General features: G+C 41.2%; 4 protein-coding genes across 6 annotated transcripts in view; all 4 read left to right on the top strand.

Moving 5' to 3' along the window:
- zfp64 (zinc finger protein 64 homolog (mouse)) overlaps positions 1–635 on the top strand; it is a 3,736-nt gene extending 3,101 nt beyond the window's left edge. For all 3 annotated transcript variants that reach the window (XM_071525567.1, XM_071525566.1, XM_071525568.1), the window contains exon 6: positions 1–635. This exon is cut by the window's left edge and continues 1,490 nt beyond it. The gene's annotated coding sequence lies outside the window, so the exon portion shown is untranslated.
- Positions 636–25,935: 25,300 nt separating this feature from the next.
- sall4 (spalt-like transcription factor 4) lies at positions 25,936–32,029 on the top strand. The gene is given in 5 exon segments (XM_071525563.1): positions 25,936–25,994; positions 25,996–26,102; positions 28,559–31,024; positions 31,105–31,409; positions 31,595–32,029. Coding segments are annotated over 5 exon segments (3,372 nt in total).
- Positions 32,030–34,725: 2,696 nt separating this feature from the next.
- LOC139649208 (probable phospholipid-transporting ATPase IIA) lies at positions 34,726–63,200 on the top strand. Its single transcript, XM_071525547.1, has 28 exons — positions 34,726–34,843; positions 36,842–36,986; positions 38,818–38,931; positions 39,201–39,309; positions 40,593–40,651; positions 41,668–41,719; positions 42,784–42,878; positions 43,968–44,048; positions 44,208–44,283; positions 44,865–44,941; positions 45,164–45,324; positions 45,477–45,619; positions 46,602–46,714; positions 47,426–47,635; positions 50,206–50,367; positions 50,976–51,068; positions 51,266–51,349; positions 52,421–52,591; positions 53,434–53,532; positions 54,603–54,692; positions 54,962–55,106; positions 55,708–55,772; positions 56,394–56,549; positions 57,950–58,014; positions 58,267–58,375; positions 58,518–58,575; positions 59,789–59,992; positions 61,270–63,200. Exons 1-28 carry the CDS (start codon positions 34,776–34,778, stop codon positions 61,404–61,406), a joined length of 3,141 nt encoding a protein of 1,046 aa, XP_071381648.1. The 5' UTR covers positions 34,726–34,775; the 3' UTR covers positions 61,407–63,200.
- Positions 63,201–70,999: 7,799 nt separating this feature from the next.
- The window catches only part of nfatc2a (nuclear factor of activated T cells 2a), a 19,194-nt gene continuing 18,104 nt past the window's right edge, over positions 71,000–72,089 (top strand). Inside the window, exons 1-2 of the mRNA XM_071525539.1 lie at positions 71,000–71,273; positions 71,813–72,089. The exon at positions 71,813–72,089 is cut by the window's right edge and continues 657 nt beyond it. Of these exons, the coding sequence (XP_071381640.1) occupies positions 71,141–71,273; positions 71,813–72,089 (410 nt within the window). The 5' untranslated portion in view covers positions 71,000–71,140. The remainder of the gene's footprint in view (positions 71,274–71,812) is intronic.

Here is a 72,089-nt window from a genome sequence, read left to right as displayed (position 1 = left end):
CTGCGGGCTGTGGCTCTTAGCTATATACAATATATAGCTGCATCATAAGCTATTTCTTTGCCAGTCAGAACTCTTCGGCCTAAACATCATGTCTGTGCAGGCCATTAACAGGTGTAACACAGCTTTTTCATCAACAGCAGAAGTGAATACATTCTTGCCATGACTTTGGAGACATAATTGTTTTAGATTTCAGATTTTAGAATAAGGAATTGTCATAGCTCAGTAGTCCAATCCAGCATATTACTATCATTATCATTTTTCACACTGAGGAACTTTGAAAGTCACATAAACATGAAGGTCAGTCATGACACTGACCATTTTTGACAATGATTCATACATATCTGCACTCTATTTTCAAGTGTCATTTTTGAGGCATCAAAATTAAGATAGGATTTATTTTCAGCCAACATCTTGAAGTGTAAATGAATGAATAAAGTCTGAAACAATTGGGCAATACTTTAAAAAAATTGGGCAATACTTTTAAATAAATTCCTGGTTTCTTATCCAATGTGAGTCATGAATTCTCAGATTTGTCCACAGGGTGGCAGTAGAGTAGTAAGGGGCAGTAGGGTTTACTTTGTGTAACTGGGCAGTATTTTATCCTCAGTTATTAATACTACATGTATGTTGATTATTTTCCCACTGTAATTAGTCCTGATATTAGTCCTCATTCTGAATCTAGGAAATAGACGTCATTTGTTGAAAACATTTGCCTACATATCAAGGTCTTTGGGTTTTAAAAGCCTAGTTTGTCCCCCAATAGATTTTCCAATAAAGTGCCTGTTTAGCTTGTTGCTATCTATTATTCTGGCCATTTTTACACTCAGACTTCAGCTCTTAGTATTTGCAAGAAAGTGAAGGCTGTACCTGAATAGGGGTCTCCTAGGAACAGTTGACCATTGATTTTTTTTTTCCTTCAGCACTAATAGCTCTTGTGCCTCAGACCCCTGCCTTTTCTGGCTCAGCATGACCACAAAATAAAATGAAATTGTCTTGATAAATGACTCTCTGCCAGCAGTGAAGTTCAGCTATGAGTGATAGTTTGGTTTGTGTTTGGAAAGGGGAAATTATCTTCTGCTGGAAAAGTTGACAAGTTAGTCACAATAAATATCTAGAGAATATAAAGTTCCAATCCCTCTTGCAGTCAAATGCATTTAAAATGTCTGGTCTATTCAGTTTGATAACTAATCTATCACTCAATTTTTTTTAATCAAGAGTCCCCATTGTACTGTTATATCCCTTAATTGCCTGTGAGTGTCAGTAAATATCCATTTTAATCATTCTCTCCACACCAAACCCTTGATCACTTTTATAAATGAAGAATTGCTCCTACTTACCACTAGCAATTTAGTATTAAATCTCAAATCCAGGATAACTTTGAGCATATCAGAAACAGTCTTGAAGTAGTGGTTGGACTTTCTGATGAAAAATGAAAAATCAACCTTTCAGATCATTACTGTAACTCAAAATACAGATCCTTTTTGATCTAATGTTCACAATCAATAAGCAAACTAATCATTTGCAACTTCAAAACAGACTATATTTAAAACTGTTCAGCTGTGTCCTGTTTTCAGTGAATCAATTTCAGAGTGAAAAATGTCATCATTTTATAGATAACACTTTACTCTGATTCTGGATTGGGCCTTTAAACTGGTATTGATGTATTTGATGTTATTGATGTAAATTATCAACTTGCATTGTCAGCAACTGTACTCGGACCACATTATGATATAATCACACTAACTATCAGAGGTGCCAGTGATGACGTTTTGGACATTGTGTGCGTGATTTCAGTGCCAAAGTCTGTCGCCTGATCGTTGGGTGTAATTACGAAACCTTGCTAAAATTCCATTACGTATTAAGATGAGCATTATGTGGGAAAAGCAATAAATGCTCTCTGGTGCATCTCTTTGATCTATTATCTCACAGACTTCCAGGCCCTAATCCCAAGCACCCTTGAGGAGGAGGGCCCATACTGCCCCCCCCCCACCCCCCACCCCCCATTCTGCATGTGCATCATGTGGTTAAGTGCTTTCTCTATGGGCTACAACAAATAAAGTGCTCCCTCTTAGAGCTTTGCTTGGAGGGAGAGTTTGAACTGCTAGATATTGAAAAGCTCCAATCATGCAATGCTTATTATGCTCATTTAATTTGGGTTTGTTTGATGGGTTTTGAGTGAAATAATGAATGAAGTGGTGGGCTAAGTTAACACCGTGCCCAGTCATAAATACATGCGTGCTAGTTGGTTTTCCATAAAAATCTATCATGTTCCATCATGAAATCCTAAAGTTGTGCTTTGGATAACAGTGCTGTGGTCTGAGGGCTTTGCCAGAAAGGTAGCAGGAACTTTAAATGGACCTCTTGATACTGTATGGCACTTCTCAGTTCCTTCCTTCCTGTGTTTGAGATGTCAGCCTTTGAATGGGGTCATAAATGTCTCCCCAAAAAGCAATTTCCACTCACAGCTGCTTAAAGAAATCGTAAGTTGTGATGCATTCCTTCTGGACATAAACAGATCCAGAGAGGACCAGGTGACAGAGGGACAACCACCAGAATTGGACTACACATGGACATTAGCAAAAGAGGGCAGGTACTTTTAATAGTGTGAAAATGTCAAAGGGCTGTAAAATAAAATTTAATGAATATAGTATTACGGTTAATTTCTCTCGTCAGTGATGGTTATAAATCGTTCAGACAGTCATTGATTTCAATGCCAAACTCTCTTTTTTTGCCTACTACAATCTGTCACATTGTCCCTTGGTTTGTGCAGGATTAACAATACATTTTTGACCTTTGGTTTGTTTGCACACAATTTGCTATCCCATCAGTAGATGGCATTGAATGCCGTAATGAAATTAACTGGTTGGTCCAGTATTGATATGGATTTGTTTTCCAATGCAGGCATCTTTTCACTCTGACACTATTGACATTTTAAGTGAGTTTTGATTTTTTAGGACACTGGAGGCTTTTATCTTGGTCTCCATTCAATTCTTTTTGTCTATGTGATAGAAATACAGAAGAATATTTGATTAGCCTTTTACAGCCAAGTGACTGAAAGACACCTTAATTTGCTTTTCTGAATGCACTGTGATTATTTGCTAAGACATTATTAGGCTATTACAATGTCTAACAGTGGAATCAATAGCATTACCTAATTTAAAACTTCATGTCAAATTCTGGTTTGTAATATTATTTCACTCTAACGACTTATGTTAGTATGTTTTCATATTGCATTTGCACTCTTCTCTTGAATGAAATCAGGCAGAATTTCAAATCTATACATTACATTCATCTATACATTATACACATTACTTACACATTGCTAATCAATCAAGTTTTTCACACCAACTGTTCTGACCTGAAAGTATTGTCACCTACTTTGTGATATTCATTTGACATTTGAGTGTTTAGGGTGTTGTTTTTGTCTTTTTGTCTATCTTGGGTTGTCAGGAAGCATTACCCTGACAGGCTCCTTTGTTGTTGTTTCTTTAAGATTGAAAGCAGCAGTTTAAAACCAGTCCTCAGGGGGCAGAAAAATAAGTATAATTTTGAGCCAATAGGCATGGCCAGGGCGAGCTGGCCAAAGCCCATAAAAGTCCTTTAATGGACAAAGGAATGCTACAGTATCTCCTGCTTTCAAACACAGAAGCAATGCCATTTATAACAATGTCCTTTATAATGATGTGGGTTTCATTTAGAAATGACTGACTGAATGTGATCTTGTGAATGCAAATAACCAGCTATCAGCTTTTGTGATTCAGTAACAAAGACATTTAGCCATTGTTTTATTGTCCTGTTTCTGTGCCACTAACCCTAAACAAATGAATGTTTGCATGTTTTTGACCGTGCACATGGTGCCATGTATTGAAGGGGGAACAATCACTCAATTGTTTTCTTTTATTCCATTTTTTATGAGATATAAGTTGAGTTTGGAACACTGGCCAAGTGTTAGTCTTGTCAGTTCCATGCTCAAGCTCCACAGAGATACAGGTTGTTTTTTTATGCTCGGTTTTGTGACAACCTCTGATCATTCTCACATGTCAGCATGTTGCTTTGTGTTTTCTCTGTCCGCATTCTCATAGTTTGCAGGGACAGGACAGTCAGTTTTGTGTGGTTCAACATTTGTTTTCATTGCCAGCCTGTGATTTACAAAGAGTGATTAGTTTGCCCTCATGCATTCAATATTTTCAGTTGCACTCATGAAGAATTGGAATAGGAAGGCTGATAATAACAATGCAGATAAATGTTGGTGTTCTATAGGATTGTACTGACCAGTTGCATTTGGGATAAAGGTATACCAGTAGTTTGTTTCATTTTAGTAGCATTCAAAAGTTTCACTATTAGTAAAGAAGTGTAAGCGCCTGATTAGTTTCACAATTTAAAAAATTCCATTTTTATGTAATAGTTTTGAGATATGTCTGTCAGTAGCCAATGTATTAAGATATTACCACAATTAAATCTATTGCATAACCAAACAAACCTATTTACAATTTTAGAAATTCCACTGGTTTCAACAGATGGCTATGAGCAAGCAAAATATTTTCTTTGTTCACACATGCCTTATCCTAAGAAAACAAACACGATGGAAATCTGATCTTTACACATGCAAGCCATTGTTGTGTGTGTGTGTGTGTGTGTGTGTGTGTGTGTGTGTGTGTGTGTGTGTGTGTGTGTGTGTGTGTGTGTGTGTGTGTGTGTGTGTGTGTGTGTGTGTGTGTGTGTGTGTGTGTGTGTGTGTGTGTGTGTGTGTGTGTGTGTGTGTGTGTGTGTGTGTGTGTGTGTGTGTGTGTGTGCACTCACATGCATGGGTGTGTGCTTAAGTCTATGTTTACCTTGCCTTCTCTCAATGCACTTAATGCACACTCATACTGCTACTGCCAAATACATTCTTATGCAACCTGGAAGAAAAATCCAGGGAGGATTTGAGGCTATTAGAAAAGCAGTGTGAGCAATGTCTTTTTGAATTAACATTGGAATTCAAAATAATAACACTGCATCCATGTTTTTTATTGTGTTATTGTGTTATTCTGAGCACCTTAGTAGTTTTAGAGAAGGTTTAGAGAAACACTTTTGTTCCACCTGCTGACATGGATATCGATGGGCCCTTTTTGATCCCTTTTCATCACTTTGTTTCTACTGAATCTCAATTCACAGAGGGACAGTGAGTTGAAAAGATCTTTTTCTCACAGAAATGGTCCAGAATTTTGTTTTAGCTTCATAGCAGCAGCGTTTTTGGTTCCTCAGCATGGCCTGCAGTACTTTCAGTGTCTCTCTTCTCCTTGTGTTTTCCCTCCCTGCCCTCCATCACGGGTGATGAGTCAGTTCACAGAGGGACTCTCCCATAGGCAGACCCAGAAAATGTTCCTGTTTTCATTTTGATATGACATTGTGTTCCTCTGGAATAGAGAGGCAGAGAGAGGGGGTGGAGATGGGGGCAGAGGGAAGATAAGATTATGGTTGTGCTTTTTTCTTTTAAGTATAATTATTACCATAACAAAATTGTATCATCCTAAAAGTGGTCATTACTCTTTTTTTTAAGCAATGTCATTACCATAACAAAAATGGATCATCCCAGCGCTGGCCATTCCTGTTTAGAATTCCTTAAATCAGGTTCTCTTTTTGCCGCCGTAATGTCCACCCAACCCCATGATTTAAGTCATAGCCTGTCCATATTTGCTGTTTGTTTGACCCCATAAGGCCACGAACCCTGGCTGATCCTTCATCTGAGGACAAAGCTTATGTTTGCAGTGACATCATAAATGCCTGCGCAGAGAAAACAATGGCTGATGAATTCAGTGGGAGTCGGGGCACAGTGGACAGCGGGACACAGAGACGTGGCCCGAAACGTCCAGTGTCATGGAAAGTTTCGGACAAGAACCCACGCCTTGACCAAACACGCACAGAGAGCTCCCAAAATGAAGGGATCGAATTGCTGTGGCTGTTGTAGGGACAGTGGCAGGGAGGGACTGACCACTCTGAAAGCTAGTTATATTATACTGACTATACCCGTTCACTGAGATGCAAGGCTGGGATGGTCAGGTTATATCACTAAGTGTTTATATGAAGCTTAGTGAGACAGTCAGAGAAAGGGGGTCTGCTCCTTGGGGAAGAAAGACACTTTGTTTTTATAGGCTGCCTGGAATGTGTTGAGGACTGTGGACATCTGCTATGTGATTCCACCCCCAGCTATGAATCTGCTGGTGGTCTGATTATGTTTCATACTGGTACCGACACCTGTAAATTCAGAGCGTGTCGATAATTGGTCTGCAAATGTTGCATAATGAAGGGATGGTGGTTTCTAATTATACTGCTCATATTTAAAAGTCTACATTTTGTTTTGTAACGATGATTGAAAGAAAGAAGCAGTATAAGTATATGCATGTTTTTCTATGCAAGAAGCTTAAATTGCATTGCATAGAGCTTAGAGCTATATGAATGTATGTGTGACTCTGCAAACTTTGGGGTCTAGCTCTCCTGGAGCTTATTGGTGTGAAAATTCCTCAGAGTCATTCTCAGGTCATTACAGATGCATCCCACCCATGCACTCATACTGGCTCATGGATTACCATTTTCTTTGTTAGGCTAATAACATAATTGTGCCTTTTTAAAATCCAGTAGGGGGTATATGTATGTATGAATGTACAATCACTTAGGAATGAGATGTTTTTTTTGTATGGAAATGTAATGGTTAGTATTCATTGTGGATACTTCTTGTTTTTTTGGATTAACTGTAAACATGCAAAAGTCTTTAAAACACTTAAAAAATCCTGTTGGATGTTTTTTTTTTTTTTTTTTTGTAAGAAGAATTATGAAAAAACGTATCATCTCAAAGAACTCTCCCCTAATATTGGGGTTGACTCTCAACACACTGCTTCAGGGTGTTTCCTGTTAGCACAACTTCATGTCCAGATAATTAATTAGTTTATGAAGGACGCACCATTTCTCAAAAGCTGTGAGTGATAAAGATCCCCCTCGACAGATATCATCTATTAAATAGGCCAGGCCAGCGTAACCTAACACCTATTTGGGAATGCACTCAATCATGCCTATTGTTTCTGGTCACATACAGTTCCTCTCTGTTAGATAAGTATGGCCTGGCCACAGAGATAACAACAATGCCTTAAAAGCATGGATGAGATGTCCAGTGTCAACACCTCGGTTTGCAGGGTTCCCACCCAGATTAATGTGCTGGCTCAACTTAGTGGCAGGCACAGCGGTCAACTAAGTGGAAGAAATTGAATGTTACTTGCTTATATTTACATAATAAAACTGTATGTGGACATAAGCCTATTTTTTAGGACAGAAAGTCACGTTTCTACTTCATATTGTCTCATTACACTTGGACATCTCCAACAGTCCAGACATTATTTCCAATATCAATTTATCCCTGGCTAATATTCAGACTATTAGTCAGGGTGTAATGAGGGGAGGCAGCACTATGGGGTGAGTCAAGCAGCAATTTGATGGGGGGCAGCTTCTGAATGGGCAGCATAAATATTATGGCATGGAGGATGTGAGTCAGGACACAGGGAACCCAGTTCATTGGTCCATTACTTGAGTTGCAAGGAAAGAGAGGAAGTTGGTAGGAAGATTTGTCACCAGCAGATCTCTCTCTTTTGGGAAGGGGTGGTCTCTGTACCACTCAGGAATGTGAAAAAAAGACCTGGGTGTTAGGAGTGTTTTTTTGGGGTTTTTTTCATGGATAACACCAGTTGATCATCAGATTCTGTGAAGTGTTACAGCTCAACATGACTGATTGAATGGTGTCAAAGCAAATATTTACATTTGATTTAATATTGTGGATTTAGATTAAGTTTCCAAGGTTGTTTAATGCTTCAGTAGTTTACTATTTAAAACCATCACATATCATCATACCTGAAAATACCTGTTGTTCCAGACATAAATTACGCAACATCTAATCCCAGTAATCTCAGAACAGCATACCATAAACTGGCTCTGACACAATTCTCTTTATTGTATCAAGGCCTCTTCTCTTCATGACTATCATGCTAACATGCTCTAGCTAGGTCAAAAGGCTACATTTCACCAGTTCCAGTGTTTTAACTACATCTACATTCCTGCTAAAAGCGCATTTGAGGCAGTTGTCCTGCTCATACTCATCAGCGGCGGTGAGAGGCTGATATATCCATCTGCGCCTATGAAGGGGCGCTAATCCTCGACAACTGTGCCCCTCTGGCACCATATCCGTTGCACTGCTGGTTGCGTGATACAATGGGCTCCCCTCCTTTGTCCTTGAAATTGTTTTAATTAGCCCCTCAGCGGGGGTGGGGTTGCAAACATAAGACTGACTCAACAGGATTGTCAAAATCACAGGAGCATGATACTACAGGCTTGGAGGTGGTTGACACGTGTTTCAAACAGAGGATGGTCTGTAATTCATAAAATACATCACAGTAAAATAGATCTATAATAAATGCAGCCTTTTAAATCATATTGAATGAATGGGACCAACTTTGGACCTCTAGATAAACACCTCTACTGGACATTTTCTGAAGGCTTTAAAATTGAATCTACAAAGCGTTCTATCTATAGTGTTCAGCACAGTGAGAGCAGAACATCATAAGAAAAGAATTATCCTGAACTTCATGTTTTGATTAGCTTGGTAGAGGATATGAATATTTGGTATAGAAGCTGGTTTCTCGTTCCAGCAGTAATGCTTTTTGGTGGAATTGAACCCTCTGCCAGCAAGGAATGTAAGTGGGCAATAGTAAATATTTCATCAGTGACATACCTGCCATGAAACACATAACTAGACAATGAGTCCAAAAAAAGTCATCTGTCACTTGCAGCCCTGATTGCAAACCTTTGAAACCTGTTATACTTGCTGGCCCTTTCTTTGTCACTAAACAAATGCAATGTCACATTTCTTTGCACTGCATTTTTAGCTCAACTTAAAATCCCATGGGCAAAGCCAGAGCTTGACCATGTGAAAAACTGCATTGAGAGCACTGAGTTGAGTGCGTGTGTATACGACTGGAGGACAAGAGGTGACAAGAAGCCAAGTCGTTACGTGATCCAAGAGGATCATGTGACCACTAAAATGCCACCATAATCCAATATCCATGTCTGTTTTGTGGGTCTCTCTCTAAACTCCATTCAGGGAATCTCTGTGGAATGCCACCCAAATCCGAGGTTCCTCCAGATCTGATGGGGCTTTGACACCAGTTCTTGATAAGGGGAAACAACAAGCTAGGACATTGTTTGCCAAATAGCCAAATAGTAACTCACTATGGATACACCATGGAGGAAAAAAAAACTTAGTTTGGCCTATTATGTAGATGCCCCCACCCCCTTCCAAATTCAGCTCTCCCAAGTCAAATACACCCATCCCCCTCGTGCTCCCTCCTCTCCCTGCCCCATGGGAGGAGGGGTGGTGGAGAGAGATCCCAAACCATCTGAATCCCTTTTAACTAAGTGGCCAGAGAGGAGTAAGGGCAATTATTCCACCATGATGCATTCCTTTTCAAAAGAGGATACCACCACTGTGCAACACTTGGAATGCAAGCTGTGTTATGGGCATTCAAGGCATGTCACATCCTCATACTGCTCACAAAAAAACTAGAGATGTGCATCAAAACACCAAAACAGGTGCTCACAGTGGCATGATATATGTCAGCACTGTGCGCACAGTGGGAAACAAAATATGAGGATATGGGAAAGTACTTGCTTGTAAATGATACAAAAGATAATTTACACATACACTAGAGGCTCATTTGTCTGAAACCCATGAGGATGCAAGTTGTTCAGTAGAATGAAATGTTCTGAATACTGAAATTCCAGATCAAAATGTATTCAAAATCTGAAAAATAAAAAAACATGCACAGACATTCCAAAATCATCTATAAAGTCAAATTTATATATTCTTTATTCTTATATATTCATTTTGCATTTGCATTGCAAAAAATTAACAAGGGAATACCACAGTCATATAGCCTATATTTCTAATATATTTTCACAATTTATACAATATATATTCAGAAGTGGTAGGTCTGGGCAAACAAGGTGCTGAATGTTTGTCATAAGAGACACATTTGACTATTTTACACAAATAGCTGACCACAAGCTGCATTACTCTTCCGCCAAACCAAATGTGTGCTCCCATGTCAGGATGTTCCTTGATGTTTTAGTGATTTGCCTATTTGTCATTTATGTTGTTATTCAGTTTCCTGGCACTATAAACACAGGCTCAATGATGAAAAATACAGCTGTAGGACGTTTGAATAGAGAGGCCTACAATTAACAAAGATTAATAACGGTGTGCTGTGATGAAGCCCCTCCTCATACCGGCGCCCTCAGGCAAAGTTCTGTGAGAAAAAAAAGTGTTTGTTTGTTTTCGCCCTTCATAGTCATGCTGATTATAAGAAACCGGAGATGTCGCATTCTTCTCTGCATGGAATTTCAGGGCTTTTTTTTCCATCACCTTTCATCATTAATTCATTGAAAACAGAGAAAAAGAAGGCACGTGTAGGATTTGACAAGAATAATATGTTTCAATGAAATAAATCAATATTCTTCTGATCTTCTGTCTGATATCATAACCGTCTTTGATTATTTAACATATGTCATTCTCACCCAGCATCATTTCCTAATAGAGGCGTATGGGGAGGATATAATATCCTCCAGCACACTTTAGTATGACAAAAGATGTGTGACTTTATTGCTGTGTGGCCTCACTTTTTCATACCCCACCTGTAGCTTGTGCAGTATTGATTGCTTCTAGAGAGCCTTACAAGGTCCACTTCTTCAGTGGTGTTTAATGAAGCTCATCGTCCTCTACCAATTCTCTCACCGTTTCCTCTGAAACTGGACACTTGTGCCCATGTATCATCCAGCGGCACCTCTCTTAGGAAGCGACTGGAGCATGGAGCGCGAGCTTTAACACTTCTTTTAAGAGTAAGACAATAAGCGCAAGACAAATTTCCAACTGAGCAGCTGTGTGGTGGAAAACACTTGCCTTTGTCCGATCCTTCCCACAGTGTTATAGGGGCTGTCATACGCCAAGCATTTGTTTGACTGTTTTAGATGGGTTTTTGAAAGCATGTGGGGTGGAACCAAACACATTCTTATGTGTGTGAAAGTCAATAGAACAGAACGGACAGGGTATAAAGATAAATGTTGCTTTACTGTGCTCCAATTTTCCCTCCTCATCTCTGTAATATTACTATTGACTCTATCCAAAATCTTCAGCTTCTATCTAAGCATGTTTTGCCAGATGACTCCAGGTTTTACTGCTGTTTTCTTGTTTCATCACCAGTGTTACATGGCTTCAACTCAAATCATTAAGTTATCAATTGTAATTCAATTAAAGTGTGACAAACATCTGAACTATTCAAGCATAAACAGCTTTTTGATCACAGATCGATGGAGCATTCAGAATGTGGACCCATTCACCATTTCAATAGGAGAGACGTTTGAAATGTGTGGGTTTACACAAATGTACATGTGTGTGTGTTTCATAACAGATTTCACCATGTCTGTATTGTGTTAGGAAGCAGATTCCACACACTGACACAGGGAGCAGCCAGCTAAATGTGTCTGTGTGATAAGTCCGCCCCAAGCCTTTCATCCCCTGGACATTTGGACAGAGACACAGACAGGTCAGGGTTAATGACAGGCTGTCAATGCACCTTTAATGTACTATGTGTTGATTAAAGGCCATTTACTTGTCCCCATATGGATAATGGTTTTGCATAGTAAAGCAAAAAGAAATATCAAAAGCTATACATTAAAGGAATGCAATAAGTGAACAGCCAAGACAACAAGGCAAAACTGCAAGAAAGATGTATGTAGGTTTGATAGTATGATTGAAATCCACTATAGTAAGTACATATACCATATCTGTGCCACCTACTGTTCTACATTACTCTGCCAAATCACACAATCCACTAACATTTCCTTCAGAGATGGCCGACTGTAATGGAATACTTGTTAAAAAGAGAAGAATGTGCTTTAATTTGTCAAGGGGATCTGAGCTGACAACTTTAGTAAAGTCCACTATAACAACCTTCCAGGGCCCCTGACCTAGGGAGGGAGTGACCCCTGACCTTATTTGGGCCTCTTTTATGAGGACTTTTTTCGGCTCCGGCCAGATGGCTAAACTATCAAAGGGTTTTTTATGAGAAAAATCTGCAGGCAAGAGTGGAGTAGTATATTTATCTCATTGTGTGGAGGACGAAGCCTCTGTAACTTCCGACTCGGTGAGGAGAGAAGGAATTGGAAACATAGATGGGTGTGTGTGTGTGTGTGTGTGTGTGTGTGTGTGTCCACGTGCTCACCACTACCAAACATAAAAAGTAGACATTTATCAATCTCTCTTTCATAAACAGTGATAATTTCATCCGAACTTTCAGGCATGAAAGGTGTTTTATTAAACATATTGATCTCTACTTTCCATCTTTCAGTCTCTCCTTATCTTAAACACAACCATAGTTTACAGTACAATATAATTGGAAGATATTTTTGCACAATATTTTAGATTAGTCGGCTCTCTTGAAAGAGAAATTTTAGATTGTGTCCCCATTATCAGCAGCTCGCTATTGACTCTCTGTCTTTCATTCCCAGCTAACACTAACAGCATCAGCAAACAAGCAAAAGATATTGATTTTTGTTGCAACTCAAAAACAGCTCCCTGTCGATAGTTGCAATCTGAAGATGGAATGAAATGAGCGACTTTTACAGTCTATTGTTGAATAAGGCCGTTCCCCTTCTGTCCCCCCAACAAGCGCTGCCACTTTTATGGGTGGCGTAAAAATCAGTTTATGAAAAGGTTTTATAAATGCCACCCTGAAACTGATGTGACAGTTGCCTGAGATCGCAAATGAGCGCAAATCAGTGGAATTTGTGTGTTTGGGGAAGGGAAGAGTTGTGTGTCCCACGGTCACTATAACTCGCTCTGCTCACATCACTCATGTGGCGTCTTTATGAGCGATGGGCTGTTTTGTTGGATTAGGTTTCTGGGGAAGCATTCATTCCAGGCCCGGTCTATAAGCACAGCAATACGCCAATAGGTGAAAGATCCCAGGAAATGTTATCTTAAGTGTGACGGCTTGGGTGTATGATCGAAGCGTAATATGCATATCCAGTGTATGTTTATGTGTGTGTATATGCATGGATCTGACTTTGAGAGCTAACTTTGAGCTAATGACAACAAACCCACTCTATCAGTGAAGTCACGCTGGTGAACGCCCCACTCAGCAGGAAGTACACACACGCATCGACACACAGCTGCTGTAAGCATTAAACGTTTGCTGTTCTCCTCGGCTGGTCCCTCTGAGCCCACTCATCATCTCTCTTTCGACTTCTGTATGAACACGAACAAGATAATTTCCAGACATTTCTTCCGTATGAGTGAAAGGGGATATACAGGGTTTCCAAACTTCTTCTAGCACCAGATTCATCATGTGCATGCGTGCAAAAGATTCAGAGTGGACAGATGCTTAAAGAATCTTTTCCCTTTTTTTTTTACTTTCAATACCAAAATGGTATTTGATGAGAAAAATGGTTTTCCAAATTCACTTCAATACAAAATGTATTGTTTTTTTTAAAATTCGTAATCATTCCACAGTGACTCTCTGATAATAATAATTTTAAAAAAAACCCACACAGATCAAGCAATTCATGAAGTTTTGTGGCTGTTCAAGTTGCATGTAGCTTGTTTTCTCCACCCATCATAACTGGGTAACCTAAGCTGTCCCCGGCCTAGTTGTTTTAATGTGGCCATTCCTTCTCTTGATTGCACTCAGAGGTCGAGCGAGATCTGAAGTCACTGGAAGCAGTTAAAATAATAGGAGCTGACCATGTGTTTGAGGTTATAAGAAGGGGAGGGATGGCCCCCTTTGCACAGACCCAAAACAGCCGCTATGGGAACTGCTGCAGTTTGCTTCTACATTATATGAATCTGGAGAATATATGAAGAAAAACATCAATTATGAGGACTGGCATCTGTTATAACAGGCAGTGTAGATCTCAAAACTGAGGGTGGCATGACTGGGTTTTTTTTTGGTTTTTTTTACTGTATTCTACCCATTGGCATTGATTGTCACAATCAGGTGACAAATATTACATTTGCGTTCATGGATTTTGAGTTGACGTGTACAGGGGTGCTCACCAAACATGCATTATCAAGCTGTGTGTGTGTTTGCATGTGTGTGTGCATGGACGTATGTGCAAGGCTATTATAGTTAATTGATACTTAAACTAATAAAAAACTGGATCATGGCTGGAAAAATGCATAAAAAACTGAAATTAAAGTGAAGTTACAGCCTCTTAACACTCCAATATTACAATCTCTGCCAGCTATACTTGCAATGAAATTGATTAATAATCAGCATGGAATACTTACAGCACCTTAATGAGAGTAGTGTGAGTAATCCTCTGGAAATGAATCTATCAAGACATTAAAATATACAATGTCCTTTAAAGGAAAATAAAATTAAAACACTACCACTGAAGAAAGAGAACTTAAAGAATAAGGCTGGTGTTTTTTAATGCATTGCTTACCGTCAACAAATCCTATGAAAATAACAAAATCAGCAATGATTTTGTTTTGCCAACAAGTCTCGTCCATGTAGCCGGTGCCCAATGAAGCCATGTCCCAGCAGCCATAGAACTCCATTGTATTAAAAAAATTATCAAAAACACGTCACAGAGCCATGCTGCTGCTCTGGGCAGCATGTTTCATCATCACGATGCACCGGGCCGGCTGAGTTTTTCCTCAAACAACTTAATAAGCCGGCTGTAAACACGTTTGCAATCTCAGGAAAATAGTTCCGTAGCTCCGAAAATAGTCCCTGGCATAATGAAGAATTTGTTACCATTTGAATTTGATTTGATAATAACTACAATAGCTTGACATTTCGTGGTAACAGTTAGCGATATTTTAAATTGAAACTATGTCTTTGTGAGCTGTATTTCAAGGTTTTTAGCTTACAATTGGAGCCAATGACTTCCGGGTTGACGGCTAAAAACGGTATGTGGGAAGTCAGAAAGTAACGGGAGTAGAGCAAACGCATTGTTGATTTTGTTATTTTCATAGGATTTGTTGACGGTAAATTGGAAAAATGAACTAAAATAAGAAGATCCAGAAATCAAATCTAAACTAAAACTGATATTAAGACGGAAACTTTAAAAAAATGAAAACTTATGTTATCTACTGATTACCAGTTTGTTATGCATGTTGGAGTTCATCTATGTGCTGAAGTCAGTGCAGCCTTCCTGTTTACCTTCTCCTGTGGGGCTACCCCTGAGGCTCAGCACATGTACACACACATACACACACGCCTGCTTTCGAAAATACTCTCTCACACACACACACACACACACACACACACACACACACACACACACACACACACACACACACTCTAGATAGTTGTCTCCACCCATTTTCATTCACAAAGAGAAGCATGGCCAGGGAGGCGGAGCTAATGCTGACCCAAATTTGTATGTGTCACTGAAAGAGCACACCAGGCTCTGTGCTGCAGTGAAAGTCACTTGTCAGTCCAAATGATGCTGTTAGTGTGCAAAATCACTAAAGATCCGCTGTGTTTGAACATTACAGGATCTTTTGCCCCATGGCCATGCAAAACATTTCATCCCCTTTGATATTTGTAAACTGCAGTCTTTGATTTATGTATCTTCCCAATGAACGAGAATCAGAAATATGAGGGGAATCCTTCACCTAGGGAATTTTTTTTTCTTCACCCACTGTTGAATCTGCTGAAGTTTGGGACACAAAGGCCCCTCGGCGCAGGCCAGCCCACCCTGCAGATGGCTGGAGGATCAGAGGCTGTCAGCACGCTTAAACGAGCCAAGAGTCGGGGCTTCGGCCCTGCGGGGGAGGACAGCGCATGAATGGGGTGTTTCCACCAGCCTCTATAGCCCCCCACTGGGCATTTGTAAAATGATTTGTGGCAAATTTGTTTAATCAATATGGATGCGGGGGTTTGGATACCTCCTGTGCACTGTTTTCTTTCTTTCTTTCTGACTCTCTTTCTTGTCTGTATGTGCATCAGCGGTCACTACGTATTAGCCGAGCTCAGAGCTCACTCACTGGTTTGTGTGTGTGTGTGTGTGTGTCAGAGTATGTGTCAGAGTGTGTGTGTGTGTGTCAGAGTACAAGAGGATGTATACCTGGGAGGGAAGAAGTTATCGATCAGGAGAGGACTTGCCTAACAAGCAGTGGGATTCAAACAAGTAACACAAGTTTGACACACTTGATAAAAAAATGGGTGGAGCAAAACCTTCCCTGGATTCAGTTCCCCCTTTTTAGTGGAAACTTATAAAAATGACCAAAATAACAATTGTTCATAACTGTGTTTCCAAGTTATTATTAACGCCTTTTGGGATTTTTATTGATCTGGCGTTGTTTGTGGTGTGAAGTGAAGGGAAATATACTGTAAAAGCCATTAGCGTGTCATGTCTTATGTGTGAATGCATTCGGCACACTGCCTTTCACAAGAAGCTTAAATCCTCCGTCTGTCATGTAGGAAAGCAACAGCAGGTGGTTCCAGTCCAGTTCTGCTGCTGACCGACACCGTGGCTGCTGTCCATGAGGAAGCAAAGGACAAAAGGCACCTATAGGTTTTTCTCCTTTTTTCTCCTCTCTCTCTCTCTCTCTCTCTCTCTGTGTTTATCTCTTGATCTCTCACTTTTTGTCCAGCTGTAGAGAAAGAGAAGAGAAACCTGTAAAGTAAAGTTGTTGTGTTCTTCACTTCCCTCGACACTGATTTAATTATTGTAGGGATTTTTACATAGAAAATCAAAAAAATCAGCACTTAGCCAACATGACAATCGGGTTGTGTTGCGAACTAAAAAAAACAATAAGGCATAAATGAGGTAGAGATCCCAGCGGCCAGGGAAAGAGCATCCATATCCTACCTCTGCATACCTTTCTGGTTGCTATGTCCTGTTTTTATTTAAAGCTTTTACAACTGGATGCTTCTGGCTCTTCCGCTGGGACGGTTTTGTCAATATAAACCCAGGAAAGCACATAAGTACTTTTGTCACACACTCCTTGGCCCGGTGACTTGAATAACTTTCACAGGCCCTTGAATCTCTCTCTCTTTCTCCCCCTCGCTCCCTCTCAGACCTGCGCTACCAGAGCTAACCGAATCCCAGTTCTTAGACAGATGTTGGCAGAATTCCTAATTTCATTCTTATTCTCTCAGCCTGTCAGTTTTGAAAGGGGGAAGCAGGACAGAAAATAATCGGCAGAACATCCCATAAGTGTGAATGGGGAGCAGCAGATGTGGATGTGGAGGGGGGCTGCCATCGGGCCTCCCCAAGGCCCATCTGACCATTGTTCGGCATAGAAGCCATTTCTGTGGTTGCTATGACAACAATAATACACTTTTATCTATGTTCCCGTGCAGGGCAATATGATAATATGAGCTCTGACGCTTTGAACTCACTGAGATGGCAAGAGGCCAAATAGCAAACAAACACAACTTTTCAAGGATTAAAAAAAAATCTGAGATATATTTGTCTTGCCACTGTAAAAATGTCAAAACATTTATCATATTCTATTATACATTTTGGGACAATAAAGCATGAAATAACTTTTTCAAGAGAACTGTGTACTCTATGTTCAACTCAATTTACAGGAAAGTTGAATAGGTTTTAAGTGCCTGGAAGTGACTAATGTTTCATACAGTAGGCAGCGACTGTGGGGATTCAGTGTTTCTATTCAGTGGGTCAGCAGTGTTTCTCTCAATGGCCGCTGTAAACCTGCATTGAAGAGACTGAAAACACACCAGGTGTCTTATAGTCTTTGAGCCCCAGAAGAATGACACATTCATTGTCAAGTGCTTTATGCCGTGTGTTTCTTTTATATTCGGGGCAGTTTTTTCCCCTTCACCACCCAAGGATACAGGAAAGGGCTTTTTGCTTATATGCTAAACATAACCTTCAAAAATCACATTAGCATTGTTGTAATCATCTGTTTTTTGAGGGCTTCTATCATTTTGATAATGGAAAGGAAAGACACAGATTAAATTGTGTCCATCCAAATCCATCATGTCTTTCACAAATGAAGATGACAGTTTATGTATCCATTGATATCTATATACTGTATATCTATATAGTTTATACAGTCTATGGGTATGTATATAAATAGATAGATAGATAGATAGATAGATAGACAGATAGATAGATAGATAGATATTATAGCCTAATGTATATATAAATGATATAAACAATGTGTATAATGAAAATGACCTAAAAAAACAATCATTTTAAAGTGCCACCTGGTAATATAGAATAGGTGAAACATGATACATCTGTACTTGCAATTAGTTAATTTTTATCAAGTGAAACCTATTTTGCCTGTGAGAATCAGGTAGACTGATTTAAAACAAAGGAACAATGTTGAGCTTTGCTTTTCTTTAGCTTATATTTATATTCCCTTCAGAGCAAATTTGGGACAACGAGTAACCAGCGCAAATATTTGTTTTGTCTTTGCTTCTAGCATTCATTTTGGCCCATTAATCCATTTCATTACATGACAGGTGGGTTTTGTTTGCAGACTGATGTGTGTGTAAATCATTAGACCCCTCAATTAATTTAGCCCAAAAATCTGAATGACCATATGAACAGTTGATATTCCAGTCACAAATGCATGTTTTTTTCTGATTTCCTTAATGTAAGAAGCTACCAAATCTGTCAGAGGAGGACACGTTTGTTGTAATGATTTTATGTGAAATCTCTCTTAAGGTGTGTGTGTATGTAAGTCTGTGTGTGTGTGTGTGCGTGTGTGTGTGAGTGTGTGTGTACATGCGTGCATATGTACAAGGATGGGTGTGTCAGCATGAGATCATATTTACATGGGTGTGTTACAATCATCAATGTTTCATCAGCACCATACTTTACCCTGGTCACTTTGCCATCTGGCTGCACTTTCCACAAAACTTAATCCATCAATGTGAACGAGCATAACATGTGGGCTGTAGCATAAACCAACTCGGTTACATTTGGTCTAAAAACCAACCAAAAAACTAACTTGAATTCTGAAATACTTTGGTATCAGTAACTCAGTGACAAAACATGAAAGATACTTATTGACTGAATCATTTTATTCCTTTAATTTAAAGTATTGGACTGACATAATTTACATAAACATCTATTCAGAGCTACATTGTGTCTATGTGATCACCCTCCTGTAACACACAGCCTCCAAAGAAACACAACAGTATTTTATTCTTCTCAATATGTTGTCAATCGTTTATATTTCAGAGAAGTTTCAGAAAAAAAAAAGAAAAAAAGATGTGTATGGTGACAGATTTTGTCTATAATGCATTGCAAGGACATTTATGAAGACTTAAAACTTGAATACAACACAGATGCTAAGTATCTTATGATGTATTATACCACTTAATTATACCATACATGCCATTATATACGCTTCAGCATTGTTATGATGACTTATATGCTTATAGACGCTTTCACTTTACTCAAAGCTCTGCTTATGTTTTATAAGAGTAAACTGTGAAAGGTTTGCTATGGCCAGTGAATTATATAGGGACTATGTGTTCAGCTTGATACATTTTGTTGGTTTGTGAACCTCAATTTTGCTGTTTGTTTGTTGTGCAAACATTCTATTATGATAATCAAGAAGTGATGCCTGTAAATAAATAAAAAATCCACCCGCTATTGTGCATTTGGTGCATTCCCATAAGCTAATTGGGGGCAGGGCTGATATCCTGCAGCCCCTCTCCCCAGCACTTCCCACCCTGTAAACGTTTATGGCCCCGACCCAGATTGCATCTTAGATTTGAAGGATTGGCCCCCTGTTGACTCACAGCTTGATGGTGACTGCCAAGCTCTCTCTCTCTCTCTCTCTCTCTCTCTGTTTGTTGTGTCTCAAATTCTTCAGCTTTACTTTTTCCTTCTTTTCTGCATCCCCCAAAACTACCACTCACTATTATAAAATGATGAAAATTAGTTCATTAGTGGCATCTAAGCTCAAGAGTTGGGGGATTGTACCATTTTAAAAAATCTCTACTTTTTCTAATGTGTGACTTCATGTCCCTTAAAGCTGCCCTGTTCGTTACACAGACTCATCATGAAGTGCCTCTAGTCAGAGTGAGAAGTGGACACAGTAGGGTTCTCTCCATACAGTGAGTCCTTGTTCCCCCAACCCTGTATTGTTTGTTGATGGAAGCAGTTGTCATAGTCGTGCAATAACAAAAGCCTGACTATTGGTGTGTTTACCTCTGCACAGGAACCACTGGGCAATTCTCCATTAAATTACAGCCATGTGTGGGCCACTGATCTCTCCCCTCTCCCGCTAGCCTCCTCTGCCACAGACGCACACACACACACACACACACACTATCACACACTCAGGGCTGGGTGGGATATTTGACCATCACTAGAAAAGGAGGGATGGAAAATCACAAGGGGCTTCTTTTGTCATATATGAATGTATAACTTGTATGTCAAACAAATATTTCAACCATTTTGCACATCAGAATTATTACCCATAGCTAAATTCAAAGAGCTGATGACCAGAGAAGAAGTTCAGTTGTTTGTGGAATGTTGTGGCACATAATTTCCTCCAGCCCAACCCCCGACCTCCCGGCCGACGGTGTGAGACAAATAAGCAGTCATCTTGTTATCTCTAAAGACTCGCATCTCTGGTTTAAAGACAGAGTCATTTATACTTCCTGTGTCCTCAACTGACTTTGTTTCACCCAGGTGTTACAACCATTTCTGTATGCCACAAGAAGGTGATTGAGCTCCTGCAGTGACATGCAAACGGATCTCATTAAAATTTTGTCTTTGTCAGTTTTTAGTTTTAAATGTTTATCTTACTGCAGGGATTTCACTGTGTCTATTTGGCCAGTGTGGTCGATGTGGCAGTGAAATGCTGTACGATTCATATGTGTAATGCTTTTCAAAAGAGCAACATTCAACGGGGAGAAAAAAAAAACAATATCACAACCGCAGAAAAACATCCAATACCTTTCACCTCAATGCCCTCCATCTCTATTCTAGGCTGACGTTAGCGAACAAAAGAACTAAATACATGTGTTCATGAAAAGGAGAACATTTGAAAGGGGTGTTTGCTGATCAATAATGAAAACAGTCTAACACTATAGCAGTGATTGCTGTGAGCCTCTGCACTTGTATTTGCTAGATAATGCTGTGTTTAGATGATTGTACAATCACAGAAAACAAAGAGTGGCAGTCAAACTGAAATGAAAATTACTGTATAGAACTACTTTAACAAAAAAGGTGCATTGATTAGCTACGAGCCAGCCTTGCGATGTAATTTGACCGGTATAAATGAGGAAAACATGACTTAGGAAGTAACACAAAAGGTCGCCAGGACTACCTTTATTTGTGCTCGCCTGTCCTCGGCATTACTTACCCTTTCCATGGGAATCAAGTCTTGCATGAAAAACTTTTTCCTTTGTCCTTTGTTTGGGTTTAATGACGTTATTTATGGCTACAAGAGAGGAAACGTTTCAGGGGCACCTGAAGACAACTCACAAAGAGGAAAAATAATAAAAGGGGATCAGGCAATACACTCAGAAATGGCACAAAATCCTTAAGTCAGTGAGTAAGTACCTGGTCGACCGTTAAAAGGCCTACCAAGACTACTAGCAGTTCCCACCTTTTGATGAAGACAAGTTGAAGTGGTCAGAAATGGGCCAAGTCCTGTCTGTCTCAGGTCCTTCTTCAGGGAAAATGCCCTTTCCTTTATGTCTCTCCGCTATAATAAATTGCCATTTGGCAGGCCATTCTCTGCAATCAATCAGTCATCAAAGTGTGTGACACTCAAAGAGGTAGCTCATTACCAGGAGCTCGGATGAAACTCTAGATGGACCGATCATAACGTGGGATTTCTGAAATGCCACAAATGCCATTATCAATGCAATTCCAGGGTTATCACTGAGACTGAAAGGATGACCCAACGTTCCAAAACTACTCTGTTACTCTGTTCAAAGGTGATGGTAAGTTAAAGATTTGTCCCCTAGTGTATTTTGAGCAATCAGTTGAATCCAAGTATTTATGTCTTGAGAGAAATGTAAAAGTATACCAAAGTTCCCGATTTAGTTTACACCATGATGAAATAAATTGCAAGGTATGGCCATGACTGTAGAACTTCTGGTGATAAAACATATTGTATTTTATTGTATGTTCATACAAATATTGATGAGTAAAGCAGGATTGGTGATTTTGACAGTGTTTATCATGGTGCAGATTCCCTCTGAGTTGAGGGATTATCACACTGCTGTGAAATATCTCATCCTTCCCAAGCTGCTCTGTGCCTTTCATCTTTAACAGAGTCCTAAAAAAACACATGTTCAATCCACAATTCCTCAGCAAGTGTTAGACTGTTATTGTTTGTCCACTGCAAGGTCATCGTAAAGATTAGTGAATGACACATCTGAGAAACTTCCCGTCTCTCCGTCTCGCAACATGTTCTTTGTCAGTTGAGTGGCGTGTTTGCAACTCTTCTTGTTCCATGTGGAGAGTATAAACTCCAGAGGGAATCAGAAAAGGTTGCGGTATAGAAAATATTCATTGAACAGTAACTATCCAAAGGCTGTTTTCGAATTGCAATGTTGTCCGTTGATGAGGTCTTTCATCAGTGACCTATGTAGACACTCTGTCGGACAGGTCAAGGTTTCTCAAATCATTGTATTATGTTTTCTTTGCTTTCTTTGTTGCCCTGGGACACTGCGGCTCTTAAACACTGCTCTTTTTGATAAAAAATAACATAACTGGCATTGACCAATACAAAAATATTACAATACGCCTGAGCAGCAAACACATAACTGTCACTTCAACAAAAGGCAGGAAAAAGCCAAGGATCAATTTGTCCATACAGAGTATTGCTTTTTACAAAACATGTATAGAGCAGTGACAGCGAATTATATTCTTTTTTTTATTCTATTCTTTTCAAATTCTATTCTTTAGTCCAGTCTCCATAGATTGTGTGTCTCAGTTAATGTGAAAAACAGATATATTTCTCTATTCAATTCCTTAATATTTCACAGCTCAATTTTATCATCACTTGAGATGCATTATATAAGTTACATTATTTAACTTTCAAAAGGAAAGGCCATGTAGATGATATTTCTCTTGTTCCCACAACTGCAGTTTTATGGCACGACTGCACACAGTTTGAATTGTTTAGATTGAACGCAGCAGAAACTGCGTATTCAAGCATAGTTTCTTATTGGGGCAATAAACCGTCTAGACAACACTCCCCTCTTTTTCACCTTCAGCCAGTCCCTTAAAGGGCATTTGTTTCTCTGAATATATTGGCTTGTCTTTGTCTCACAATTATCAGCTGTGGCATCATAAAGCCCCACTTTCACGTTGAGGCACGGCAGAACGAAGAATGATAGAAAAAAGCTAATATCACATATGACAGAGGGTTAGTTTTCAAAGTATATTAATGTTTATTTCAATTCATGCACACGTATGTATTTATTTAATCTAACTGATAGATGTAAAATTAACTTTCTCCCTCTTTCTCCCTCTTCTTCTACATTTCGTATATAGACAAACTTGTATCCAAAAACAGATTCTGTCTCTTTCCATACATTTATGGAGATTTCTTTTGATCTGATGCATGGCAAACCCTTAATTTACTATTTGGCTGTGGCTCTATTCTCTAAGATTTATGGCTTCTGATGACCCCTCAGAGTCTGTACAGTAGTATTTGTATACAGCTTGGTATGTCATTGGCATGTGAGCTTCCAAAAATAAATTCCTGTCTGCATATGGTAATGTGAGAGAATGTGAGAGTTACAAGCAAAGCAGTTTATATTTACTACATAACAAGCATACTTGATATTTGCATACTCCTGTAATCTTAAATCTTTAAGAGTGGTTCGAGTTGCGGTCTTGACTCTTGGTCAAATGGCTGAGAGTGGACAGAGCTTCAAAAAGACATAATAGGTTTATCCTCCCTCTGAATGAGGGCAATAAATTCTTTCTCATCCTCAACATTCACCAGAATCACGTGGACTAATACAAAGAATGGGTTGAACTTCTGGGTAAAATTAAATGGTGAGTTTTGGTGGGAACTGCAGAATTACACTTGTCATGTTCCAATCTGGACACACCAAAATTAATTCTTAATGTAAAGCCATGGTGACACACACCCTGTTCTTACTGAAAATGTGAGGACCTTGACCCTCAAGGCTTTTATTAAATACAGTAGACCCTTCAGCCAGATAAAAGGTATTGCCTGGACAACCACAAAATAAAATAATAATTTGTCAGAATGGGATTTTAGTAGAACTTAGACTTTATTGTAAACATACAGAGGAGGATCTTTGTGCACTGCAGGTACAACAGGGTATGAACAGCATATTCAATAGACTAATATAAAATCTTCCCATATAGTGTGAAGTCTCTTCAATGGTGCATAGTACATTTCCTGATATATGTTTGGTACACCTACACCTAAGAGGAGAATGTTAATGCTATTGAGTACCATCATAGCAATACTAACATAATCTTCATCCCATAATGCATCTCTTTCTGTGTTGCAGTGGTATGCTCTGGAATGAAAACGCCCCTAAACAAGGCACATTTGTTTAAGCAATCATGGTTTACAAAGCGGGATTCTGATATTAGCCAGAGGTCACGCTAATCACCAGATCAGAGGTCAAATGTTTATATTTGGATTATATTTAAATTTGGAAATTGCATTTGACATATTCTCTGCCATGACAGTTTGCTTTTTTAACCATTTGGTGACAACTTGAGCACTGTGGGTTAGCCTTGCCATTTAGGAAACACTTGGGATTAACTATGGGATAAAACCAGCTTCCTTCATGAAGAAATGCCTCATGGCATATAGATGATGACTCACCATCTGGAGCAGTGAGCAGCACCTCTTGACCTTTAAGGCATGGATGGACCAAAGCTATTCCAGAAAATTCCTCTCACACCAGCACAGATCTAATTGGCCACTTAACTTAAATTGTTTGATAATATCTACGATGATGTATATTATGAATTGACATCATAAATACAGACTTAAGGTGGGTGTACCTTCTGCTACAACCCTAGACTTATGCTCTGGTTGTTGACTGTATTTGGAGGAGTTTAGTATATGATGAAGCTCGTGGTTACACCCTTGCCAGAAAGACCTATAGTAATCCTATAATACATCTTAGAAGAATACAAGACAGCAAAACTATATTACAGTGATACCATAGGAGACAAAAAAAATACCATATAGGTCACTGTAAATTGACCTTTCTTTACACACTAAGTCCCAGTTGGAACTTCATAAATACATTATGGGGATGCCACAGGAGATAAAAAGAAAAGATACCATAAAGTACTATAAGGTTACTATAAACACACTATTGAGTACCAGACACACTAAAAGTCCCTGTAGGCACATAATAGGAAGATTACAGTGATGCCATAGGAGATTACAAAATACCATTAAGTATGACAGAGTCTCTATAGGAGTAGTATAGTGATCCCTTAGGAAATAAAGGAATTGCACAAAGTACGATAAGGTCACCATAAAATCACTACTGACTACCACAGACACACTGTAAGTCTCTACAGGAATATTATCGCAATATTACAGTGATTTTTTTGTTAGGGTGAAAGAATATATAGCCTGGGGTTACAAATAGTCGAGTAATTTAAAAACAAGAATCTGTGACAATCTCCTGCTAGCTTGTGTCTGGTGGTGACAATATTTTTTCATGAACAAGGAAAGAGCGATGAGTTGGGTGTTATTAACCCTCCCTCCATCCAGCAGTCCATCCACTAGCATGGCTCCTCCCGCCCCCTCCTGGCACTCCGCTCCGCTCATCAATAGGAACCCCATTTGAATAATGTGTGAGCACTTGGACTGGAGCCAATCAGCTGTCAGAGGACCGTGATAAATCGCAATGCATTATTGATAATAATAATTACGTTGACATGCGCATTTCTACTTGAGGGGCTAATTTTCCAAGCCGAAGAATTTGTAAAAGAAGGGGAGGAAAATTGTTGGTAACTATTTGCTCCTGATGGTTGCACCATGTCGAGGCGCAAGCAAGCCAAGCCGCAGCACATCAACTCCGACGAGCCCGGTTCGTCAGAAAATGGTAAGTTTGGATACAAGAGAGGTGAAACTTTAACGTTTAGCCCCGCTCCACCGTGTTACAAACTATCGACATTTTATCTCAAAGTTAGAGGCTACCTTTACATTGTTCCCCTCGCACTTTGACCTGTTTGCTGACCCTTGGAACTGACCAGGAATAAAACGAAGCATAGTAGCATAGTATAAACGACAAATTATTCGTTTTTTTTAAACTCCAACACAGGTGCTATGTGCGGTCCGCTTTATCCGAAATACAGGACCGTACGCTTTTTACTTTTCTCATACACGAGGTCAAAACAATATTAACGACCGACTCGCAACCTTAACTTGGAAATAATCATGTGCATTAAATGTATCATGAATCCATTTTATCATACGTCGATTAGGCTACATGTACAGATAGTTTGTTTGCGTTTGTGAAAGTACAGAAGGTAAATCCCATTGAACTTTAGTGGCTACATTGAGCCGTGTGCTGCTACCTGTTGGATTTTGGATACATTGTGATGCATTGTAACTTGTCTGATGTTTGGGAAAACTAAAGCCTGTAGCCTGAGAATGATTAGGTTGATTAGATGTCTTTCATGTTTCGAATATTGTTTTTATTCAAATGATGACTGTGATCTTTACTATCTATCGTAAATCACCACTTTTACTTGTTTTGGTGTGTGCTTTTTAACTTTCTAACTGAATTTTAGATGGGTACTGTCGTTGTTACATTATTTCGATGATCCAGATTTGACTGTTTCAAAACTTTTCTCAGAAGTTTGCTGTTGCCATTATGTTTTAGCCAGTATATGTTATGTATTGATAGAAATTCCTCGCTAGTGTGCGTCTAATTGATGGAGTTTTAAACAAAGGTTCCCAACAACTGTGTATGAAATGTGACTCGGGAGTAAGCTGACCTAAAGGCAATAAATCCCCCAGTTTAATGCATGACTGTTTCCTTTCGTACATATGTGGAGAGGTGGGGGATGGAGCAGTGGTCTTTTTGTGGAGACTGGGTGGGGGTGCGTTTTGGTCTTGCCATATGCAAGCCCCAGCAATGCCATGGACCTCACCTTCTAATTATGAGGCTTGGGAAACGCGGTGTTTACAGTGAGCCGCAGTTTTTAGATTTTATTTCGGTGTTGCCATTTATAACATTTTTTATTTTGAAAATCGGCTACTTTTTGTATCTCTAGACTTGCACCTATGAATTGAATGTTTAGTCTCACCTCGTGTCATGAACCCCAGTAAAGGTGATCAGATACAGGTCATGCGCCATCAAGTGGTAAACTAGTGGCGTTGCCTTGTGATTTTCAATTAAAAATCGACTGACTATGTATTCTGTCTTGATATATGAAAAGTTGGGCCCCGAGTACATAGTTGATGGATATTCTTCCCTGACAATTTCGCCTTGGGCCATATGTGTATTGGATGCAAGTTTGCCTGGATTGCCTACACTTGTGATAAGAGCACTATCCTCTCTCGCACACCAATGCGGCCGCGTTATTATGCACCCATCGTTTACTTGTTTGACAATGAGAGGACTCTGAATACAATGCAATTTGCAACTTTTTGACGCCGCTTCATGTTGCCTGGTGAGCAATTAACAAGTCCAACAGTCTCGTTGGGCAAATGCAAACAGGTGGTCTAGTGGTCTACCCCCCTTTCTCGGAGTGCATTAGCATTTGACAATGCACCCAGTTGTGAAATGGCCTCTTGGTTAGCAACAAATTAAAATGCAAACATGGAGCACTTATACGGGTTTCACATGGTGTGAAAATGCCTACAAGTTACTTTTCATTATAGGCTACATGAGATGTTTTTTGCGCGCAAGTGTAAGCTTCGGGCGTACAGTTTCTTTACTTTTTTTTTTGTTTGTATTTGTTTTTTTCTTTCTCACTGATTGGAACATCAAAATGTCAAAATAGAAGCTTGTATTCATTGTACAACCTAGATCCACTCTTTGTAGGCTTTTAGTATAATATACCTAGCATAAAAGTATTGCCCCATATGTGGAGTTATTAGAAGATTACTAAATAATTTAGCCTGATCTAGAATTTGGTCGGGGGTTACCTCTTTCAGTAGCAAAGTAATTTAATGTTCTTGGTTCTTTGTCTCTCTGGACATTTGCTCTTGGTAATGTTAGAGGTAGATGGTTGCCCTCTACTGGCCCTGTGGACAACAGGCAAACCCCAGGTCCTTTGACAATCCAGTGTGTTGACCTATGAGGAGACTGAGAATTTGATCTCTTGACACATTCTCAGTAATGCCATTCTCTGCTATTCTCTGTTGCAAAGCACCAACCCTGCAAGGCTGTATATTAAGCAATATTTAGCCTAAATGATGATTATTATTATGAGTATTCTTATTATTAATATAATTCTTATATTTATTGTTATGTATTTTGTTTTGTTACAGATGCCCTCATTATTGTATAAAGGTTGTGGGATTTAAACTTTTCTCATCTTGTTTCAGGGATTATTCCAGATGGTCAAGCTGAAGAGACTGGGAACGAAATGAAGAGGTTCAGAATGGACGAGACAAGGGTCTGCAACAAGTGTTGTGCTGAATTCTTTGATGAAGCTGAATTTCTTGAACATGAGAAGAATTGCACTAAAAGTCAGCAGGTGGTTATCATGAAAGATGGAGATGGCCATGAAGTGCCTGAGGAATATACACATGGTTCTCCTAATGGCCTCACTAGTGACCATGACGACGGCCAGTCCAGCAGTCACTCCCTATCAAATGTCACTACAGAGCCGCTGGAAAGAACAGAGGAAGAGACCAAAGTGAATACAGAGGATTCAGACCAACATGAGCGGGCAGAGATGTCTGCTAGCCCAGAGATGACTTTCCAGCCCTCACCCAAAATGCAAAATTCAAATGTCACTCTCGAATCCATGACTGCCACTAAAGTGGCTGTCACTCAGCATTCTTCAAATCCTACATCTCCTCCCTCATCCCAGGATGCCCTACAGGCCATCCCAATGATCCTTGAACAGTTGGTGTGCCTCCAGCAGCAGCAGCTACAGCAGATCCAGCTCACAGAACAGATTAGAATCCAGGTAGCCATGATGGCCCCTCATGGTCTCCAGTCATCAGTTGGGGCAGCAGTGGACCCCCTGAAAGCCCTTGGCGCCCACCTCTCTCAACAGCTCTCTGCTGCAGCAGCTCTGATAGGTAAAAGGACAGGCAGTCAGAGCCTTTCTATGGAGACAATGAAGCATGGTAAACTACCTCAAACCACTGGCATCCCTACCTCTCTGGCTGGAGGACTGGGGACAATGGCTTCTAAAACAGACATTTTGAAGGGCATTCCAGATCTGGCCAGCCGATTGCCAGCACTACTGCCCCAGTCTCCAGGGGTCATGGGTTTCCCCAGCACCTTCACTGGTATCCAAGCAGGGATTGATACCTCTAAAAAAGCGAAGAGCAAGATGCTGACCCTTCCATCGGAATCAAAGAATGGTGATTCTTTATACAAGCACAAGTGCAAGTACTGCGGCAAGACCTTTGGGAATGACAGTGCTCTCCAGATTCACTTGCGTTCTCACACCGGGGAGAGGCCCTTCAAATGTAACATCTGCGGAAACCGTTTCACAACCAAAGGAAACCTCAAAGTGCATTTCCAAAGGCATAAAGACAAGTACCCTAACATCAGGATGAACCCTCACCCTGTGCCAGAGCACCTCGACAATGTTCCCACCAGTAGTGGCATTCCCTATGGCATGTCTATGCCCATAGATGAGTCCAACTTGGCAGAAATAAAGCCTATGCTAGGCCATCCAGCTGCTGGGTTACACCCATCGTCCATACCAGGGTTCAAGACAACATTTGAGGGCTTTGGAGGGGACCCATTTTCCCAGAGACCCTCCCCCTCAACAAGTGATGGTGCATCAGTTTCCTCAAATGTGTTTGGCCTAGAGACAGGGTTGGATCAGAACCAGGATTCTAAGGAACTGATTGGAGCACTGCATCATATGAATGGTAATGCCCTCTCAGGAGAACAAAGCTCTGGAACAGCCAAACTTCAGCAGATGGTGGATGGTCTGGAAAAGAGGACCAATGACCCCAATGAGTGTGTCATCTGCCATAGGGTGCTCAGCTGCCAGAGCTCTCTCAAGATGCATTATCGCACACACACAGGCGAGAGGCCCTACAAGTGCAAAATCTGCGGCCGTGCTTTCTCCACCAAGGGTAACCTCAAGGCCCATTATGGAGTGCATAGGGCTAATACTCCCCTCAAAATGCAGCACTCATGTCCCATCTGCCAGAAGAAGTTCACCAATGCTGTTGTTCTACAGCAGCACATTCGCATGCACATGGGTGGGCAGATCCCTAACACGCCCATGCCAGAAAACCAGTTTGAAGCTGCTGAGGCGATGGACTCCTCTTTACCAGATGAGAAGTCTATGGATGCCAATGGTTTTGATGCAAGCATGGAAGACCACGAGACAGAGCTGGACTCCCAGGAGAAGCCAAATGACACCTCAGATTCTCTCCCATCTACCTCTGAGGAGCAACCACAGCAGCATGCTCCCCCCTCCATGTTTTCCAGCCTAGATGTTTTGAAGAATCTCACCTCGGCTCTTGCACTGAAACGCCAGAGTAGCACAGCTTCAGAGAGTGAGGGAACACCTAAAGAATCTCCCTCAGCTCCTAGGGAGCAGGAATATCAGAATGGCCGTAGTCCAGCCATTTCTGATTCGGCCATGTCATTTCACTCCTCTTCCCCTGTGAACAACCACATGGGTAGCAGCAAGTCTCCTGAATCTGCCATGGCTGATGATTTTTCCCGCAGTGGGTCAAGGCCAGACTCTGATAGCGGCGTTCAAGATGGCACAGAATCAAGTGGAGCCCTTGACCTCACAGCTCCCAGCAGCTTCACCTCTAAAGCAATTAAAGAAGAACCTGGCCTGCCCTTCACTAATGGAGACTATGGTGAGTTTAAACTTTTATAAAATAATAAAAGGGTATCATGTTGAGTGCTTTTATCTAATTTTGCCCACCTGTCTCTACAGCTCCTAGTCACATGCCTTTCATGAGGATACCTCCAAGTTTGGCCAGTCTGGACATGAAGATTCCTCCAGAGAATCCCTTGGGTCCCCATGGCTTGTTCAGCTCCCAGTTGCCTCAGGGAACAGGCATGCCCTCATCCACCTCCAGTGCACCGCGGCGATCAACCAAACAGCATCTGTGTAATGCCTGCGGAAAGAACTTTTCGTCTGCCAGTGCCTTGCAGATCCATGAGCGCACTCACACAGGGGAGAAGCCTTTTGCCTGCACCATCTGTGGCAGGGCTTTCACCACCAAGGGAAATCTCAAGGTAAGACATGTCTGCCTAATTTGCTTAATGGTATTAAAGATGACTTGCATTGAGTGGTTAAACTAGGCCCTTATCAATCCATTTAAATGTGTACTTTTGACTAATGCATCTATCTGTTTAACAGTGCTTATAAATCAAGCCTTTTGATGGAATTGTAATTGACTGTGTGTGCATGTTTGTTTTAGGTGCACGTCGGAACCCACATGTGGAACAACTCGTCGAGGCGTGGCCAGCGTCTGTCTTTGGACAATCCCATGGCCCTGATGGCAATGAGCTCGGAAGCTAAAATGTTGCCAGAGATGATGCAGGCTCCCAAAGAACTGGGTGCTCCACCGATGAATTTTGACCCCTCTCTGTGGAACCAGTATGCCGCTGCCTTTAGTGGTGGCCTGACCATGAAGACCAATGAAATTTCTGTCATCCAGGGTGGTGGCATCCCACTCCCTGGGAGCCTTGCTGGTGGGCCTCTGGTTGGATCCACTGGAGGCCTCATGAAGATGGATGGGTCCCACTCTGGCTTGCCTGTTACCATGGCCGAAATTGAGAAGAGCAGCTCTGACAGTGTGCCAAAATCACAATTCCCACATTTCATGGAGGAGGGTAAAATTGCAGTTAATTAGGCTTCTGACCCATCAGCCAGAGTTGTGAGTCTTTGAATGTTCAGGGTGGCAGTGGTATTGCTTACCTTTTTGCCCAGTTACAGGTACAATCAATATTCAGAGTAAACCTTGTTGAGAATAATTCTGCTTAGATTGGTTGAAATTTTCCATTAACTCTATTGCATTTCTTTCCCCTTCTGATCTGATCAATTCACTAGTGTTATTTTTAGTTGAACTTGATATAACTACTGTAGTTGTATTTACTGTTTATTTTTTATATATATATATGCGGGTATTTTTTCGTGACCATTTTTGTGTGTATCCACAAGTTGAATGTATGACTTACTTGAAACTGCTTTAATTCAGACTGTCTCCCTGACATACTTTTGAAGGATTTTGACTATAATTGGACAAGTTTCAGGGCATGACTGATTATGGACACCACGTCTCAGTGTTCTCGGAAATAATAGTGTGATATTTCTCTATACATGACTACTTGCTTTCCTATTGTGTGCCATAGATTTCATGAAATTGTACAGTTTTGTAGTGGTAAATGTCATTGGCATGTTTCTTTTTGAAGAGAGGCTTTTGATCAGTTTGGAGTCTTAAATTGTTTGACAAATTATTCCAGTTTCCTGTCCCTTTGTATTTAACAAAGTGTGCTTGTTCAGTCATCAATTTTTGATATTGTAGATTACAAAACTGGCTTTCATAAATGTTTCGTGGATGCTGACGATACAGTAGTTGGTGTGAATCAAACCTTTTGCTAAGTGCCTAACCCGAATTGTACATGTTGCTGTTGTCTTTTTAATGCACCATAAAGTTGTAATGAAGGCCCTGTTAAATGGATACATCAGTATGTTGTACTGTGTAGCATCGCATTGTTTTATATTTTCATCCCAGTTTACAAAAATCAAGTATTTTTTTGTTTCCATATATTCCGCTTGTAGACCTGCAGAGTCATTTAGGTGGCTGAGCTCTGAAGGCTATGAAATGCTTAATGCTGTCATGCCTGCACTTTATATTTCAGATTTTGTTTAATTTACATTTAATGGTTACATTTCAAATCCAATTCATCTACTACCATGATGGTTACACTGGAAAAGGGCAAATCAACAATTTTGTCATCTTTTCCTTTCCCTCAGATTTTATTTTTTGAAACAATGACCATTTTGCTCATACTTTTGTTTACCCTTTGACCTGAGTAATTCTCATACTTTCATTTTTCTATGTTCTTGTATCAACTGTTTTTTTTATTTTTATTTATAATACATGAAATGCTTGAGTTTAGGGGGTAAGTTCTACCTCGTTTAGATTTGTTTTCCTCCATGCCCCCTAATCTCTATGCAATGCTCTGTACATTTTCCGATACATTCTTGAGTATGCGATGATATTCTTTCATTCTCAACCTGCTGAGTTGAACAGTAATGAATGTATCACTGGACACTTTACACAACTCAGAATGGTCAGAATATTTATAGGCTCCTGCTGTACATTCCTCATTGATATGCATTTGCCAAGTTGTGCCTTTCTTTAAAAAAAGCAAACCATGTCAAAACTGCTTTGAAGTTGTCTCTACAATTCAAGTAATGTTGAGCCAGTTTGGCCTGTTTACAATGTAAATGTTTTTTTGTTTTTCAGTTGTTTCCTTCACCTAAATGTTGATTTCTTGTCTTTTTGAAAAATAAAATCAGGGTGACTTTTCCAACATTGTTTTGTCATTATTCCACCACAGAGGAAATGGTTACAGAACCCTGTAGTCAATCGGCCTTGATAGACTAGCTGGAGTGTTGTACTGGCTACTTAAGATATATCTTCTCGAACCCTTACATTGCTTTCTATGCCAGCTCAGGCTGGTTTATTTGGATTTGCATAGTAATCCCTGATTTCCATCAAGTCACCTTCAGATGCCCCAAGTGAAATTGTTCTTTCTGATCTCATGTGACCCAGCAGTGGATATTCCAATGACCTGCTTAGCCCATACTCCATTGTCATTTTGCATCCTCAACGAAAATGATTTGCATCCACAACTAAAGCATGCTGTCCAATCACGTCTTTCCACAATCAGGTTTAGGTCAACTACGTGGCCTTTTCTTTCACAATAGTGACATGCAGCATGCCTCAGACTACATGCACGGTCATCATGCAGACCACTCAAACTAGTTGGCTGACTTTGCATGCAAAACAAGGATTATATATCCTTAGGTGCCTATAGGTATTTGAAAAGCATTCTAGCCTAGTGTAAACTGAGGATAGGATAACGCTGTTGCTTCTGGTCATGTATCACCAATACAAACTCAGCTGGTTTCAGTCAGATGGTGGTTCCCAAAGTGGGGTCGGGGAACCCCCAGGGGTCCTTGAAGGGGTTCCAGGGGAAACAAGCAAAACAAGAACTATATATATTTTTATTTTATATTTTAAGATAGGACAGTGAGGGGATGACAGTGTGACTAACTGCTCATCACCAGAGGTTTCACTCACCCTACCTACAGTATAAACAGTTCTGTACCAAAACATCACACCCAAACACCAAAATCTCCTCAGACAGTGAGGAAATCTTATCAAATGGGGGTTCGTGGCTTAATGGTCATCTATTCGGATATGTCTGGGACTCCCTTAGTGTAGTACTTGCTGTAGTACTACAGCTAGCCTTTGCTGCCCTACTGACTGTAGCTGAACACTCCCATGAGTGACAGCTGGGGGAGCCTCCGCCCAGAACCGAGACAGCCAGGCGGACTGCCTACAGCTTGAAGCAGGGGCTGCAGGAATGACGGACAATATTCCGCTACAACCCGTGCGACGCCAGAAAAGACACGACAGTAAACACAGGAATGGGTAAGGGCGTTGAACAGCACGAAAATCTTAATACCAAGCAATTTCTTTATGTATTCCGCTCGTCGGCTAACTGCTGATGTCAGTGTTAATTGTTTACAGAAGCGCGGCGCATTAGTCGACATTGTCTCCACAACTCAGCGGAGGCGTATTTTAGCTCTAATTTTTGCAGTTGAAAAACAAGGGGCATGGTGGGGACATTTACATGTTATTATAGGAAGGATGTGGCCATTCATTATCGCTCGGAGAAAGAGCTATAGCGCCAGAAGACATCCTTGTTCCGGGTGCTGTCGGAGCAAGTGCATTTGACGCCCATGCCAATATTTGCTCTGTTGATTAGAGGACTGTCAGCGCACAAAAACACGCAGAAATGTAGACCGTGACTTAAAATAGTGTGTCCCAAATTCACCGGTATGCGAAATGATGTCTTGTAGCAGTATTTTGAGCAGCATAGAGGTTAGCTAGGCCTCATGAATGATGATGGAGAAACACCGAGCAGGCACATAGAGGCAGCTGAGCAGGCTGTCCCAGACATCATAGATGATGTCACCTCTCATAATAAACACGTTTATTCGTACAAAACAGCTTTCCAAATGCAGAATTCTCCAGAATATTATAAGAGCACAGAATTAGCGATAAGTGTGTTTTTTGTTGCTGTGACCCATGCTATGTAGGCCTAAGCCTGATAACAGTTCTTCCCACAGGCCTTCATCCTGTTCACCTGTCCAGCCCTGGTCTCTCCTAATGGTGCATTAGTGCTGCTAGAAAATCAATGAGATGCTTTTATTTCAGATTGTGATTCATTTTTAGCATTGAAGTATTCCGTAGATTGATATAATGTAACACAGGTCTAGCTTTAATGTAAGGCATGAACGTCTGGATAGCAGCAGTGTCCTAAAAGGCTTCCAGTGGAAATGAGGATTAGTTCAGTTTAATTATTATATTGTTCACTAGAAATTAACCCAGTACGATTACAGAATCCTAGAATGATGTTTCTATTGAGAGGGCTCACTCTTGCCATTGTTATTTCCCCAAGGCTATAAACTCTTTACATCATATCTAACAGCACAAATCTTTATTATATTACAATATTAAATGGGGCTCTGTGGCCATGCGGATGTATGTGGGGGTGCTTGACTTGGAAAAAATACAGCAATCCCTGCTCTAGAGAGGAACCTTTTGTTTAGAGTCATCTCTAACATGTAATGTGGGGCAATCATACAGTATGTCTTGAAGATCAAGTGCAGTAGGCAACCAATTTATGGGCCTGCCTGGCAAACAGTCTTTGAGCAGTGAACAGTGAATGTTGTTTGATAATGGAATACAGGAAAAATGACTCATCTCTTGCAAATATGGTGGCTCCCTCATCAAAAACTTGTCACTGAATGCAAACATTTTGCCAGCATTGGATAATGGCTTTATATACGCACTGCAACAGTCAGCTATCTTTCGTCAGTCAAAATGATAGTTTCACAAAACTACTTGTGTCTTTATTTTGTTCACAGTCAGTGTTTTATAACTTATGAAGTAGGGCAATTATTGATTATAAGGTCATCGGTCTCTTAGTTACTGAAATGGAATGTTTTGTTTGGGTAGGGCGAAGGGAGCGGCCAGCCTGCTGCAGATGAAGTTAATATTTATTTTGTAAGGCCTAATCTGTCCAGTCTCAGTGGTCATGGACCTTTTGCACAGCCTTGTCTGTTCTGTTGGTTTGTAGTTGCAATAAGCAACATATTAACAAAGAGATGTCTCAGGGAATTCAGCAGAGATGGAGCAAGTCTCTTGATGACTTCATACAGCATAGGGTTATGACTAAAACTGAAGAATGAGCATGTTAAGACGTCGAATAGCCTACAACACAAAAATGTATCTTAAATCTCTGTTTCATTTGTTAGTCATGTAATTGTTCTAACACTGCAACTTGTCTCTCAGAATATCTGATAATAAAAAAAATTCTCAGATTCTGTGAAATTATTTTAATTTGCTTTGCTTCTTCCCCAGGTGCTGCCCGTGGTCGAGATGCTGTGGCATGGGGGACTTCCGTCCCCGCACCGTGTGGCTCGGCCACCCAGAAAAGAGGGAGCAGAGGTACCCCAGGAATGTCATTAACAACCAGAAGTACAACTTCTTCACCTTTCTGCCTGGGGTGAGTGTCAGCCAGAGCCCCCTCTCCACCCAGCCCCCCCCCACCACCACCCACCACCCCTGGCCTGGTCCTGATTCATTGCCAACTTAGAGGACTGGTTTGCCCATTCAGAGTTTCATAATGTTGAGAGTCTTTGGGCAATGTGGCTTTCACCTTGCTTTTCTTACTATTGGTTGTTTAATGTAGGTAATCTAGGAATTTAAGAGCGTCCCACTCATTATAAGTTGCTCTGGATAAGAGGATCAGATAAATGCCTCAAATGTAAATATGAATTCTGTTTTTATGCTTACATAAGTGTAGATTGGTTTTTTGTCTTGTTTGCTTATAGTCACCCTAACCAGAGTTCACTACCAGTTTGTTGGCATACCGCTGGCTGCTTAGACACACAGACCTTGGTTACACTTGTCATATGACTTATGCCAGCAGACATTTTCTGACAGATGCACAATTGTTTGCATTGCTATAGGATCTTCCAGGCCTGATCTGGAAGTGACTGGATCTTGGATTGCAATATTGTCTAGATGCCTCAGTGCACATATTGGCAGTGTAAGAAGATCAAGAGAAGGGCAGGGAAAACGAGTGATGCATATTTGTGATACAGTGATACACAGATTTAAATAAAAGGATTTCATTCCAATCAGTGCAGCCGTTTTGGAATAAATGTTGATGTTCATTGCTCTATATTTAAACAACACAAATGATTACATTCTTAAAAAAACGCCACTATCTTTTAAGTAACAAGCTCAAGATAACTATTAACTTCAGTCATATTCAGTAGTGAGTTGACAGACAAGGTGTCACTTTTTCAAATGGTGGATATCTGATTTTGAAATGTTCAAATACAGTGACAAGAGACACATGATAGACTTTTCAAGCCATGTGGACACACGCATGTGGTCTCATAATATCAGATTATTTATGATGATTTTTATAATGATATGATTTATGACATCCTCAGACAAGCTTGGAAGTGACTGAGGTTGTAGATTTCTTGCTATTCCTCAGCTGCAGGTTTAGTTACAATAAGGACAGCGGTTACTAAGTAGTGTGTTTTTGGCCCTCGCATTTTCCAGACCTGATTTACATATGCATTTGCTTTTCAGACATTCACTAGTCTTAAGATCTTATGGCTTTTTTGTATATGAAGTCAGACATTAAAAGCAGCTCGCATTTGTTTGGAGAGCAAAAGACAAGACCATAGCGTTTTTGCATTGCAAAGTGTGATGCCTTTTATTTTCTTTAGTTAATGTTAAGAAGTTCGCCTCGGACAAAGAAAGAACAACAACATATCGTGTCTGCGCTGTACTCTCCTCTTGTCAACAGTTTGGGAAATAACATGCAGTAGCTAGAAGAAGGCTCAAGTTTTCCCTTCATAGTAATCTTGCACATTGGTGGTAATGAAATTGAGTAAAGGTGTAGCATGAGTGTTAAATGTAAACTTGGCATTGGTGCAAGAAAAGCTATGTGTTTGCACGCTTTGCTATAACTCTAAAGTGTGTTTGTTTCAATGACTGTGAAAATCAATGGATTCTGACACTCACAGCTCACTGAATGTGAGAATGTGTACGAAGTGTTTTTGTATGTACATGGCACTACTGGATTTTGGCGTTAATGTAGTACTGTAGGCATTTTCTATGTAATTTTGATCATAGGTAGAACTCTTTGGTTGTATCAAGGCACATTTAGTCTACATATACTATTCCATGTCTGTGAAAAACATCTCTGACAATGAATGTCAAATTTTAAGCACAATAGCTTGGCTCTTGACAGGAAAAAAAAAACCTCAGTTCACACTGTGCTTCTTCTAAATTTCATAGTTTTGTGTTCACAGGTGCTCTTCAATCAGTTCAAGTACTTCTTCAACTTGTACTTCTTGCTGTTGGCCTGCTCTCAGTTTGTCAATGAGCTGCGGCTAGGTGCCCTCTACACCTACTGGGTCCCTTTGGTATGCAGCATTTGATAAAGCTTTGTTCCCTTTAACTGTTCAATATAATGGTTAATAAATTACATCTCCAACTCCCGTATAAAATTTGTGTTCAGTGCATATTATGGTAAATGTCTAGTAATTTACCTCTGTGATGGAAATGTACAAGCGATTCCACAGAGCACATTTGCCACAGCACTAAATAAATTGTGTTTGTTGTTCTGTGCTTTGAAGAAAATAAAGATTTTTGAGCAATGAAGCTACTAATTGTCACATCTCTCTCTCTCTAGGGCATCGTTTTGATTATTACCATTATGAGAGAGGCAGTTGAAGAGATAAGATGTTACCTCCGGGACAAAGAAGTTAACTCGCAGATTTATAGCAAGCTTTCAACAAGAGGTAAGAATTTGAAGCTTGGACTACATTAGTTATACTTTGTATGAGTTGATATCTGAACCGCGCTGTTTATTTTTCGGCATCAGCGTCTATTAACTGTAGGAGGTTGGTCCTATTAAAACTTATAGGGGCTAGGGGAAATGGTGGGTAATTCAAAGCAGAGATGTAAAAGTGTACATAAGAGGCCTTGGAATAAAGTGCTACTAGCAATAAAAAGCAGGAGACCTCTTGTGGTTTCCATCACTTTTCCCCTTTGATGTGGCAGCTTGTTTTACCCATAAACACAATGACTGGTTGCCTCCATGATAGCGGCCCCAGTGCATATCTTAGTGCATGGGGAGCTGTGGTTTATGGAAACTTAATGGTGGAACATGGCTGTGTGTTGTGTTTTGAGCATAGCAAGAAACTGGTAAGCTCATTGTCCCTTGCATCACCTGTAACATATAACAAATGACAAATAACTAATTTGCATGATGGGTTGGTGTAAGTTTTTCAAAATCGTTTTTTTTACATTAATCAGAGCCTGCCATCTCTTGGTCTGTCAATTTTGATCAAGCCAGTCTTTCTTATGTTTAGCCATGTTTTGTTTCTGTTACATCAAGCTGTTGCCTCCTGACTGATTTATTCATCTGTCTTTTGTAAAGCACCCCCTAACATTTTATTGTGTCAGTGGAACAGAACACCATGTGAAGTCCCGTGAACCTAATGCATAGCAATATTAATGTGCTTTAATGTCTTACATATGCAAAACCCAGAGGTCACGGCAGAGGTCACGGGTCAGTGACCCCCTCCAAACAATTTTGCCTGTTCATTCCAAATGGAATGAGAGAAAAGGCTCAACTCCCCCTGCATTCTTTCAAATCTGCATGGAAAATTACTTTCCCAAATTCACTGGGGTGACTGGTGGGGCAACAATTCATCCCATGCATTGTTACACAGAAGACATTTTTGGTTTATAAAAAAGAAGAAGTTTTTTGTTGATTTATTTAGCTAGGGGAACTGAACAGTATAGAGAATGTGTGTTTTTTTTAACAATGTCTTTGAATGACGTTAATGGTAACAGGATGTCTCACTGCCATAAATCCTGTAAAATCCATGTTGAAAGTTTACATGGATGGCTCAGATTTTTACTTTGTTTGTGCAGGCGGGCTGCATTCAGTCAAACTCAGATTGGAACGTCTACTGAATGATTGATAACTTGATTTTCATATATTTTCACCAGATGTAATGCATAGAATACTGCACAATGATACTGAATAGTTCATTAACTTTATGTCATCTTTCAGGCACAGTGAAGGTTAAAAGCAGTGGAATTCAAGTTGGAGACCTTATAATTGTGGAAAAGGTTTGTACTTTGTATAGCAGAAATGTGTAAAATATTGTCTCATCCACATTTGTGAACAGTCTTACCTTTTTAGGATTGTCAAGTTGCCATTTATATGACAAAGAATAATGAGTGAGTTCTTAATGTTCTATGCTAGACTGGTGACTGAGGTGAAAGGAGTTAGTAAAGATTTTGTAATCTTGTGATCAATGCTGAGCTTCAGCCTGTCAAACTCAATGCATATATAACAGACATGAACTTAAAATGCCCTTAATTGGATCTCAAACACAAATTAAATGAAGTACTATTTATTGATACAATTTTTTTTCATGTTCAAATCCCATTAATAGTATGCAGTTGTTTCAAAATATCTAAATAAGTCCCGTTTTTGTGGGCACTTTGTTTTAGTCATCCGTTCCGTTGCTCTCTTGCTCTTCTTGTGGACGGAGTGGATTCTCTAAAGTCTTTGTACATGAAATATGAGAAGCGAGTCCTGTCTTCAGTTTCCAAGCGGGGGCTTCTTTCTGAGTCACTCACCTCAACACAGCTGAAGGAAAGGTCACACATGTTGTTCTACCCATTTCACTCATACGATCGAGTGAGTCAAAGTTACGCGTGTTAAAAATTATGAAATGTGAGCTGACAAAAGATAAGCTTTGGAATTTGGAAATTGCCTAAATGTGAAGAGCCGTAATACATCTTTATTAGACCATCGACCACTTAACAATAATCCATGCACAGTTCAATGTTTGGAAATCTGTCAGGATGAATCGGACGGGGAATTGATCTTCCAATAACTCTAAGTAGTGTAGTGGAGAGAGCAGGTCAAGCAGAGTGTAAAACCTGGTCAGGGTCCCATTCAGGCTGAGGCAGGATGATTTGCTGGAGGGATTATTATTTTGACTGACTGACTGCAGGTAGTGTGGCACATGAAGTCTTACTTCTCTACAGTCGAAGAACAGAGGAGGAAGAGGAGAGAAGTACAGGATCAGGATGTGATGTTGAAGTCATGTTTTTCTTTCTGTCTTGCTTTGTAGAACCAGCGTGTTCCTGCTGACATGATCTTTCTAAGGACCTCTGAAAGAAATGGTAAACATCTGCTGGTCATTCATCCAGATCTCCACAACAGGCCGGTTGGCTGGCTGGCTGGCTGGCTGGGGAAATGGCTTGTTTAAAAAGGCGCTGAGGTGCAGGGATTAGCCCTGAGCCAGGACAGGAAGTCCTACAAGGTCTAAATTGTAATTGGGTCCAGTACTAAACTATCGCTCACAGTGTGGTGAGGTGGGGAGTTGCTGTTCCATGTAATGGTGATGATGGGTACGGTAGAAGAAGCATTGTCCTCTCTTCCATGTTTGTCTGTGACATAGCCTCCCCTCTGACTCATTTTGTCTTTCAAATGATAAGATAATGAAAAGGGAAAACAAAATGTAAAATGCAAAGAGAAAACAGGAGACCATGAGACGAAGATGCCTCATCTGAATAATCAAATGTGGATTAGAGCAAGATCTGTCGGTGATAACACAAACTCAGTGAATTGCACTGCGTTGTTTATTTGCACATATACAAAAGACACACGAGTCCATTCAAAATAACAACCTCCATCACAGAGACCCATTGCTTTATTTTAGGCCTCTAGAAACCCAGTCAGCAGATGTAAGGAAAGCTGGCTGCATGTTGTTGTTGCGTCTTCCTGCTGCGGGAAGAAAAACAACAGCTTTGTTTTACTGGAAATAGTGCTTGGTTATCTCCCTTCCATGTGGAGGCCATTAGGTCAATTATGAGGAGCCTAGGCCAGGATTGGGAGTTTTGGGCAGGATGACGCATGCAGGCCAAGGGGGGGATGGGCTTGGGTGGATGCCTCTACTTGTATCCCCACTTGATCCCAACAGTAATGTGCAGCTGAGAGCAATTCAGAAAAGTACTTATCCAAACTGTAAACTTGAAAATGTATGTGTCAGAACAAATGCCAAAAGTTGAAACAAACAACAGTAACAGTAGTCTTCTGTATGTATTGGAATATAAATCAAATGTATCATGTAAAGAATACAGATTGTGATGTCCTTCACTCAGCTAACAGCCTATGTAGTGGTGCCCCCTAGGGGTGAATGTGCGTCCATCTCCCATCAGTAGCACCTCTTGTCCTCCTCTCCCAGGCTCTTGTTTCCTGCGGACTGACCAGCTGGATGGAGAGACGGACTGGAAACTACGCCTCCCAGTGGGCTGCACACAGAGACTGCCCACTGCTGCCGTGAGTCACAGGACACACACAGAGTGGAGTAGGATAGACAGGACTGAAAATTACATGTAGCAACATGTAGCAAGTAATTGTATAAGCCACCTATAGTCCAAGAGAGACAAGTCTTTCGTAAGGACGGTGTAATCATTAAAACGGAGTGCAGGGCGGCCTGGTGGTCAGACACCTGGGACTCGGAGGTCACAAGGTCAACCCAAGTCTTTTTTTTCTAGAAGTGTCCATGAGCAACACACTGAACTAGTGTTCGACCGATATAGGTTTTTGAAGGCTAAAGTCGCTGATGGCCGATATATTGTGCCAATTTTAAAAAATCTTTAAATTTGACTATTTTGTACATTTTCAGTGTTTCCCCCAGAATTTTATTCTTGGCAGGATGGAAAAGCCTCTGAAAAAGCAGTCAGACCATCATGTGACACTAAAACTCTCCATTGAAACCCAGACTAATGAAATTGTTATTTGTTGGATATGTTAGGTCTTAAAATGAAGAATTCACTCACAAAAATATTGAACAATCAAATTATATATAATAAATGAAATGGGATAAAGAAAATAACATTTCATTGCAGATTTTACAAACTGTTTTTATGATGACACTGATATCCGATATTTAATAAAAGACGAATATTGGCCCAATATATTGGTCTATCCTTACACTAATCCTCCACTTGTTCCACTTGTTCCGCACGCTTGATCCCATGACAGACAGACTTGTGAGAGTAAACTGCTTCTGTACATGCTTCAGGGTGATTTGCAAAGTGACAAATACATAACTGCCCTGTTTGTAATATAGCTTGTGTGAAATAGTTTTCTGAATGTTTCGGAGCATTTGACCCATTAACCATAGCCTGGAGCACATCAGCCAGCTCATCAGCTCTTCACTGTGTAACACAAAGCAGAGAACAAACACTGCTGCTGCTGCTGCAGGAATCAAACTGTTGAATGGGATATATGGTCCTAACCAAGATAATGTGATGTCTGATTAGCAAACACAATTTTAGCAATGATTTGTATGTCTGTTCTTTCTAACTTTTTTTTTTTTTTTACAAAGGAGAGACATTCTGACATGTTGTCATTACCTCACAGGACCTCCTCCAAATCCGATCATATGTGTATGCAGAGGAACCGAACATTGACATCCATAACTTCATTGGAACTTTCACCAGGGTGAGTTGTTACATTACATTTTACTGTAATGGGAACAGTGCTTTTTTGTTTAGATACCTCTGTTTCACTATAGACTAAAAGCTACAAGATAACTATGTGACCGACTATTTTCTGTAGTTTCATCCCTTGTTGTCTTATCTCTTATATTTTATCTTATAGGAAGATGGAGACCCTCCAGTCAATGAAAGTCTGAGCATTGAGAACACCCTCTGGGCCAGCACTGTCATCGCCTCTGGTAAATATCTGTCTGACCCGGTGGTGCAGCTAATAACCAGGAAGTAACCAGGACCAGCCTTCTCTCTTAGCTTACAGAGCCGCGATGAAGCATTGCTTCCTTCACAATTGATGTGTTGATGACTTGTCTTTCAAACACACACACACACAAACAGAAAAAAGTAAAGAGGCAATCAGACATTTGGTCATGTCTAAATAGCTGTGGGGCAGCTAACCATAATGGTCAAGAAAGCATGCGTCTTCCATAGGAGAGTGAATCCACTTTAACCTACGTAACACATGTTAGCCATTAAGTAATTGGCAGTCTGCATCTTATATTCCAGCTGTCATTCTGCATTTGAAAAAGTCTTTTCATGTCAAGATTATAAGTCTGGGAAACATCTTCTTGACATAGTATGTTTTATGCTGTTTCTTTATGATGTTAGCCTGAGGTGATTTGATTTTCTCTCTCTCTCTCTCTCTCTCTCTCTCTCTCTCTCTCTCTCTCTCTCTCTCTCTCTCTCTCTCTCTCTCTCTCTCTCTCTCTCTCTCTCTCTCTCTCTCTCTCTCTCTCTCTCTCTCTCTCTCTCTCTCTCTCTCTAGGCACTGTGGTGGGGGTTGTGATTTACACAGGCAAGGAGCTGCGCAGTGTCATGAACACCTCCAACCCAAAGCACAAGGTACAGTAGTGTGAACCAGAGACCGAAGACCTGCATTTAATTATTCAGGATTTATTTTTTCGAGTTTGAGACTGGATTTTTCCTCCATAGATTGTTAGATTTATTTAACTTTTGAACAACCCAGTAATTTGCTGAGAACAATGACCTTTTACAAAAACTAACCTTTGTGTTGACAGCGTTCATGATTTGTCCCTGAATGTTTGCCTTTGTGGCTCATGATAGGTGGGTTTGTTTGACCTGGAAGTGAACTGTTTGACCAAGATCCTGTTTGGAGCACTGGTGGTGGTGTCACTGGTCATGGTGGCCCTGCAGCACTTCGCCGGGCGCTGGTACCTCCAGATCTTCCGCTTCCTGCTGCTCTTTTCTAACATCGTGCCCATCAGGTGGGACCCGACACTCTCTAATCCCTCTCCACAGATCATGACAGTTATCTGCAGTGTGGCATTTTCAATAAGCAAAATGAAAGTGAATGTAAATGCCCTTGTGTCGGGCGTGGATCTAAAAAAACATTTGTGTCTTGTTTTATTTGATCCAGTTTGCGTGTCAATCTGGATATGGGAAAGATGGTTTTCAGTTGGATGATCAGGAAAGACTCCAAGATCCCTGGGACAGTGGTGAGGGCGAGCACCATACCAGAACAGCTTGGACGCATCTCCTACCTGCTGACTGACAAAACAGGTGAGACCGCAGGACATTACAGTAAGAATCAGCGTATGAGATGTAACGTCTACAGCGATTTTCCCTATAGAGATGTTTTGTCCTCCATCCATCGGAAAATAAGCCAAATAAGTATTTCTGCACGTTCTTGCACAGCCAAAGAAGCAGTGAGGCCGGTGTGGAGTGCTTTTAACGAGAGCTGACAGCGTTGAGGATTTGCCAAGGAAGTATCCAGTAGGACTGAGTTAGGTCTTTTCCTTCCCTTGGGGGGTTTCTGCTCTGTGCTGCTCCCGGAGACATGCTACTTATTGGCCCCTTAAATCAAAAAGGCCCCAAAGTCTCTCATCTATACGCACCCTCAGAGTACAACACCTTCACCAGTGCACTTCCTCGGGAGCAAGGTGTTACCCGGCAGATTTACAGCCCTCATGCCCAATAAAGTGATCAGCCATTTTCCCATCCAGAGCGTGATAAGGCCAGCGGGGTCTGCAGGTCAGGCTAATGTATGTGCGGGGCCCCTCTGGTCATTTTGATATACTGGCGGAAACTGCTTTTAAAGTGAGTGTGAGGCTACAGAGGGCGCATATAGTGTAGCTGAGAAGGCTTTTAGCTTCCCTGCCAGTATTTTTAATTTTTTTTTGCAATCACCAAATGAGACCATAATGACAAGCAAACTCTGTTATCAGATAGTGATTAATGCTTGTAAATCCCAACCGATAAAAAATACAGACTTGAAAAACATTAGAAGAGTTCACTTCCAAACACTAGAAGAGTTCATTTCCAAAACTACATATTCATTTTGGAAAATTCTTATTTGTCAACCAAAACTTAATTTGCCTGTTGTCCCTGATTTGTTCTAATTTTCATTTCAGGCATTTTGCATGAGTAAGTGTCACTTTTTAGCAGATGGTGGAATCAAACTTGGAATGAAATGTTTCACTTTTTTGGAGTAATTTCCCTGGCTGAATTATAAAGACTGCCATCATTCTATAATGTTTGCCAGGAACTCTCACACAAAATGAAATGGTGTTCAGGCGGCTCCATCTTGGCACTGTGGCATATGGGATGGACTCAATGGACGAAGTGCAGAGCCATGTGTTCAGCGCCTACACACAGGTAAAGAACACGCCTCAGATCTGTCATGGGTAAGAGAACAAATCACCAAAGGTCAAGAGATTCAGAACGGCTAGGAAAGAAAAGATTCAAATTCCAAATGCATGGGAAGGGCTAAAGCAAACAGTCGGGGGCATTGTTTTAAAAAACGTATCAGTTTGTGATTATTGTTTGGTTGAATGCTTCCTGACCTCAGATGACACTCTTTGTCCCTTTGACACCAGAGGTTAGTGAAGCAGGAAACAGGATTAGCCCACTAGCGAAGCACTGACCGGACTTCTTTAATGACGCTGCCATTAACCCCTGGGATGCACCGCCTCCAAAAATAGCAGGGCCACAATGCAAAAGCTAATTGTTCATATTTGCTTTACACATCTGGTTATGCTTACATGCCACTGCCACACCACTGATACGCAGAGAGGTCAGCGAAGTGGCTGGTTTCTTAGACACAAATTCCGTTCATAATCTCTATTTTCAAATTGGCTAGATTTGTGTAAGTGTGTTTTTGTGTGCTATTATTTATGAGTATAAGTGTTCTTGCGGCTTCATGTTTTTCGGTTCAACAGTATAGATTTTCAGTTCCATTTAGCCGGCACAATGGTGCCCTCTTAGAAAAGCCTTGACAGGAGAGAAAGATTCCTATTAGAAAAGATGTTTATGCTCCTTTTCAGATTCCTTGTCCTTTTTCTGATCGGTTTTCATAATTGTCTCCAGCCCACCCACGACCTTCCAGCCTCCAGGGCTCCGGCGGCCACTAAGGTCCGCAAGACCATCAGCAGTCGAGTCCACGAGGCGGTGAAGGCCATCGCCCTTGTGCACAACGTGACACCAGTGTACGAGTCCAACGGCGTGACGGACCAGGCCGAGGCAGAGCAGCATTACGAAGACACCTGCAGGGTCTACCAGGCCGCCAGCCCAGATGAGGTACGCAGCCAGTCACACAGAACCATTAGACACACCCCCAATGTCGTCCAATTGTGGTGATTTTCATGTTTCAACTGCCATTGAAGGATTACATTCTCCTCTATGGGTTCAGATAATCCTACAGCCCCTTATGAAATGTTTTCGGAACCAAGTAGATAAACTCAAAATGCATGGTCATCAAGCTAAAAACTCTTTTCTTTAACTTCCTAAAGATTTGACATTTTCAAGTCATGAGGTTTTTACCCGTCAACAGTGATAGATTGTTGTGTTTTTTTTATCTATTGTATTACGGATATGCATGTTTCCCATGTTTACCATACTCTGAATGTATACAAAAAGCTTCAGTATATCCATCAGACGATATAAATACACATACACACAGACAAATACCAATCCAGAAATATATTTCAAATCAACCTGTCAGGAAATTCGCCCTCAATCTACTGTAAGGTAATTTTCTCAATTTTCTCAAGGCCAAACACTCTTAAGTTTGACAGGAGAACAGACTTCCGATCTTAAGATGGAGAGTTCTTGGTTTTTGTCAGTAAAGGGCCATTATCTTGAGTGTCTTCACTGCTTTCTTCCTCAAGGAGGAACCTTGAGGAGACAAATGGCATTCCACATTTATGTCCTTGATCAGTACGAATCCTTTGAACAGCAGGAAGAGGGCTGCGGAATTCGACTTGATCCATTTCCTGCGGTGTAAATACGGATTTCCTTAATGTGCTCCCCAGCCCATTGCACTTATGCCCTTTTGAATTTCCTCCTTGATAATACATATTTTAATGCGGCCCACTACAGCTGTCGCTTTGTCATGATAATAGAATTGACTTACTATTGGTTGCTTGTGTTGTTGGTAGGAATTTAAGCTTATCCCACTGTTGCACACTGCAAGTCGCTCTGGATAAGAGTGTCAGCTAAATGCCTAAAAGGTCAATCTAAATATCCAGTTTCATGCAGTGAAAACTTTGTTCATGCCAGGATTATGTCAAAGTCTTATTGTAAGAAAATGAGCAATTGTGGAGAGGTTTTCTCATTAGCTGCAATACAGAATTCTTTACTTAGATTTATGGTTTGCAAGTTCCTCTTTCCTTTGAGTCGCTCTGCTGTAAAAGGTGCATTGTATCAGTTTGATATAATCTCAGCCAAAATTCAGTTTGCTTTCCTACGGCTTGTCAGGAAGTCTTAATATAGATATGGTTTTGGCTGTGAGTGCCACGGTCACAATACCTCTGACTGTTGCATACATGGTTTTCTCTATAGGATGTACTGCAGTCAAAACTGACATTTGTCTAATGGTGCTAGTTGCTCTGACTGATTTGTATGAAACACAGTTTATTCTAGCAGCTTAAGTAATTACATCCACATCAATAAGTATTAATTTCACCTTTTTACTCACCATATTAAACCCTTTTTATGATATATGACAAAAATTGAAAGGATAAATCATACTGAAAATGGGTCATTCACAAAGGAGTGTTGATATCTGAATCACTTTTTAACCATTCCTCCATTAAAAACCTGTCAGCCATGTGGCAGTTGTGAGTCAAGCCACCTGGATGCAGTGTTATTCAGGCCAGTAGCACTCAGCAGTCGGCCCAGACAGGGCCGTTACAAGGTGGTGCTGTTGTGGTGGACACCAGTTCCAAGCATGCCTCCACAGTGAATATTTCTAGACTGTGACTAAGGCACAATCTTCATATTTCCCAACCTGGATGACAAACATTATGGTAGTCAGAGCTTTGCTGACGTTGGAGTGCTCTTGGCCAGGCATTGTCAGACTACATGGTCATGTATTGCCAAAATAAGTCATTTTGGAACCACAAAGCCTTCGGTTTAGAATTAGAATTGGAACACAGTCATCTTTTTTTTCTTTCTTTTTTCCCATCTGTGTCCATCCGGCTGCGCTGACATCTGTCATTAGAGTCAGAAGATGAATGATGAACTGGCTATGTGATCTTGTTCTAATCTCTGGTCTGGAAGTTATTGGGCAATGTCATCTCCCCTCTTTCTCCCCCTCTCTCTCTCCACCCACATACACACACACACACACACACGCACAATATATTAATGGATGTCATCTGTTGTGTCCTTCAGAAAGGATCGGGCAAAAACAATGTTTTCACCGAGAATTTAGAAATGGACATCTCCCCAGTTTTTCAATCAATAGTCTTGAGTGCTGAAAATGCTTTAGCTATTGATTAAGGCTGAATGGTTACTGTGCTCTTTGACAACCTTCTCATTCCAGTGTCCCTCACTCTTGCTTGTAATTCATGGAATGGTACATCATGTTGACATGATGGTTTACCATCAGAATAAAAAAAACCTAAGCAGTTCAATAATCTATATTTTGATAGCATCTTTTGCTGTGTGTGTGTGTGTGTGTGTGTTAATGGTAATGGTTTTGATGATTATTGATTTTTACTGTTGATAAAAAGGAAAAGTATTAGCTAATAGATCCTTATTGGACCCTATTCATCTTTCTCCTCCCTATGTTATTATAAAGATATTACATATGTCATTTATTTCAGTGACCACCCTCTAACGCCTTTACAATTTGGGACTGATAGGTGTCGCTGGTGCAGTGGACTGAGAGCGTTGGACTGACACTGGTAGGAAGAGACCAGTCCTCCATGCAGCTGCGGACCCCTAGTGGCCAAATACTGAACTTCACCATCCTGCAGATATTCCCCTTCACCTATGAGAGCAAGAGGATGGGCATCATAGTTCGAGTGAGTGCTGAGATGATATTGATGATCCTGATTATTGTCTTATGTCAGCTGCATAGCATTAGATGTTATGCATTAAGCTTTCTGATCTGCTTCACAGATTGACAATTGACTGCTTAGTTTGCCTACTGCTTGATTATAAACTAACCATCACAGTCATTGGGGATCATTGGTTGTTGCTAACAAACACCTTGGGGTGTATGCTAGCAACATCAAACAACATGAACAATTAAAACATAATATTAAAGAGCTATCTGAGAAAAACCTCACCCAGTAATGACCTCTGACTAAGTCTGATGACTAACATTATTTTTGTTGGCTTGCCTAGACTCTGCTAGGACTCAGGAAGCCTGGGATTGAAACTTCGCTTCCTCATGATAATATTTTCAAACGCTTTTTAGATCCCATGTGAATACCAAAATAAGTTCTCCTTTTCTAGGCAACAGACAATCATGAAATAGTAAGCCTACATGTGCACCTTGGCTCACGTGGGTTTGGACTGGGAATCTCTTCTGGGTAAAGCACAGGCTACAGTGGCATTTGATGTATGATGTGTTTTTAAAACCTATTTATGTCTCACACTGGATCGATGCTGGATAATTGTTTTCTAGGATGAATCTACAGGAGAGATCACATTCTACATGAAGGGTGCTGATGTGGTGATGGCAGGCATCGTCCAGTATAATGACTGGCTGGAAGAGGAGGTACAGTTGATTCCATAACAAGCTGATGATCTTTTTCCATTGCTCAATTTAATTTGACTTTTTTTGGTATGTTTGTTTCTGTATTTGTTTCTCATTGCTATTAGAAAATAACTATTAGACAGGTAGTTCAGTCGATACTCTGCATGCGCCTCAGTTGCCACTGTTGAAACTCGGATGTCGTTCACTCTGTTTTCCAGTGTGGAAACATGGCGAGGGAAGGCCTGAGGGTCCTTGTGGTATCTAAGAAGTCCCTGACAGAGGAGCAGTACCAGGACTTTGAGGTGAGCGCGCTTTCATCGGGTCGACCCGCAGGGGAATGAGTCTGAGCTGAGGGAGCGGGCCTCGCTTACATCCAACAAGAGAACAAGGCAGTCTTGATGAAGTATAGCTTCACTCCCCTGTGGCTGCCTGAGTTCATAAGCAACCTTGAAGATTCACTTTGTTTTGACTAAGTTTGGTAAAGCCATTATGATCGGAATACAACCGGAATATCAGGAAGTGTGCCTGATATCTGAGCACGTGCAAATTCTACTCAAAATCTGCTGACTGCCTAACAACAAAAAATGCAGATGGATAATATGGTAGTTTATGTAGACTTTTCCACCGTTTTTAAATGTCAAAGAGTGCTGTTCGGTAATTGGATTAACCCCCGCACCCCATACACCCCGCCATCCCACGCACACACCCGTGTACCCCCACCGCTGCTCAGCCCGTACACACACATATTGCCTCCCATTGTTGGGGCAGGGCCGAGCAATTTCTCCCCTGCAGCCCTCAGCCCCGGGCCCATTACTGAAGCGTGTGATTGTGTGAGCCGAGCTGAGCGGGGCTGGGCTGAGCCGAGCTGGTGGGCAGCAGTGAGTCACGGACTGAGTCACACACAGAGTTTGTGTTCCTGTATGAGTCACACTCAGATTGTTTTTGCTTTATCTCACTCGAAAATTGCCCTGGAGCTGGAGCGCTGGAGATGGGCGTTAACCGACCGGTCGAGTCTGTTATGTATTTCCAGCTCTCTAAAACATGGTACATTTTAGGGTTGCACGTGAACAACTATACATTATATTGGAGCTTCAGTGTGACTTACTCGCTGGTAGATAATGGCATTTATTCATGTTGTGCACAGTTTAATCTCTGTCTAGGTTGCGTAATTCCACAAACACATGCACACTGTGTAAAGCATCCCTGCTGCTGATTTTCATGTTTCTATCTGTGTTTTCTGCTTCTATTCCTCCCCGTTTCCCTCGTTTGCTCTTCTAATGGTTTTACCTTATTTAAACGAATTTCATCTCTCCCCACCGCAACCATTCCCACCCCCGCCCCTGGCTCTGCCCACCCCTCACCCCGCTCCCCAGGCGCGGTACGTCCAGGCCAAGCTCAGCGTCCATGACCGCTCTCTGAAGGTGGCCACAGTGATTGAGAGTCTGGAGATGGAGATGGAGCTGCTGTGTCTGACCGGGGTGGAGGACCAGCTCCAGGCTGATGTCAGGCCCACCCTGGAGATCCTCCGCAATGCAGGCATCAAGGTCTGGAGGGCGGACAGCCTCACAGCGTACAGTAGCAACACACTAGTAAACAAAACATAGGAACAAGATATTAAAGCAAAAAAATATCATCCTAAAGTAGGATTCACATATGTTTTTTGTCTTATTTCGAAAAGCATAGTCCAGATTTACATACAAGCAGAAGTCTTTCTCAAGCCCCGGTGCAAAAGACAAGAATGTTGTACATACAGTATAATAGTACAGATAGAATGAATGGATAGAATGAACATGCCCATTCAAATCAATATTGTTGAGTTTGATTACATTGTGATAGAAATGAGCCTTGGTTTTGTGCAGGAGACTAATAAAGCTGATTAATCACCATGTTAAAAGTTTGTATAATAGTCATGTAAGCAGTTCCAGAGGAGATTACCCTGATCGCTCTTGCGCTTTCTATCCATTTAAGTTCTGTGCTCTTATCTGTGATGTCGCCAAGCAACATCCAGAGCTATTCCACTGAGAATAAATAGGAGACAGACTTTGGATAATGTGATAGCACCCCGTTGGATTTTTCTAGAGATTTTGGTACATTTTCTGGTAGAAGCTCTTGCACTATCATAAAATAAACTTAATTTGATTGTAAATAGTCCACAAACTTAGTCTCCCAGATAGAGCAGCTCCAGAAAGGTTCTCATGGTAATGTCACTGATGATTCACTTTGTAAATTTCACTTTGTTCTGCTAATTTTAGCTTGTTGTTTACCCTTTAAACTATCAGGTTATGGGAACAGCACATGCACATTTTGTTTGATTGGAAGCACATGTCCTAAATCCAAATGTTTTCTCAGCTACAAAAGTAAGTCTTATTCTCTGATTTCAATTTAGGTGTGGATGCTGACAGGAGACAAGCTCGAAACGGCCACTTGCACCGCCAAGAACGCCCATCTGGTCACCCGCAACCAGGACATCCACATCTTCAGACCCGTAAGTGCAGGAGGAGGACCCCTCTTCCTCTGATGTGCATATGAAGTGGGTAATAGTTGATTTTAGCGTCGCGGGGGTTCATCCCGGTTCAACAGGGCACTCACAGTTTCCTGACTGTGTCGACCCGCGGGCATCCATCCTCTGCACGGCCAGGGCTCATTTGCTCGCGGTCGTACAGCCCCACACAAGTACGCATGCAGCCCGGGCCAGGATCCGCAGCTGAATAAATCACCTCCCACCGGCGCAAGCATCCAAGCCACTGTCAAAGAGAACAAACAGGCCTTCGCTCAGACGGAGAGGAGAAACCAGCTGAACCACTCCCAGAGGGAACACGCAGAGGGCTCACTTCCTAATTTGTTTTGCAGGTTGTGGGTTCTCTCGACTGCTTTGATAGTCCCCTTTGCCTTCCCCTCTGGACCCGTGCCAGAGCAGAAGGAGAGCCTGCCATATAGGAAGGTTACAACTTGCGTACAACTGCGGTTACTGGAAGAGCATAACAATGGTTGGCACGGCTTGAAAACCTCTGTCCCAGTGGATAGGGGGAGTGCTGACTGGGCCCGCAACACATACATCTGGATTAGTTTCCTGGTTGCCACCAACGGCATGATCTGGATTGACGTATGAATAGTCAACGGTTGAAGGATATTCATACCAGAGCATAACACTTGTTGACAGATTAATACCATGCCATGTCAGTGCCGCATTTTTGCAGAATTTTTTAAGTCTATATTTGAAACTGACACAGTTGTTGGTTATGTTGCATGTTTTTTCTGGACATTTCCACTCAGGAATTTTCAATAGAATAGCTTAGCTCAAATTTTGGGTTGAATACTCATTTAGTGGTGGTTGACAGTTATTCGGTTACTGTAGGTCTATATCTAATGTAATTCTCCTAATCGCTGATAACGGCAGTTGAAGTGAGTCGAGCTGACATTTTTTATACTGTGGGTTTGATTGCTATCGGCAGGCCAGACTCACTGACTGTGACCCTGATGATTCTTTTTGTGTGTGTGTGTGTGTGTGTCTGCTTGCATGTGCCTGCATTTGCAAATGCGGTTGCATTGCCATAGGTGACAACGCGAGGAGAGGCCCACCTGGAGCTCAACGCTTTCAGGAGAAAACACGACTGTGCGCTGGTGATATCAGGGGACTCGCTTGAGGTAAACACTGTCTGTGTGCCTGTGTGCGTCTACCACTCCCCCCCCGCCCCCTTCTCCCTCCTTATGAATCTCTGACATCCCTTCTCAGCTGCCACTGAAGGATCTCTGGAAGTGGTATCTGTGGTTAGCGTTACTGCCTAAACCGCGGTAGGAGTTAAACTGTAAAGTAAGTTGAGTTCCACAGCTGAGATAAGCGGTGTGCCCCAAGTTGCTCGCTGAGAGATGATTGTTTGTTTTTTGTGTGTGTGTGTGTGTGTGTGTTTTTGCAGGTTTGTCTGAAGTTCTACGAGTATGAGTTCATGGAGCTGGCGTGCCAGTGTCCCGCTGTGGTTTGCTGCCGGTGCGCCCCCACCCAGAAAGCTCAGATAGTCCGGCTGCTGCAAGAGCGCACAGGCAAACTCACCTGTGCCGTAGGTGCGTAGCATCAAAGCAGCCATGAAGGGTGTATCCCACCTGTTTAACAGCTTTTTAAAGTCAGATTTACCCTATCCCACTTTAAACTTTTTTTTCGTCCTCATGGTATGATGATTGTTTTTCCTCCCCTTGTTTTATTCAGGGTTTTTTTTTTATCATTTTGGGAACCTCTTTCCCTTCTCCACACTCTCCATCTGTCGAAGCCACAAACCTCTGTCACTCACTTATACTGGTTCATGTCAAAAACACTCCCAGTATGGACATTGATCAGCTATGGCATAGTTATTGATAATGTGATAAAATCAAGGGGTGCTGATTTTGATTGTGCATGAACGATAATATGCTGTAAATCTCTGTAAATCTATGCTGACACTTAGTTTGTTGTCTGGCAAATTGCATTGTCGTTTCATCTCCCTTTAGATGGCTGTTATTGGTCTCTTTTTTCAGGGCAAATTAAGGGAGTGTCTCGCCCAGCACACACACAGACACAGACACACACACACACACACACACAAACAATGCACCTCACACTCCCTGACAGTCTGCATGGTGAGTCAGTGATGTGAATCCTGACACTTCCATGGCTTTTGTTTTCTCTTAGGGGACGGAGGAAACGATGTCAGCATGATCCAGGAAGCCGACTGTGGCGTGGGAGTGGAGGGCAAAGTAAGACTCTCTCCATCTCATCGCCTCACATTGCAGCGCCGCTCTCACAGTTGTCGCTGCGCGTTTCCTGTCAAGCGGGCTGTCACGTTCACAGACATGTAGAGGGACGTGCACGCAGATGATCCCTCTTTTCCTATGAGAATCTATTCTGTGTGTAGAGGAAACAAAGATGACAGAATGGTATTATGCTGAAGTAAAAGTAAGAGTCTCTCGGCAGCCCAATTCTTGTCCTTCTCACAGTTCTGCAATGATACTGCTTACCTTGCAGAGGAATGTATCATTTATGTTGGGGAAACCAAAAAAAAAGGTGACATCATGGTATCATGTTGAACAGCTGCAATGACAGCAGTTCACACAGACATAATAATAATTAATAGATTTTTTTGTATTTGACTTATTTATTTAAAATATGTAAGTTTAATACCTGCTGGATTCTAGATTCATATATATTTCATGATTGCTGAAATAGAGTATTTGCCTGTCCATAACTTGCTTTTTTAAAATGTGCAAATGATTGAGCTCCATTTTGTTCTTTATATCCACTCATGAATATGATTTTTAAGGTTACCAAAGATCTTTTGTAACATTTACTCACTTTCCTCTATGCTGTGTCTTTGGCAGGAAGGGAAGCAGGCCTCGCTGGCTGCCGACTTCTCTGTGACTCAGTTCAAACACTTAGGCCGTCTCCTCATGGTTCATGGGAGGAACAGCTACAAGAGGTCTGCAGCCCTCAGCCAGTTTGTCATCCACAGGAGCCTGTGCATCAGCACCATGCAGGTAGGCTGGGCCAGGGTGTGGTGCCACTTAGGGTACTGTATACCACTCGTATTGAAACTGTAACTTTGCATGAAAATGTCTGCAGGGAGATATGGATTATGGGGTTATATCAACAAAACACTTTAATCCAGGCAGTGAAAAATAAGGAAGAGAAGATTCCATTTATTTAGCCTTTTACAGGAATTTGCATTGAGCATTGAGTCAGACATTTACAGACATTTCAAAAAGATAACATTTAAGACATCGAAGAACATACATAAACCACACAACAGGAATGACAGTGCAACGTTTCAACATACTAATATATAAGCTAGGTGCTGTAGCAGGTTAGGGTCCTGATCATGGTGCAGAGTCAGGGGGTAAAGTGCATTTGTGGGAGTTCATTAGTTTGATGCTGCGGGGGACAAATGAATTCAGAGTCCTGTTTGCTTTTGCTGCAGGCATTTTGAAGGGCCGTCCAGATAGCATTAAGGTGTATTCACTGTACAGGATATGGGTGGGATCACTTAGGGTGGTAATGGTTGTGAATTTTGGTAGTGGGAATTTTGTTTGATACGGTTATGGAACTGACAGAGATCCTCCCCAGGCAATGCAGGAAGTCACGATGATAAAGCTTTTATAAAACAGGGCAAGCAGTGCCTGAATAGACAAGATATCCAAATCTGAGGAGGGAGTGATCGGGGTGAGGCAGGGAGAAGTTTCATGGGTGGTCATGGAAGGGTGGGGTGCGTGATGAGTCAGAGGAGTGGGACCTCGGTGCCCTTCTGAGCATCCCACCCCCAGTCCCAGTCCCATACCCGAGTCCAACCTCAGCCCCCGCCGTGGAGGGAAAGCCCGTGACTCACTTGGCCGTGGACCTCGGGGTTTAGGGAGGCCCTCCTCCACATGTCTCGCATTAACGCCGGCCACAGCCACAGCTGTGACCTGTCTGGTATGGGGCCGCCCGGCTGGCACGCCGACGACTTGACAGTTCAATATTTGCACCGTCCATATGTCGAAGAATCATGCTAGAATTAGTCGGCAAGGTTTGCTTCTCTGCGGCAGTGGTGCTGTGGCAGAGTAATGATTACTGCCATGTTTCAACTGTTTCGAATTTTATGTATGTGGGATTTGGCTAATTGATTAGTCAAAGTGCGGTTCCCTTCTGTATTGGGAATCAGCGTTACCATAGCAGATTAATGGTATTTCTTCTATTTCTCTGATTCCCTTTCTATTTCTGTGATGTAGTAATCATTTATTGGACTCATTGGTGATATTTTTTTTGTCTGTAGCATTTGGAAAGTGATGCCACTGATTTGTTCCATTACTGTCTCTAATGCCATCAGAGGATTGATATGAAATGAAGAATAAATGATGACTCATTCACTTTATCTGGGTTCTTTTTTTCCCTCTCCCCCCAGGCTGTTTTCTCCTCTGTTTTCTACTTTGCTTCAGTCCCGCTCTACCAAGGCTTCCTGATTATTGGGTGAGTCTGAATAGTGATGACTTATCAACAGAGCATTTGGCTGCCTTGTTTCTCTGGCATTTCCTTTGTGTTAAAGCACTTTTGAATTGTGAGACTGGGGAAAGTATGAGAGTATTTATCTACTGCAGTAATTCTCTTAAGCACTGAATTTAACAATGAAATGCGTGAAACTCCTTTTCCTTGTGCCATTTTATCTGAGCCATGTTCTCTGCACTTAGGACAGTTCAACTGATTGTGAATCATCTGTTTCAGCTACTCCACCATCTACACCATGTTCCCTGTCTTCTCCCTGGTGTTGGACAAAGATGTCAAGTCAGAAGTTGCCATGCTGTACCCAGAGTTATACAAAGATCTCTTGAAGGTATTTATTTAATGGTCACATACTGGGTGTTACAGTGCAGCACTGAATATGTCAGCAAAAATGACCCAAAAGAGCCTTCCACAGAAGCATATATGAATAATATAAAAATCAAATGTCTTGTTCTACTATTTTTTTCTCGCAGGGCCGACCACTATCTTTCAAGACATTTCTAATATGGGTCCTAATAAGTATCTACCAAGGTAAGGAAGAAGTTATAGCAAAATACTGATAATCAGAGTAAGAATAACTATATAAACCAAGTGCAAACATACTCATAACTTAAATAATATCACAGCACATATGGACACATTGTACACGGACAACAGGACATAACATACAGTGCAAACGTGATAGACAGTAGACATGTCGCTCTACATATATACTGTATATTCAGTTCATTCATTATATGCATTCAAACAGCATGTTGTATGGCTGCCTAGTAACATGTAGATGTACAAGACACTAGGCTGAGGATGTGATGTTTTATTTAGGCAGGAAGACGAATCGCACCCCAAGCTGCTCTTACAAAGTTAATAGAAATTATCCTGCTCTGCTGTCGTGACATATAGTGCTCCCCAACGGCCCACACATTTGTTCTTAATTTGCTAGAAGGGTTTATTTATGTCTGTGGTGATTGTGTATGTTAAAAAACCTGAGGTAGTTTTCCGACATGGGCCATTTGTAGTGAAAAGGCGTTTCCACGGGCATCCAAAGCTGCACCCCTGCACCTTTTGTCTATAACTCACTCCCAGCCTATTTCTGTCAACACGCAGATATTCCATTTTATGGCTGATCCAATGCTATATTTCCAACTGACTGGGCCTGCTTTCCAAACCGTTGATGTGTTTATTGGTATCAATTCCATTACAGTTGCCTCTACCTTCTTTTCGAATGCCTTGCAAGTGCATTTGAGGTGACTAAATGATATACTTCCAGGTACAAACTCTTTACTGTAACTAACTACATGGAGATAATGCATTTTTTTTTTTATAAGATCTGCTAGTATCAAATACATTCTCAATCCCAGGAAGTGTTACATGGCCTGGTTTTAAAAGGTCACAATAACAATCTGAGAGAAGTGGTGGGAAAGAAGAGTCAAAAAATGTGCAAAAGTGGAAAAACTTCCTCTTCCTGTGAGGGAAAACTCTGCCTGTAAAATGGATCTTGTTACTTTTTAAATTCAAAAGATGCGTTCTGATCTGTTGACGTGTGATATAGTATTTCAATCACTCCCTGGTCGCTTTGTTCACATTTTGCTGACGACGGCAAAACGCGGCATAACACAGGGACCAGAGTAGAGTTCAGGTTGAGTGTAAAGCCAGAGTCACCTTATGTGACACGTATGGATTGCTGCTTTAAAGCTTGCTGTTCAAACGTTTTACCCTCAGGTCGTGTTCTCTCTTTTCTCCACAGGGAGCATCATCATGTACGGGGCGATGCTGCTCTTCGAGTCGGAGTTCGTCCACATCGTCGCCATCTCCTTCACCTCCCTGATCCTCACCGAGCTGCTCATGGTGGCCCTGACCATCCAGACGTGGCACTGGCTCATGATCGTGGCCGAGCTCCTGAGCCTGGCTTGCTACATCGCCTCGCTCGTCTTCCTGCACGAGTTCATAGGTGAGTAAACACAAACACCGGAGATTGAGCTTGCGGCAGTGTATTTCATGCGGATGAGAAAACAAACGCGGCCTTAATTCATGTCAGCGTGGCCTGATGGATGGTATTGGGCTTTTCCTGACCTTGAAATAGTACGTCAGCGCTCAACAATACGGGGGGATCTGCTCATTCATATGCCTCTGGTGTACAGTAGGCCCTGGTATGCTGTTAGGAAGGCTAAAGGTGACAAATTGACCTGGTGTGGAGCAGGCACAGGCATGCCATAGTATCAAAGAGGAAATGCCAAAGTCTCCTGTTCTTTTCCTGTTCCTGCCACCATGCACTGCCAAGCTCCATGTGTTTATCACAGAAAAGGAGGTGTAAGCATTTGGTAGAAAACACAACATGGCAAACAAAATCCTTGTCTATGTTAGAGCGGAACAGATTTGTAGCTATTAAAAGCGCAACACACAAAAGAATAGATTTTATTGTGGAAGAAGTTCATTGCATTGGTGTTTATATTATTCCATTTCAGTCTGTTTGTCGCCAGGCTGTTGGGCATTTATTTATTTGACCTGGCTAAAAAATGCCAATTTTAGTTGTGCCATATTGAGACTCGTGACACATACAATACTCAATTGGAGCTTTCCAAACATGTATTTTTGGGCTTTATGTGGGGTGTGGAGTTCCATTTTCAGCCTGCAATCTAGACCACTGAGTATCATGACTGGAATGTGGTCAAGTTTACCCTTTTTGGACACTTTTTCTCTTTCTTGAAGTCGGACTAGAATAGATTTTAAAAGCCATTATTCTTGGGCATGTCATTCACACACATATTTGGGCATTTTTCAAGTACATTTATATAAAATTATTTGAGGTTTATTTTTCTATCCCCTATATTCAGAGCCCCCTAGATTCATAACTTTCCGCCTCATGACATGAAAATCCATGTCAAGAACTCCTGAGAGAGATTATATTTGATTTTCTACTCACTAGGCTCAATGTATGTGATGCTGTACAATATCATTAACATTATACACATGTAGGACCACATGAGAGACGGAAGATGCACTTTACTTGCCAGTAGCAAAATCTTAAATGACTTGTAACATGAAATTAGGTGAACCACCATTATAACAAAACTGTGTTGACTGTCAACTAATTACATCATCCCTGCTTTGACGCCAGTACAACTGTGAAGAACAGATAGTTCAGCAGTGTTTAATTAGGCTTAGGCGCGTTTGTCTGTTTCCCCCAGCCTCCCTCTGACCCTTGACTCTTGTCTGTGTCTCTGCCAGATGTTTACTTCATCACCACGGTGTCGTTCCTGTGGAAGGTGACCGTCATCACCCTGGTGAGCTGTCTGCCCCTTTACATCCTCAAGTACCTGCGGAGACGCTTCTCCCCACCCAACTACTCCAAGCTGACCTCATAGACAGCGTCGGGAGTCCCCAGCCTACAGAGGGGCGTCCCTCCCTCGTCCAACAGAGCCTGCGCTTGGACCGGAGAATTAAAAAAAAATGGAGTTCTTCCCCTTTAATTTATTCTGAAAGGTTCCACTTGCAAATTTGGGAGACAAAGGTGAATTTGTCTGGGTTTTGTGAGGAGAGTTTTGCGTTAGTTAAAAATCAGTGTTCCTTGCTACATGTGTTTGATGCAAAGGCTGATGACGACTCTGGATTGAGAACACCTGCAGTGAACTGTGGGTCGGATTAGTCTCATCAACTGGTTTTAGAAGCAAAACGTCTGTATTCTGTCAACATTATGGGCATGAAAATGTTTTGCACAGCGAAATGTAAATATGTAGGTGCCATAATGGAGTGACACATAGCTGTTTAGGCCTGTTTTAATGAAGTGAGTCACTAAACCGATGAAGCAAATCATTCAGGTTTTTTTGTAATTTAAATTATAAACACTGAGAAACGTAACTGGAAAAGTTGGATTGATTTGACCCATTTCTCACTCAGTACTGTAGATGTGTAATCAGGTTTCGGGCTGGAAACGGGACATTTTCCTACTTTTCCAGTTAGATCTTGAATAGGAAAGCCTTTTTTTATTGTAAGACACTGAAATTGACGTAGCATTTTCTCAGGACTTGATTCACACTCTCCTTAAATGGCCGATTTCTAAATGGAGTTTGAGAATTATATGGTGAACCGGTTTACTGGCCAGACTTTGCATGAAACACATGTCTGTAAGTGTGTGTATTTGTTTATGCGTCACTCCGATGCTACAGCCCAACATGACGGAGGTGGTGCGGTTGTTTATTTTAGCATGACCCACAGTCTCTGAAGTCAAATCTGTCTTTGTCTTTTCGTACGGACCCTGGATGGTAAAGCTGTTAGTGTCTGAGGAGCGCGGTCAAAAGAAACAGCCACTAAGGAGCATCGGCTATTTGCAGCCGAAACCTTCCTCCGGCCGCCCCGACAGGCCGTGCGTTCACGAGGGGAACGTGTCGCCCTCTCATGTGGCCGCTCCGGAGGCCAGCACCGACCGCACTTCTACCATTGCATGATGACTCACTGTAGTAGTGACCTAAAGCCATAATCCAAAATACCCCACTGACCAATGTCCAGCTTGTCTCACTGCTACGACTACTAACCCCCGCTGATTAACTGTGAGAGAGTAAGAGAACAAATCACAACTCAGTCAAATACAATGTGAATATTGTTGATAAGTATTACTGCACATTTAGAAAACCATAAGTACTCTAAATCCATTCCTCATAATTCATTTCACTAGTGGCGTGACGATGGAGATACTGTAAATAATTAGCAGTTACTAGTAATAATATGTCCCCGTTTTCCTCATTTTATTATTTTATGGTCATCTTGAGTTCAACATCATGAAATGGTCACTGGGCTGATGTGACTCAGTGAATCCTAATGTGTCAAAGAGCGTACAGGGTGCCATAAGTAATCATGTTTCATATTTCATGTGTTCAATTGAAGTTTTAACCTCCGTTGAATTTAACAAGCTTTTTGCACAGAATTTTGTTTTGTACGACCAACGATTACGCCGTTCTGTTATGTTGTGGAATTGCGAAACATAAATGGCGGTAAAATTATATATATATTTGTGTTTTATTATTTGGTGACTTGTAAATAACCTGGTTTGGTTTTTTTTTATTTATTAACCTTTTTCATTTTATGATATTAATTGCACTCGGATTAGCAGAACAAAAAGGGAGGACTGTGTTGACGTTAATATTGTGATGATGATTAATAAATCTCATGTTGTTTTCTTTTCTAGTGCCATTTTTCCTTTAGCATTCCTCAGAAATGGGTGTTGTGTGGGGGCTGAAAATATCATCCACGGTTTGTGTGTGTGTGTAAAAACTATTATTATGGTCTTCCATCCAGTCAGAGTTATACAGTATATACAGATAAGTCCTTTGTGTTGTGAGAGCAAGCTGCAGATCCAGGCTTGACTGTCAGTGTTTGGCACTCTCTCACCAGATGAGGGAGTCGCTGGAGCTTCTGTCTGCACTCTCCTCCACTCATACTCACATCCCATCAGGCCAACTGTAGCTCAGGATATGCACAGTGTCAAACACAGCCATTAGACCTAATCATAAATTAATAGAGCTGAGTAATATAACACCAAGTAGTACACGATTATTCATAAAAGCTATAACTTTGCATGGAAAACAACATTTCTTCATTTTTCTTCAGAATGAATGTTCACGGTTAGTTTCATTTAAAGGAAGGAACCTTGTAAATTGGCCGCATACACAAGTTGGAAAAGTGTTGAATCTCAGATGGTGTATTCATCCCTGAGGTGGTTTGAGTTGGACTAGCTTCTCAGTCATAAAATCATTTTCAAGAAAAAAAAGCACTGCACTACTGTATGTTCATATTAAAACTCTGCGTCCAACTTTTTTTTTCTTGTTCCATTGCCCAAATGCGTAGGTTATACCATTAAAAGAAACCATTTAACTTAATCAGTCCCATGAAAAGTGAAATTCCACTCCAGAATCAACAGAGCTGCCTCCTAACCTTAACATTCGTGGTCTTTCCTCCCTGCTTTAAACCATCTTTGGAGCCCCTATTGGTTCACCGCCAAATCCACAATCCAATCACACCAGAGAGAGAGAGCACAGGTCAGAGTAAATTTTGAATTTTACTGTGCAGTTTACTGGGTTTTTGATTTTTAAGCTTTAAAATAGGTAGTTTACAGCTGGGACTTACATAACGTATCCTGGCTAATCATCGCAAGGTCGGTGCATTTTATCATTGGCACTTCAAGACAAGAATTTGTTTCCAACTTGGAAACATCTAACACGCTGCTCCCAATGGAACAGTGCAAGAGAGAGGGAGAGAGAGTCCCGCTAATGTGCAACAGAATACACCACAAACTGTCATGGGGTCTTGACTTGAGTGGTTAATACAAATGATACTATGGAACCATGTGGGATCCATATCCAACCTTCAGGCCAAGGCAACCACATCAACAGGGTTGCCTGGGCCTTCGCCAGTTTCCTAGAGAGAATACTAGACTACTGCTGGAGAGATTGGGACTGAGGTCAACTGTGCTTCTGTGTCATATCGAATTGGTCGGACGCCCAATAAACTCCCTGCCTCACCCATGATGACGCTGGACAATAACTCTTATTTGTAATTACGATGCTTATAGGGTCATGATGTCTCATTAAGTTGGTCTGCTTAGATGCAGCATGCTGTTTTGAAATAACAAAAGCCCCAGCCACCCAGAATGTTGCTAGATTTGCAATCACACAAAATAACAACGGACAAGTCAGCGCAGATGAATTGTTTACTACACACTGTTATTGCTTTGTGTAAACACAGGATTTTGGCAACGAACGGCTCCTCACCGAAACATTGCTAAGCATGAACACACACCCTCTTCTAGCGTCTATTTATAGCTCAGTGGGACTGGAATGCTTTGATTTGTCTTAGCACCCACTACTGTTAAGGCAGGGCTGCAGATGTGTTTCCCCACCTCGCCTTGTGATCCCTAATGACACTTGTTAACGCCTCCCTAAGCAACTGTACTCAACTAGCCAAATAATGTCCAGATTGACTAGATTAATCATATTTTTTTTGTTTTCAACAGTTTAAATGAATGAGGGACTGGTGCAATGAGTGATTAATTAGTGATTGTTGAAGTGGAAGTGCTGCCAGAGGAAATGCAGTCAGTTGTTGTTTTGAATTATGCAAGGACAGACCGGTTCTGTGTACCTCCTTTGTTTGGGAGGGGAGGAGGTGACTGAGAGTTTGCTCTCTGCCGGTTCTCCTGAACTGCTGAATAAGGTTCATCCACTCTGTTTTGACTACCAAATATTGACTGCTTTGCTTTCATATTGTGCTGATAGTAAATACAGAGAAATGTTGAAGTTATGAAATGGGATGGAACTGGAAACCTGGATTCGGCAGGAAAGTGTGTCGACAGGGGGGGTGATATTGTTTCATGGGATTTCATAATGCTGCGCTCAAGAGGGAAAAATCCATGAGCTATTCCACTACTTTCCACTGGACTTAAGACACTAGAATTCTTTCTGCAAACATTAGAGTATCGATCAGAATCCTATTACATAAGACGGTTGTTTCAGCCAGCGTGGATGTATGCAGTTTCCATATTGATGGAACATATTAGTTCATACAATTCGGAAAAAGGAGGAAAATGTTTTCCAGAGATCGCAAGTTGTGGCAGGAAGGAAATAAGATTCCTTATTGCACAATGACATACCAGCGCTACCCAAACTGAAATTCTGTCAGTCGTGATCTTTTTACAAACTCATGAACTACAGGCTTGCTTGTGTAACTTCCAGTCATTTGAAAGAAAACCCATGTTGCTATATCATCACAAAGCAACACCTCGACTCCTTGATAGTGTGCTGAACTAAAGCATCTTCTTTTGAAATATTTCCACTCTAAGTTCAGTACAGCACTGCTCTATATGCCTGAAAATACAAATACACTCAACTTCTGTTAGTCACAGCAAGTTATAAACTATTACCAGGTTGAAAAAACGCTACTTTTTAATTCAACTATTTGATTAGTCCAAAAGGAGTTAGAGGTTTCAAATCCAGATCCAAATGGAGGCAGAAACCCATGCTTCCCTTTGCCCCCTGAATTTCCTCGGAAAGGTTTCCATGAGACATGATACAATGTGCCATTTCCATATCAAAGTTCCACTGCTTGGATTTAGAAACTCAATCACACATGTTACACTTGGAAAACTAAAACAGGGCAATGCTCTAACCCAGACAACGCTACCTCAATGAGCTGTTTTACAGTGATGGAAAATACTGCATGAACTTGGAAAAAGTGGGCTCTCCTAGCAAAAAACGGAAGTGCAAACTCGGCCGTCTGGACACAGGCAGTTTTCCTTTCTCAAGCTTGTGCCGTATTCATTTACTCATTCATAATTTGAGTTGCATAAGAGTTCCGTAACAGTGGAGGAATTTACATCTGGTAGACAAGGCCCACTGGATAGTTACCCCTAAAACGTAAGCTCTGGGTACTGTGGTTTACAGACTCATTGCCGTCACCTTGTTCACCCCGTAGTCTAGCATAGACTCTCTCACCCATACTAATCCAAGTCTCAATCCAAAACAGATCCTCTGATTAGCCCCCCCCCCACCCCCGAAAAGCACACAGATTTTCCTATGAGTGGCCTTGGGCCTCACGTCACTGATGTCAGCACTGTATCAGTCACTGAGGCGATGCAGAAGGTTTAGCACATGGGATAATGAAGATGTTTTACTACAGGCTGAGACAAAATGAAACTCCTCCACTTTGTTGGGTCTGTATTAAACTGCTTAAAGCCACATGTTCTGCCATAATGCTGTATATGTAGGATGCATTTCATCTATACCATATACATAATGTGGTAGACCATGTTCAACATTATCTAAGCCTACTTGAATTTGTAAAGGTGCTTTGGAATAAAAGGAAAAAAAGGACTTTGTTTGCTAATTCTAATAATAGATTTCCTGGGTTTTAATTCTGTTTATCTGTATTTTGGAACCTATGATAGGCTCCATGCTGCACTGAAAGCCTCAGCAACAGGCACAATACAGCAGTGCTTGAGCATGACACTGACACAGTAGTGTCTCGTTTGACTTGGCTCCTCTGGATGGCTTATTCCACAGCTTCCTCTTCTGGGCAACATATGAACTTGTTAATGGTGAAATGGTTTCTCTTGAAACATTTATTAGTTTGTGTTACCAGCTCCGTGACTAAAGCAGATCTGTCCAAAATAAAATGTGTCTGTGTGTGCCTGACTACCTGATGAAATTTATTTATTACTTTCAATTGCAAGACAACGGGAATTGCAGAGGGTTAAGCTCCTGATTGGAGCCTCTGCCTGCTGTGGTCTATGAGCCTATCTGTGCCTGTTCAGATGAAGCCCAGGCATTAGATCAGGGATTTACAGTTATTGTAGTCAAGGATGTGATAATCAGCCACCTCACCATCAGTTCAACCAGCCTGTTTAACCTCTGCTGCTTAAAGGCCTGGTCAAATCATGTCACCCAGGTGATTAAAGATGTTTGAACAATAAACTCTTTTTCTCAGAGTCCTAATTCATTATTCAGCTGGATGATGGTAATAAAGGAAACCCCAACACACAAGGGATTGGTGCTGTTTTCCAATTCCACATTCACTGGCAAAGCTCTTGATACGGTAACTGAGTGCACAACACAGTAAAACATGAGTTTTAAATACATGTAGAATATGTGAAAGGTTTGCTTATATATGGAGTAAGGTGTGTGATATATACTCCAAGTAGTACTATGAAACAGTTTGCCAAAAACAAATGCTGTGCTATGATGCAAGAAAATGTCATCTTCACTGTGATACAAGAGATACTGAAAGTGATTTATTCAGAGAAGCTCCAGATTGGGAGTTTATAGTTGGGAGAACTAAAGGAGGTCTTCATTTCTCACTCCCTCGGTGACCTCAGGTAGCGACTGTGTTGACACTCGCCTCCCTCCACAACCCAAATAATGAAGTTTCATGTGGAAATGAAAAAGTGAGTCTGTATTTTTGGTGTCCGAGAGGAAACTACATACTTGCCTAAGCTGCATAGATGAATCCAAAATCTCAATATTCTTTTTTTCCCTGGATGCTACCTTATATAACGTCTATTACAATGGAAAATTAGTCCTCATGACTGCTGGGGTCAATCTATCTAGTAGTCTTGTTCAGCCTTTTTTCCAGTCAAGTATCAGAGTCTTATTATGTCAAATAATAAAGATGCAGCAGCTTTCCATTAGAAAATGGATAGTAGCTTCCCTAGTGGGAACAATGGAATTCTCTATATCCCATGTTCAAAACGTCAACTCGCCCTGGGCCTGTAATTAATTGAAATCAAATAAACATTTTAGAGCAGCCAGTCTGGTCTACAATCATTTACAATATTGGAAGACAGATTGTACTGCTTACACAGAACAGTCTACCAAACTGTGTAAAGAAATTTTATGTAGTGTATACTGTAATCAAACATCAGAACTATTTTTCATTTTTTCTCTCTCTCTCCTACAGTGTCCTACAGTAATTTCTTCATCCCTACAATGAAGTTCTTGTGTGCTACTGTCTGAGAGAAGCCGCAGAAATGCCTTGGCGCAGGAGCCGGAGACGTCATGGATTCCTGAGAGTGGGGCTTTGCAGGAAAGCCCTGAGTCTCCGACATGGACCCGCTCCAGGTTTCCATGGCAAAGGCGCACAAACAGGAGGAAACACTGAGGGAATCCCGTTATTTTACAGCATTGGACCATTATAAACACCCAGAGCGGGGAAGGAAGCCGCTCTTGATACTCAAGTAATCCTTATAGAGCTCTAGGAAAGAGACTTCATACCATAACCAGTGCTGTAGCTGATGCGGCTACATGTTTTTGAACAGAAAGGGAGTTTGCGCACAGCTGCTCCGTCGCAGCTACAAGTTTTTGAACATATAAAGGAGTTTTTTTCCCCTGCTTCATCTCGGGTCTACGTTTTTTTTTACCGAAGATCATTCTTCTGCTATGGTTGTTAGAGGAGAATAACTTTTCACCATTTTTATTTTTATTTTATTTTTTACTTATTCTTCAAATGTTTAGAGAGACTTGGAGACTGGCACAGTACCACACCATGAGGTCGATGGATCAAGGTACTGCTGAAGTGTTGTGATTATCTGGTAATCAACCCATTTGATTTTTAATCGATAGAGCAGTGTTAGCCCTGGATGTGTATTGTGTCGTAGCCTAATACTGGTGTGAGCTGTAATGTTATCGCTCAGTTGCCTGTCTAACATTTCTGAGATAGTTGAATGCGTCAGGGAGCCTATTTGGGTAGAGACACGCTGCTGCGCTTAATAGCTGATCAGCGCACAGCGTGGTGTCCCGCTGGAGTTGCATGCCTGGGAAGCAAAGGGAACACATGAAGTAGGCTACTTTTCATTTTATTGACAATAATGAATAGTAAAAAATGAAATAAACGTAACTTAAGTCAAGAAAGGCGAGTTTTATGTTAAGGAAAAGGCGGAAATACAGGCTACTAGATTTTTGAACCAATTAAGCATCAAAGTTAAATGTGTTGAGGTCAATGTTCCATAAGATGTGAGAACAACGCGAGTAGCCTAATTTGTGAATTTTCACCTCCTACGTGTGAATTTGACGGACTAATTGGGGCTGACTATTATCTAATCAAGATTCTGGCCGGGCCCCCAATTACGCTCGCAATAATTTAAAATACAGTGGGAATGCTATATTTGCATTTTTAAATGTGTTTTCACGAGAACTTTTTTTTTTTTTTCACTAGTCGCAAAACATCATGAAAACGTTCCAGGCTCAGGTTTATATTCTGTCTGATACTGGCGCAAAACCTGTTGGCAATGTTGTATAGTGCGCTGGAGGTCACAGGTCAATCGTGCCCAAGATCAAGTGCGGTCTTTGTGGTTGCATGCTCAATGCTTATTAAAAAACAGCTAATTGAACACTTATGCTGGGCTAGATATGTCTTTTCATCCAGCCATCCAATATTTTAATCCTGCCAATCTGTACAATTGTAAAAATGGGATTTGCCGCACCTGTATGGGATCAAATCACGTCACCAAAAAGATCAAACCGGATTAGAAACAGAGGCTGTGTTACTGTGAACATATGCTGTGGGCCACATCATGCACGTTTATCATTTTTGCTGACTGAGCATAGTGAACACTAGGGGGTGAGGGCACCACTGCAGCAGGAATGCCCTATAATCTGATTCCCATAATGTGTATTGGCTTCCTGTCTGTCTAAATAATTCACGATGTAGCAGTGCATCAGAAATATTTCTGTCAAATTAGTTACTGTAATGAATCTAAATACAGTCAGTGGAGTCAGGGGGCGGGGCATCACCATCAGCATCACCAAATACTGTTGTAGTCTAATAAATGATTCAGTAATTGGTGTGTTTATGTCCACTCACCCATTCATTCATACATCCATACATCCATACATATAGGCCTACATACATACTGTACATACACGAGTGCATTAGGCAGGTTTCAAATTTAATGTAATTGTGCAACATAACTCACATACACATACATGCATACATACATACACACACACACACACACACACACACACACACACACATATACATGCATGCTCACATAAATACAGTAGCCTACATACAGTACACACAGTACATACAAACAAACATACAGTAATCCCACTACTGCACCCCTCGTCAATAATAATAGATAACTGATAACTGTTTTAGAAGCTATGGATCGATAAGTGAACACTGGTGCGTAATTGCAACGTGTCAAACACCCGGGGGCAGCAGTACATAGTGTGTTAGCAGAGCTGGTAATCCGCCCGCGGTGCGGTTAATTCATCACTTTCATGCTGCACTTGTGCTTTTTTTTTTTTCTTTTCTTCGACGTATCAACGAACGGGGAGGCGTGATCCACCTCAAAGATGAACTTGAAGATTCAGTATGAAAATAGACCCGCCTTCATCCGAAAATAACTGCGGGAAGCTGAAACAGGAAACTTGTGCGCTTCACCTTGCTCCTCTTGCCGCTCGCCGATGCATCATTTGACACTTGAGCAGGTTCCCCAAACACATCATCATCATCATCATCATCATCATCATCACCGCCGCGACGCCCCTACCGCCGCGTCTCCGTTGTTTTCGTCTGAACCGGGACAATTCGTAAAAAGAAATATAGACAGATGACCGCTTTATACGACGAAAAAGACTTGGAGGAGGAACTGAGTCGAGTGAACTGCCCCGATGAGGATTTGGAGTTTGAGTACCTGTTTGAATACGAGCCACCTTGCAGCGAATTTACTGGGGGAGATCAAGGTTTGTCCGAGGCTTTTTTGGCAGCCTGTGTTGACTCCTCTCCCTCTCTGTTATTTATAGCCTCATATGACTTTACAAAATAATATGTAGCCTGTTAGGGTTAGTGGTGTAAATGAAAAGAAAACAAACAGGAAGTTAATTTCACAGGCTTGATCATGAGGATTATGACATGTAATTATTACCATGTGAGGAAAATGTAATGATCTTTTCGACATATGTTTTTACTAACTTTGACTAACTACTTTAAAATGCAATATCTTTGTCTGCAGGTTTAGTTGTCAGTGCCATCTAGGGAGCACCACAACATTAACCTTTGTAATGAAATTCATAATTGGGAGGGGAATTGATATGTAAATAATGTATTGCTGTGGTGTCACCATAATTGGAATAATGGAAAATATGTTACATAATAAAAATGCTGATCTCTCTTGTGGCTCTTGTTTGAATCATATTATTGACCCGCTCCGTTGGCTTTGACAATATTTAAGATTTTCTTCATGTGTGTTTTAATGCTTTTTCATCCTTGCTCTCCTCTGTAGATGACCCGAACCTTGCATCTCACAAAATCCTCAGCCCTGAGTCTGAGCAGGCCTTCCCTCTGGACCAGGCCTCCCCGTACGGCATCAAGTCCTGCAGTCCCTCCTACAGCGACCACAACACCGAGGTCCTCTCAGGATATGAGCACCAGGAGGCCAGAAACTACCTGGACAACTCGCGGCCCGGGGGCCTGGCCCTGAGCCCGCGGATCGAAATCACCCCCTCTCGTGAGCACTACAGCCATGGCCGGGACTCCCTGCAGAACCACCCGCTGAACAT

Source organism: Centroberyx affinis, unplaced genomic scaffold, assembly GCF_046629955.1.
Source record: "Centroberyx affinis isolate AG114_WGS23_722 - 3 ecotype Tasmania unplaced genomic scaffold, CSIRO-AGI_Caff_v1 ptg001304l_1, whole genome shotgun sequence".
NCBI lineage: Eukaryota > Metazoa > Chordata > Actinopteri > Beryciformes > Berycidae > Centroberyx > Centroberyx affinis.
The sequence above is the reverse complement of the archived record's forward strand: the minus strand, read 5'-3'. Positions and strand labels throughout refer to the sequence as shown.

What these genes read in the sequence shown, in the direction of transcription:
- LOC139649208 (XM_071525547.1), top strand. Translation starts at nt 34,776, where the DNA reads ATGACGGACAATATTCCGCTACAACCCGTGCGACGCCAGAAAAGACAC. An exon ending in AGCAGTACCAGGACTTTGAG is followed by an intron (nt 51,350 to 52,420) that starts GTGAGCGCGCTT and finishes CCCGCTCCCCAG; the next exon opens with GCGCGGTACGTCCAGGCCAA. An exon ending in CAAGGCTTCCTGATTATTGG is followed by an intron (nt 58,015 to 58,266) that starts GTGAGTCTGAAT and finishes CATCTGTTTCAG; the next exon opens with CTACTCCACCATCTACACCA.